Consider the following 72,089-nt stretch of genomic DNA (forward strand, 5'->3'; position numbering starts at 1 on the left):
GTATTTCCTAGTATAATTATTCATCGCAAATATGGCTTGATCGTTGATATAAATAATATTTTTACTATTATTTATGTCTCGAGTTTGACATTCGAAGTCCCCGTCTTCAGTGCGCTTGATTTGATCAAGGAAATGTAAGAGAGACAACTCGTACAACCTCTTTTTAAATTTAACCTTGTTCAACTGTCTACAACACGAATTAAATTAAAATTGTTATCATTAAGTTGCAGAATTTTACAAATTTATCTTGGATTTCTCTCAAAATGCACAAGAAACGTCCATTTGATTTTGGTCGAAATTACCCCTACTGATTTTAAGGACAGGGGGTAAATTCGACCACTTTTTCTGAAATATGTGTAAGTTGTCTTTAACAGCTGTTTAATGCAATGCAGAGGTAAATCTTCAGGAAAAAAATGATTATACTGTATACGTACAATGTTATCAACGTATAACCTTTTATTTAAAAAAAATATATATATCAGATTGATTAACATATGCATGCCTAGCTATATATTTATTGTCCCGGTCGTCGTTCACGAGGGTGCATCACTGATCTACATGCAAGAGAACACGGGGTCGGCACTGGCTATGGAATAACACATGACGAGAGCAATCAAGTTTCCAAACCCTTCAAATGAACAAAAGAGAGGATGTAGGCAATATTAAACGTATGTAAAAAAAAAAAAAAAAAAAAAAATCAGGATTTTGCATTTTTTTTTCATTATTACAAATGCCTTAACTTTGATGGACAAGACTGAGGCTATCAAAAACCTACGAACCAGTCCTATTAAGATCGTATCACACAGTCCAGGTACACAAATCCAAATAGTACCCAAAATATCAGAACAACACACCAAAAGAGCCACAACAATCTTGAAACAAAAAAAAAACAACACTATGATGTTACACGTTATTAATGATTTGTTTGAGTTTGGTTTTTTTTTCGAGGGGGGGGGGGGGGGGGTCAGAGGACTTTGCTTCTGTAAATCTTTATTTGAGTGACTTGATCGAATTTCTCAGGATCTATCTCTTTTAAAAATTTAAAAACGTAATATACGTAATACAACGCATTCCAAATGAATGTGTAAATGGTAAAAATTAGTGAAGAAAAATATACGCATTTCTAATGCTATGCTAAACCTTATACATATATATACAATCTGAATGATTCTGTTGTGAAAAGACGATATTAAATAAAATCCCTTTTGGGTTGAACATATTAAAAATCATATCAAGAAATTATTTGTGGAATCTGAGAAAAATTTTATCTATTTGCATAACTATATATATAACAATTTTAAAATATAGAGTTGGCGGAATTTAGAATAAAGAATAAGAATTAAGATGTCTATAATTAAGACAGCATTGAAAAGCTTAAGTAACCCAAACCATTTCTTTACTGTATGGATACTAGTACTTATCCATTTTAATCTTCTTATTGAGAGAGATAGCGATAGATACACGTATTTTCTAAAAAGGGCAATATAGTTTCTCGGACCATAAATTTTGAATAAAATCGACATGTACAGTTTACTTGCATTGCAAGAGTTATCTTTCTTTTTGATGTTTGTTGTGGTCGAAATTACCCTGAGCCCAGTCGAATTTAACCCATGCAACATGCTTGCTTATTTTTTAATCAATTCATTATTTTTTATGCATTTTTAACTCCTAAAGCAGAAAAATATGAAGAAAAAATCAATCTCAATTACTTTGAATCTTTTTTTAAACTGGTTCTTTTGAAAAACAGTTGTGTTTTATGGATTGAAAGCCACAAATCAACAGAAGTGGTCGAAATTACCCCAGTCTACCCTACATCCAGTATGTGCTTAGTACTTTAATTCAGACTTCTGATCATTAATGGTTAAACAACAGTTATTGAACTTCAGTCATTTTTGTGCAAAATATTAGAGAGTATAACATTTGTATGGATATTTCCGCTCAATTTTTCAAAATAAGGGTTAATGTTTTGCAGGTAAATATTGTACATATCTTAAGGATCTACTGAGTACTTTGATTTGGATGTTTGATGGGGGAAAATAGCAGTGGTTGAACATGTTCATTTTTATGCAAAACATTGGATAAAAAGGACATCATTTTTAGCTCACCTGAGCAGAATGCTCAAGTGAGCTTTTCTGATCGAAATTTGTCCGTTGTCTGTCGTCGTCGTTCTTGTTGGCGTTGTTGTTGGCGTTGTCGTAAATTTTTCACTTTTTCATCTTCTTCTCCAGAACTACTGGGCCAATTTCAATCAAACTTATCACAAAGTATCCTTGGGTGAAGAGGATTCAAATTTGTTCAAATGAAGGGCCACGCCCTCCTCCAAGGGGAGATAATTATGAAATAACAAAAAAATAATGGCATTATTGAAAAATCTTCTTCTCAAGAACCAATGGGCCAGGAAAGATGAAACTCATGTGGAATTATTGTCAGGTAGTGTAGATTCAAGTTTGTTCAAATCATTACCCCTGGGGGTAGGGTGGGGCCACAATGGACGATCAAAGTTTTACATAGGAATATACAGGAAAAATCTTCAAAAATCTTCTTCTCAAGAACAGCAAAGCTATGATTGGTCATATTTATATGGAAGCATCTTCAGGTGGTGTAGATTCAAGTTTGTTCAAATTATGATCCCCAGGGGTAGGATGGGGCCACAATGGACGATCAAAGTATAACATAGTTATATATAGGAAAAATATTCAGAAATCTTTTTCTCAAGAACAGCTAAGCAATGATTGGTAATATTTATGTGGAAGCATCCTCAGGTGGTTTGGGTTCAAGTTTGTTCAAATCATTACCCCCAGGGATATGGTGGGGCCACAATGGACGATCAAAGTTTTACATAGGAAACTATAAGAAAAATCTTCAAAAATCTTCTTCTCAAGAACAGCAAAACTATGATCGGTCATATTTATGTAGAAACATCCTCAGGTGGTGTAGATTCAAGTTTCTTTAAATCATGACCCCAAGGGGTAGGGTGGGGCCACGGTGGACAATCAAAGTTTAACATTGGTGTATATAGGAAAAATCTTTAAAAAATCTTCTCAAGAACAGCAAAGCTATGATTGGTCATATTTATGTGGAAGCATCCTCAGGTGGTGTAGATTCAAGTTTGTTCAAATCATGATCCCCGGGGGTAGGGTGGGGCCACAATGAACAATCCAAGTTTTACATAGGAATATATAGGAAAAATCTTTAAAAATCTTCTCAAGAACAGCAAAGCCACTGTTTGTAATATTTATATGGAAGCATCCTCAGATAGTGTAGATTCAAGTTTGTTCAAATCATGACCTCCAGGGGTAGGGTGGGGCAACAATGAAAGTTCATACTTGTAGAGAAAAATGTCACAGTTAGTCTAAAAATTATGTAAGGCTCCTTAAATAAGTGTAGATTTAATTTTGTTCAAATCATACCCCCCACTCCCTTTTAGGGTAGGTTGGGACCACTTATGTGCTTTTCAATACTAAACTGATTTTTTCTTTTTTCCTAGCCACAGTGCTCAGATGAGCGATGTGGCCCCTGGGCCTCTTGTTTTTCAATTGGGACAGGATCTTTTTACCAGACCTAATACAAGAGTTATATTAAGCCCTTGATCAAGAGTTATTTCCCATTGGCTGTTAGACATTGTGGTCAGATTTCTCCTTCATTTCACCAATCAAAACCTAACTTGTCATTAGCATGATTAGGGCTGTCATGGGGGTTTTGGGGGGTTGGGCTGGTTCAGTATATTTTCAATTCAGGTTTTTGGGGTCAGTTCTTTACATTTATAATAAATTTAATTTCAGTAATTCAACTGGAAAAATCTTTCTAACATTAAATCCACTGTTATGAAAAAGTCTTGACTGTTAATGCCATCAGTTGTGTTTAGATCTACTGCGTAGATTAGTGAGAACATGACCAATCTTGTTTGTTTCGTTAATAATCCCATCCTTTCATGACCATTGTTTTGTCATGGATAAACATGATAAAGTAAATTTTTGTTGTGATGTTTACATATAAATGTTATCGTTGTCATTCTTTCCATTTTGATGTCATTTTGTATAAAAGTGATTTAGATACAATGTATATACAAATCAGACCTGAACCAAAATTTGGAAAAATTTAACCAAAACCGACCAGACCATGGTTTTTGGCTATCTCAGGGAACCCTGAGATACTTTTGGCTATCTCAGGGACCCTGCCCCCTACTTGTTGTACTGGTTATTGTGATGTGGAAATTTTTTTTTAAAAATTCATATTGCAGGGTTGTCCCTAAGAATCAAAATAGCAGGGGACTTTAAAAAAGTAGAAGGGGCTCTAGGTATCCTCCCTACAGGGGTCAAGGAGAATAACCGAGGATTACATCATAATAGGTGGAGAAATTCTCGGCCCCGGGGTCTTAGAGACAATCCTGTAATGTAAAGATTTTTTTTATGTACATATTCATGCCATGCATGCTGAAAATTTGGTCATAAATCAGAAAGAAAATACACCAGATTGACCTTAAATCCTAGTGAAAGACAACCATGCTTGTGAGTAGAAAAATCTCCAAGGCTGTGCTTATTCATGTATCATACAGCTTTTATTTGTGTTTTTCAGTTTTGTCGGCGTACAAGAGTACCAAGCATCTGACATTGAGATCTACCATTGTCCAAACTGTCAACTGACACAAGGACCTTTAGTGTGTAAGAATATAAATATCTCCCTGTCTACTGACACAAGGACCTTTAGTGTGTAAGTATATAAATATCTCCCTGTCTACTGACACAAGGACCTTTAGTGTGTAAGTATGTAAATATCTCCCAAACTGTCTACTGACACAAGGACCTTTAGCGTGTAAGTATATAAATATCTCCCAAACTGTCTACTGATTCAGGGACCTTTAGTGTGTAAGTATATAAATATCTCCCTGTCAACTGACACAAGGACCTATAGCAAGTTTAGTGTGCAAGTATATTAGGGCTGTCATGGTTCAAACATTTTTCAGATCGGGTCAGTTCTGTAAATTTTTGGTTCAGTTTTGGGTTTTTCGGTTTGGTTATTTACATCTATTTTAAACCTTGATTTCATGAATTTAGCTTGAAAAATCTTTATTTGGTATGACAAGTTCACCTTGAAAACAAGTCTTAACAATGCTAACGCTTTGACCTCGGTGTTTAGGACTATTGGTCTGACTATTAGCTACAACTTTACCATTCTTGCTTGATTAAGTAATTATCTAATCCTTAATGACAAGTGTTTTGTCATGGAATGAAGTAGATTTCAGTTGTGATGTTTATTTATCACTGTTATCGTCATCATTCTTTTGATTTTGATGCCATTTTTTGTGCAAAACAATTCTAATATATAAACCAGACCTGAACCGAAATTCGAAAAAATGGAACCGAACTGAACAACTTGGACCGTGGTTTTGGGTTATTTGGGGGAACCATGACAGCCCTAAAGTATTTATATAAATATCTCCCAAACTTTCTACTGACGCAAGGACCTTTAGTTTCATATCTCCGAAATTGTCAGATGACATAAGGGCCTTTAGATGTAAGTTTATAAATACTCAGATCTAGCACTGTTATCTCAGCTTTAACTGACACAGGGTTTCAAGGTGAAAACAAACCACAGATTATTAGAGGATTCCAAAGTCAGATATAGTTTCAGGGATTTTCCATAACACATTCTGGGAATGGGACCTAGGTCCTTGGAATGGGAAATTTAATAACTGGGAAATTATATACCATGACAATTCTCAAGAAATAAACATTAATGATGGATAAATGTGAGCCTTTATTTAATTATTCAAAACTTTCAATCAGAGAAAAGACTAATTAACAAACTGTCAGTCAATAGAACAAGACTTACCCTAACTTTTGTTTCATTGATTTTCAACTCTGACCATAACACAAAGTTCATTTTTTGGGAAAAAGAGGGTTTTTGCAATTTGGAATGGGGTCTAAATTCGGCCCTACATGGGGCAGTGGAAAATCCCTGAGTTTATAAAAGAAATCATACTGCAGTGTAAGCAAAATAGCTTTTGTGGCTTTAAATCAGTATGTGAGGCATGGAAAGAAATATTTTTTTTTAACTTCTTATAATGGAATTTTGGTATGTTTTTCAGTGAAGAAGAGAAGGAACTGGCACAGACATGATTACTCAGAGCAGGAGGATTCTTGTAAGGTAAAAAGTCCCACTAAAGTAATATGTTAATCTAATAAATTTGTTAATGTGATAACAAAAACATGGCTAGTCAGAGCAGAGGGATTCTTGTAAGGTAAAATGTCCCACATAAGTTATATCTGTTAATTTAATTAATTTGTTAATATGATAAGATAGGCATGAACAGTCAGAGCTGGAGGATTGTTGCAAGGTAAAATGTCCCACCTAAAGTAATACTGGTTAATCCAATAAACTTGTTATTAAAATAACATAGACAATATGACTACACTTACCTTTAGGATGCAACTAAGGATGCAATTTAAAAGTTTTTTTTTTACTTAGATGTTAGAGAACATTTCCATGCTAAAGTTCTTAATTTTTAGCTCACCTGAGCTGAAAGCTCAAGTGAGCTTTTCTGATCACCCGTTGTCCGTCATCCGTCCGTCTGTCCGTCCGTCTGTCTGTAAACTTTTCACATTTTCAACTTCTTCTCAAGAACCACTGGGCCAATTTTAACCAAACTTGGTACAAAGTATCCTTGGGGGAAGGGGAGTTTAAATTCTTAAAATAAAGGGCCAAGTCCCTTTACAAGGGGAGATAATCAAGAAAAGACAAAAATAGGGTGGGGTCATTAAAAAATCTTCTTCTCAAGAACCACTGGGCCAGAAAAGCTGAAACTTATGTGGAAGCATCCTAGGGTAGTGTAGATTGTAAATTGTTCAAATCATGACCCCCGGGGGTAGGGCAAGGCCACAATAGGAAATACAAGTTTTACATTGAAATATATAGGAAAAATCTTTAAAAATCTTCTTCTCAAGAACCACTGAGCCAGAAAAGCTGAAATTTATGTGGAAGCATCCTGGGATAGTGTAGATTCTAAATTTTTCAAATCATGACCCCCCGGGGGTAGGGCGAGGCCACAATAGGGAATACAAGTTTAACATTGAAATATATAGGAAAATATTTTAAAATCTTCTTCTCAAGAACCACTGAGCCAGAATAGCTGAAACTTATGTGGAAGCATCCTGGGATAGTGTAGATTCTGAATTGTTCAAATCATGACCCCCGGGGGTAGGGCGAGGCCACAATAGGGAATACAAGTTTTACATTGAAATATGTAGGAAAAATCTTTAAAAATCTTCTTCTCAAGAACCACTGAGCCAGAAAAGCTGAAACTTATGTTGAAGCATTCTGGGGTAGTGTAGATTCTAAATTGTTCAAATCATGACCCCCGGGGGTAGGGCGAGGCCACAATAGGAAATACAAGTTTTACATTGAAATATAAAGGAAAAATCTTTAAAAATCTTCTTCTCACGAACCACTGGGCCAGAAAAGCTGAAACTTATGTGGAAGCATCCTGGGTTAGTGTAGATTCTGAATTGTTCAAATCATGACCCCCGGGGGAAGGGCGAGGCCACAATAGGGAATACAAGTTTAACATTGAAATATATAGGAAAAATCTTTAAAAATCTTCTTCTCAAGAACCACTGAGCCAGAAAAGCTGAAACTTATGTGGAAGCATCCTGGGGTAGTGTAGATTCTAAATTGTTCAAATCATGACCCCCGGGGGTAGGGCGAGGCCACAATAGGGAATACAAGTTTTACATTGAAATATATAGGAAAAATCTTTAAAAATCTTCTTCTCAAGAACCACTGAGCCAGAAAAGCTGAAACTTATGTGGAAGCATCCTCAAGTAGTTTAGACTCTAAATTGTTCAAATCATGACAACGGGGATAGGGTGGGGCCACAATGGGGGAACCCCAAGTTTTACATTGAAATATATAGGAAAATTCTTTAAAAATCTTCTCAAGAACCACTGGACCAGAAAAACTGAAACTTATGTGGAAGCATCCTGGGGTAGTGTAGATTCTAAATTGTTCAAATCATGGCCCCTGGGAGTAGGCGGGGCCACAATAGTTATTACAAGGGGGGAAGTCTGGTAATGAACAGCATGGCCAAAGTTACTCAGGTGAGTGATGTGGCCCATGGGCCTCTTGTTTCTTTTGACGATGTGTATAAGGCATTACCTCACAACTGTTTTATCTCTTATTTTCCAGGCTTTGATCACCACTGTTATTTTCCCCTAATTATTTGTTTTATAACAGGGAGCCTGTGTATTGGGCATTAATTCTCCAGCTGTCACCATTAAGAACATCGAGTGTGCCATTATTGACCACGCTTTTGAGATGGGATGGATAAAACCAGAGATTCCTCACACACACACCGGCAAAAAGATTTCTGTGATCGGGAGTGGACCAGCGGGATTAGCGGCTGCTGCTCAACTGAACAAGGTCAGGGGTCTGAATAACTATCTGTGTGATGCTATTTTCTTACTGTCATTATTAATGAATAAATTTTTGTCCAGACTTTGAGGATAAAATATATATTTATTATGTGTCTCTTTCATTATGCATGTTAAACAAACATTCATCGTACCCTAAACTTGTGCTTTGGTATGGACATATGCTGAACAATATACAAGTATATCATGATTAATAGATTTATGTCACCTGAGATGTGTGTATATTGTAGGCCGGTCACACAGTGATGGTGTACGAGAGGAATGATCGAGTCGGGGGTCTACTTAGATACGGTATCCCCACAATGAAGCTCGGCAAAGATGTGAGTACCCTGTCTCGATACTCCCGTGTAGTCACAGACAAAATTCTAAGCAGATTAATTGTTTAGGGGTTCGGAACAATTTTGAACTTGTGACGGCTATTCCTTGCTTTTTGTCCCCAGGTTGTACAGAGACGAGTGGACCTGATGACAGAGGAGGGAATTACGTTTGTCTGTGGACAGGAAGTGGGTAAAGACCTGTCTGCCTGTAAAATAATGGAGGAGAGTGATGCCATGGTCCTAGCCCTGGGGGCCACCTACCCCCGAGATCTACCTATACCAGGTACAGAAATAGTCTAAATCAGTGTTAGAGTACATCAGGGATTTTATATAGGGCCAGGAGATTTACCTATACCAGGTACAGTCTAAATCAATGTTACAGTACATCAGGGGTTTTATATAGGACCAGGTGATTTACCTTTTCCAGGTACAGTCTAAATCAATGTTACAGTACATCTGTGGTTTTATATAGGGCCAGGAGATTTACCTATACCAGATACAGTCTAAATCAATGTTACAGTACATCTGGGGTTTTATATAGGGCCAGGAGATTTACCTATACCAGGTACAGTCTAAATCAATGTTACAGTACATCAGGGGTTTTATATAGGGCCAGGAGATTTACCTATAACAGGTACAGTCTAAATCAATGTTACAGTACATCTGGGGTTTTATATAGGACCAGGTGATTTACCTTTTCCAGGTACAGTCTAAATCAATGTTACAGTACATCTGTGGTTTTATATAGGGCCAGGAGATTTACCTATACCAGGTACAGTCTAAATCAATGTTACAGTACATCTGGGGTTTTATATAGGGCCAGGAGATTTACCTTTTCCAGGTACAAACACTTGTTTCTAAATCATTGATATCACAACACTTGTCTTTTGTGGTTTACATATCATCAGGATTTCCCATTAAGACAAAAATCACTTGAGTCTATATTGTTGTTTGAACAACAGTGGTTCTGTTTAGGACTAATTTCTTTTGCTTATATTCTACAAATGCAGCAAAGTGTTTTCCCGGACAAAATGTTCTAAAATTTCAAACTGAACACTTTCGGGCAGGAATTTGTATGGTATTATCTAATGATTTCAAAATGAACACTTTTAGGTAGGGATTTGAAAGGTATCCACTTATGTTTTCAAATGAACTCTTTCAGGCAGGAGTTTGAATTAAGATTTTAAACTGAACACTTTCAGCACTTAGGATTTCATGTTGAACACTTTTAGGCAGGAATTTGAATGGTATTCACTTTGCCATGAGTTTCCTTGAGACATGGCAGAAAGTCCAGAGTGGAAATGAGATGGATTACCTCAAACTATACGCCAAGGACAAGGATGTTGTCATCATAGGGGGTGGGGACACGGGCTGTGACTGTATTGCTACCTCTCTCAGACAGGTAAAATGGGCAGGGATCTAAAGGGGTGTATGGTTATATAGCTTCCTCTCTCTCAGACAGGTAAAATGGGCAGGGATCTAAAGGGGTGTGTGATGGTATAGCTACATGTATCTGTCTTTGAGGGTAAAATAGGGGCAGGGATCAAAAGGGTGTATGATAGTATAAGTACTTTTCTGTGACAGGTGAAACTGAGTCAAGGATCTAAAAAGGGGGGGGGGGTGATAGGGAAGTTACCTCTCTATGAGGGTAAAACAGGGGGAGGGATCTAAAGGGTGTGTGATAAGTACTTTTCTGTGACAGGTGAAACTGAGGCAGGGATCTAAACGGGTGTGTGATAGAGGAGCTACATGAACCTCTCTCCAATAGATAAAGCAGGAACAGGGATTTAAAGGGAGTGTGAAAATATATCTACATCTCTCCATCATGTAAAAAAGGGGCAGGGGTGTTGGGAGTGTGTGATAGTATAGCTACCTCTCTTTGAGGGTAAAATAGAGGTAAGGATCCAGAGGGTTGTAGCTTTACTTTTTAACTGCTTTCACAGGTAGAACATCATGATATGCCAGAAAAGGTCCCCCTTTCAGATACTGTAAAATCATTTATTTTTGTGGTTAAAGGGAAAGAAATTGGTTCATAGGGAAGTGATTTTGTGGCTGAAGAAATTTTGATTACCGGTAGTTATGCAAATGGGATTTTATATTTCGAGGGGGACATGAATTCTTGGGTTTTTTCACACCTCGAAAACAACGAAAATTAACCCCCCACGAAATTACTGATTGCACACAAGAAGGATTTAGGATGGAATTTAGGGAGTATGGAACTTTGAACAATAATTTTACTTGTTAACATATAGCATGACTTAAGTCTGAAATGAAAATCAAACCTTCAATAAAGAAAACATGAAGAATTGAGAATTTGACAACATTCTTCATTTATAAAGAATTTTGAAACAAAAATTTTTTTTAACAATTTCAGGGAGCGAAGAGCATAACATCTTTTGAGATTCTCCCTCCTCCCCCTCCCACATGGGCCGCCAACAATCCCTGGCCAACCTGGCCACGCGTCTTCAAGGTCGATTACGGACACGAGGAGGTCAAAATCAAGTTTGGGAAGGACCCCAGAATCTTCAACATCAAAAGCACGGTATGATGTCACCAGAGCTACAAATAATATTGGCAAATCCAGGGGAATTAACTCATGTAAACACTGTAAACCAATCCAAACTTGCAGAAATCACTTAGGGGACTAGAAGTGCACATCAATTTGCTCAGAAAACTGCCGTATTTGTCACTTCTCTTCGGTTTGTGATTAGAAAATAATTATTTTTTCTGTGATTTGTTATTGGACATTTGCCTGTAATCATTTTGTCTGTGATTTGTTTTTGGACAGGAATTTGTGGATGACGGAAAAGGGAATGTGAGTGGAATCAAAACGATTAAAGTGGAATGGAAGAAAGACGAGGCCGGCAGATGGAATATGTCTGATGTACCAGGTAATATTACTGAGACAGAGTCAGTACAGATACACAAACGTCATATTTTTAAGAAACTAAAATAGGTAGATTTAAAGTTTTCTGCACAACAGTTTATTAAATTGAAACAAGTTTACCTCATTTCTGAATTCTGTTCTCAGGTTCTGAGGAGTTCATCAAATGTGACCTGGTTCTCCTGGCGATGGGATTCTTGGGGCCAGAGAAAAAGATTTTGGAGGAGCTGAAGGCAAAGCTAGACCCCCGGGGAAATCTGGAGACCCCTCGTAATAAGTACTCCACAAGTATCCCCAATGTGTATGCTGCTGGGGGTAAGAATTATGTTAAATTTGTGACTAAACCCCCCCTCTCTCCCCCCCCCCCGGCCCCCCAAAAAATAAAGTGCTTTGCAAATGTCCCCAAGGTGTATGCTGCTATAGGTAAAGATTATACTAGTCTGGAAAAATTAGTTCCCCCCTCCTTCTTTTCCCCGAAATAAGTACTCCAAAAAGTATCCCCAATTCTGTCTAAGGTAGTAGTGACACTGTCAAATCTGTAATCCCCCTCCCCCACCGACCACAACCGTCTCCATTGTTTAAATTGCTGAAGGTAAAACTTAATAAACCTCTCCTTGAAATAAGAAGTGCCCTAGTATTTATGCTAGTGGAGGCTTGTATAATACTGTAAAATCTGCCCACAATCAATTATTCATGAATGTCCCTAGCAATTTGGCTGTTTATGGTTGTAACACCTTTAAATCTGTGTCCCTTATATAAATATCTTGATACTGTCAGTAGTCATTGTCCTCAGTGTTCCTGTACATAGTGTAAGAAGTACATACCTGTATATGTGTAAAACTGATCTATAAAGTAAACGCTTTCTTCATTTTGACTATTTCTGTACAGGTTAAGTTAAATTCGTGATTGTCTCCATGGTACTAATATGTACCACATTTGTCAGCTAATGTTTACTGTGTACTGACCTTTGACCCTACATTTAGATTGTAGGCGTGGCCAGTCACTAGTGGTGTGGGCAATCTCTGAAGGTCGACAGGCGGCCCGTCAAGTTGACTTTGATTTGATGGGACCTACCAGTTTGGCGGGGCCCGGGGGAATAGTGTATCAGCCTGAGCAGTGATTGACAGAGTGGGTGGAGTCAGGCTAGGACAACAGGGGAGAGAATCTGTCAAAGGGAGGTCACTGTGTACTAGCAAAGGACATATCTAACATGGGGGGATTATAACCAGTTGTGGGAAGTTTTCTTTGTCAAGAGCAGAACAAACATTGTGTGATATAAATAGAAAAATATTTAAGTTGTAGATGTAAAACTTCGATGTAAAGCAGGGAACTTTGTTCATATACAGATAACAGGTGTGAATCTCATTTTAATTGGATTTTGAATTTTGTCTTTATCAGTGCTTGTAGAAATGTTTGAAAGTGATTGATTCTTGTTAGACCTTATGAAAATGATGTATTATTTGTCAATAATTATAAAATGATGGATGGGTTTACAGAAATTAACTGAAAAATTGTAATGTTGTAAAGAGAAGTAGGTCAAATACAACTTGTTGTCACAGCTCTATTTAGTATTAATATGTGTAGAAACATTTTTAATCCTAAATATCATGGTATCAGTTGTTTCTTGTTTTTGATTAATATAATGTTAATATTTATATATATATATATATAGTGTAGATATTGAAAACGTCTGCTTGTTTATGAATTTAATCTTGTTGAATTTTTAAATAGATCATATTGCACTTTCATGTATGTCTTAGTCACTAAAAATATTCTGGTTGATAAAAGAAAAAAATAGTGCCAGATAAATATGGACAAGTTTGTAATAACTAAGGTTAGCTGATTCTCTTAGTCTTCCTTGTTGTAAATCTGTGCTGATTAAGGAAAAATCATAATTCTGACTCGGTCATTGTATAAAGTAAATTTCTGTACATTTGCTCTTGCTGTGAAGGGTAAAATGCAAAATATCTTGTAAATGATAACAATTAAAATTATTAAGACTGTTAATGAATTTTTTTTTGTTTTGGTTGTTTTTGATGTTCCAGTAATGAGTCATTTTCTGTTATTCTTTTGTTTTGAAGATGATTTTAGTTTTTTGTCTGTAACATATGTCTGCTTTTAAAGAATTTTTTTAATACAAATATAAACACTTGTCACACTTGAACACTTAACAGTGCATTAATAGGGTATAATTTATGTATTATAAAAACTAAGTAGTGGGCATTGCAAAAAGTTGTTTTGCATAATAACTACTTGTATATGTCATTCACATAGAAGAAAGCAAAATGTCTGTTTTGGTAGTGTAAGGATGAAGAAGTGTTACTGGTAGACAGTAAATGACATATAGACAGATTCAGCACCGTTCTCCTATCGCGAGATAATCGCACACCACGAGATAATCTCACACCTGATAGAGAAATAGAGAGGCCTGATAAACAGAGAATCAGCAAGCAGTGTATTCTGGGTAGATTTCTGAGTGAACACAACTTTCAAATAGTATTTTTCCCCAATCTTACACTAAGGAGCTTTAAAGAGTGGAAGATTTTTTTTGTTTAATTTGTTTTTTGTTTTGTTTTTCTTTTTGTTTTGTTTTGATTAAATCTTTTCTATGTTTTGATAATTTGCACTTTTCTGGAGCCTAAGGCACAAAAGATTTCCTTCTGGAATTTTTTTTCTATTCCAATTTTACTCAAGTTTTATCACAAGGTGTGATACTAGTATTTTGCTGAATCGAGTTCAGAAATATTGATGTAGTTTGATTTAGTCTCTGATTTTGATCTATAACTATACAGACAGCTTGACTTAATTTCAGGGATGACTCTGTATAAAGTAGTAAAAAATCTGCCTAAACCTGTACAATTAAGAAATAAACAACAATGTTAAAAAGTTCTCTGGGAAATGAACTTGGTTGGTCACGTGATCAAATCCTGTGAAGCCCGAAGGGCTTCTCAGAAGATTTGATCACGTACCAACCAAGTTCATTTCCCAGTGAACTTTTTAACATTGTTGTTTATTACTTTTATTTACATTTGAGACGGATATTCTGAAAAGAACAGCATTTATTACACGAACGGCCCGCCGTATTGCTATGTTGTGACGCGCAATGACCTAGAAGCTGTTTGGTCTTGAGAGTTCACCTCGCTCCAACATTTGAATAATTACATTGATGTTCAGCAGTCCAGTTCAGGAAATATCTGTTCATAATGAGAAAACAATGATCGCTACTGAGAATAATCTTACTTTTATTGTATGAGTTCTTAATATATGAAGTCAAAAGCGGTGGTATCGTCTTCAGTTTACTTACCTTCAAAGGAATTTCGGGTTAAAAAGGTAAGCGTGATTTTAGGCTAATAAAAACATTCTTCACACCGAAGAAAGAACTAATGATCATTTTTGAACGAAAAAAACACACATATGTTTCAATAATTTTACCTTTTTCATCGCTTTAACGGCTTAGAAGTTCCGAAACCAGTGTCACCGTGACAGAAATATGTAGACAAGATATCGTCTCGCTGTGTGATTCGGTCACACCATGACCTCTGACCCCCTAATTAGTTCATACAGAATTGAACATATTTTCTCTTCAATAGGTTCATCTAAGAAAAATATTTGCAAATGTAAATAAAATGTTATAATATTTAATCTGGCAAGAAAATTGCATCAATGATACTAAATTTCAACTACACAAAAAATATTTAATTTAAAATGCATAATAAAATGTATATTTACAGCAATACAAATGTATATTCAAATAAAATGATTTTAGTGATTAAATGCCAGTGTGTTGTTTTGCATAATAAATAGTTAAACTAATGCATTGATTATTTTAAGTGGATCGGAGAAGGGTCTGATGAGACTGTAGCTCTACCGGTTTGTACTTACAGAGCTGAGAGAAAGAGAAAAATAGCACCTGTAATTGAAATACCTGCTTTAGTTTCACTTTTATAGAAATTATGTATCTGGTGTTTTCTGTTGAAATCAAACTAAAAATGTAGGAAGAGTAGTGTTATTGAAGAATTTCACAGAATTATAGAAATTATGATAACGCATTTAGTGCAAATATTAAGCTGAGACACGAGTTGCATGGCATTGTATAGCCTCCCAAACACTGCTTGATTAATAAGAAAAAGCCTTTGCTCTCACTGATGTAACAAAAAACTTATTACCCAGAGTATATTTATTGATTTTTACAAAATACCTGAAAATTCAGTTGTAGAAGTCCAAGTCATTAATTCACCAAAAATTAAAGAATATATTAGTATACATGAAGAACACATATTCAAGTATCTGTTCAGTTGCTCAAGAAGTTTCTCAAAACTGGACCATCTCTGGAAACTGACCTACATGTACTCATAACCGGGCGATGTTCATTGATCGACCCTTACATGCAGAGTGTCCAAATTAAAGTATGAGGTGTAGAGTACAAAATAGAAAGGCTATATTGAACTTAAAATCATTCACTTCCATGTCTTAATTTCTGATCCTGATTGTATATGTAAGTGAGCCCTCTGTCAGGTTATTCTGCACAGTCAATACTAAAAAAAAACTGATGGTAGGTTTTCGTTTGCATCATAATTCAATTCAAACAATTATTATTACATGTTTGGAAGATGTCATCGAAGCACGTGTTGATTGGACGACACTGATGCATGATGGGCGTGGCTGCATCACACGTGACATAGCGGGACTTCTCAGGAGGATGTCGTATTCCCCGACCAATCATGTTCTGCCCACAAAGCGTCGCTGTAACATAGAAGAAACGCAATCATTGGTCAGGTTTATAAGTGAACTTTGCACAAATCTGCTGACAAATGAATAAGAACAAATCTTAAACATGTTTGAATACACTAGTAGTACTAGAGTAGCAGAATAAGGAGTGGTTCCCTGCGTTGCAAGTTAAAATCCCACTGCTGTAGGTGGGTACTCAATTGTGACGAAAACTAATTTATTGTAGGCTTTGATGACTAATTTATTGTAGTCTGTGATGACTTTCTATTGTAGGCTGTGATTACTATTTTATTGTAGGCTGTGATGACTATTTTATTGTAGGCTGTGATGACTATTTTATTGTAGTCTGTAATGACTATTTTATTGTAGGCTGTGATGACTATTTTATTGTAGGCTGTGATTACTATTTTATTGTAGGCTGTAATGACTATTTTATTGTAGGCTGTGGTTACTATTTTATTGTAGGCTGTGATGACTATTTTATTGTAGGCTGTGATGACTATTTTATTGTAGGCTGTGATGACTATTTTATTGTAGCTGTGATGACTATTGCATTGTAGGCTGTGATGACTATTTTATTGTAGGATGTAATGACTATTTTATTGTAGGCTGTGATGACTATTGCATTGTAGGCTGTGATGACTATTGCATTGTAGGCTGTGATGACTATTGCATTGGTAGGCTGTGATGACTATTTTATTGTAGGCTGTGATGACTATGGTCCCCAAGGCCTGGCAGAATGAAAAGAATATGAGAAGAAGGCATACTACCGCTGGAGTGCCTTTGCTATGGAACCCTGGAATAGACCATGTAAATGTTTGCACACAGGCCTTTTGTTTTGAGAGTTGACTAAAATATATTCAGCATCCTATACATTGAAATATTTTATCAACTTGTTATACATCCTATGTACTCTTTATTATGCATTATTTCTAGCCTTGTTAACTCTTTCTGACAGTCATTACATCGTCTGCATCTTATTCACAATATTTCACTTTGTTTCCAGCCCTGTTAACATTCTGTGACGGTCGTTATGTGGGAGCCATTCTAGACAGGAACGGCCTGCGACCTTCACGATTCTACGTCACCAAGGACAACGTGATGTACATGGCGAGTGAAGTCAGTGTGATTGACATCCCCGCGGCAGATGTCATTCAGAAGGTGAGAGGATAGAGTGACCTAGTTAAGCCACATCATCAGACCTAGACTTTGTATGATTATTGTGATCTATTAATGGGGTTGATTAAAAAAAGATGAGATTTTTTTTGTAACAGGGTCGATTGAAGCCTGGACGTATGTTAATGGTGGACACAGAGGAGCAGACTTTTATGAGGGATGAAGTGATCAAGCACCACCTAGCGGCGCTCAGACCCGTCTCCAAGTGGCTCCAGGAACAGGTACACAAACTTAAGCTTATTTTCTTTTTTTTTTTTTTGAAAGACAGTTAAAAGAACTTTTTTTTAAATTTCCTGAACTACATGTAGAATTAGAAGACACTATATGAAAGAGAACAAGGTTTACAAACTTAAGATTTTTTTATGACCGGACAAAGTACAGAACATAGAAAAACCAAGAATGTTGATTCCTTCTAAATAACATACAAACTATCAGTTGAACTAAGATATCTACACGATTAAGAAGGGCAGCAGAACTTATTTCACAGTCGTTGTCAACCAGTAAGTTATCTTTTGAGATGGACCTTTTTCTGCTGGCGATGAAATAGTGGTGGATATTGTAATTGTAAAACAGATTGATATGAGCTGTGCATAATATGATTTTTAATATTTGTTAAAATAGCTCTAAGCCTTGTTTTGATGTATTCGTTAATGGCCTTTTTTCTGTCCATCACAGACGATGTCTCTGGAAGAGATGAGAAGGTCCTGTGACCCAGCATCATTAGTCCCGCCCACGTACAAGCTTAGAGAGACAACACACGAGAGCTGGCTACAGAAGGACCCGAGGATCTCCCTGTTTGGTTACACCTTGGAGATCATTAATTTGCTGGTGTTACCAATGGTCAAAGAGAGGTAAGGGAACCAGCTAAAGGTCCCAGTTTATTCAGAAATCAATTAACTCAGTCTGCTGTTTTCAATATTGGAAAAAAAAGATATTGGGCTTTATAGAAATACCCGCCACCCATCTACCTCACACTACCACTGAAAGAAAGCCATAAGGAAAATTTGATTTCAAACGTGCATTTTTCTTTTTCTTAGACAACTTAAAATAAAAGAGAATGCATAAATAAATGAAGGGAGATCATGTTATTTTGTGTGTACAGTAAATCAATGTATATTAAAGGAAAAAGAAATGCTTTAATGTGTATTTCTGTAAGTGTCGACTTAATTGTGCCTTTTTATACCCGCTCTGAAGGAGAGGGGGGTATACTGTTTTACTCTTGTGTGTCTGTCTGTCTGTCCGTAACAAATTTTGGTTGCAGTTTTCTCAGCAACTACTCATTGCAGATGCTTGAAATTTTAGCACACTCCTTGTTTAGGCATGCCATATAGTGGTATTCATTTTTGTACAAATCCGACGTCAAATTCCTGTTTATCTGTGCATCTGTCCGTACTATACATAACAAATTTTGGTCGCAGTTTTCTCAGCAACTACTCATCGCAGATGCTTGAAATTTTTGCACACTCTTTGTTTAGGCATGCCATATAGTGGGATTTATTTTTTTACAAATCTGAAGTCAACTTCCTGTTTATCCATGCATGTGTCCATACCATACATAACAAATTTTGGTCGCAGTTTTCTCAGCAACTGCTCATTGCAGATGCTTGAAATTTTAACACACTCTTTGTTTAGGTATGCCATATGTTGGGATTCATTTTTGTACAAATCCAATGTCAATTTCCTGATTATCACTGTGTCTGTCCATAACTGAACTTGTGTATTCACATCAGAGTGGGGGTATTATTAGTGAGCATTGGCTCACAGACTTCTTGTTGCTTTCACATTCATATAAAGTAGATGAAATGGTATGTTGAAATTCTATTTAGAGTAACTTTGTTTGTAGGAAGGAAGCTTTGGGATCTATGGGTAATGACGCCCCCCTGTCCTGTCTGTCAAAGTTTAATCCTCTGATCTTTGACTACTTCAAACAATTATTTGCCCAGGTCACCAATCCACCCATTGACCCCTTCAGAGAGAAGATAGTCATGTCACTGGTAAGTCTGGAAAGCCAGGTTTACTTGCTTAGTTTTCCTTATTCATATAATTTTCAAAAATCTTTCAGGTAAACTTTTTAACTTTCATTCTTAAATTTGATTGGTTAATTCTCCAGGCATGCCCAGTGGGACCCGAGGCTAACATTCTGGAACCAAGTGAGGAGCAGTGTCAGAGACTCTGGCTGGAACAACCCATACTGTCACTGACTGACCTCCAGGTGTTAAAGGCGGTCAATCACAGAGGATGGAGGGTAGGTCAAAGGTCAGGTTTAGAACAATCACTATTATCTGCAATTGACCTCCAGGTGTTAAAGGCTGTCAATCACAGAGGATGGAGGATAGGCCAAAGGGCAAGGTTAGAACAACCCTATTATCACTGACTGACCTTCAGGTGCTGAAGGCTGTCAATCACAAAGGATGGAGGGTAGGTCAAAGGTCAAGGTTAGAACAACCCTGCTATCAGTGACTGACCTCCAGGTGTTAAAGACGGTCAATCACAGAGGATGGAGGGTAGGTCAAAGGTCAAGGATAGGGCAATTAATACTGTCTCTAACTGACCTCCAGGTGTTAAAGACTGTCAATTACAGAGGATGGAGGATTTGTCAAAGTTAGAACAATCAAAAACTGTTTGTAATGGACCTTCAGGTGTAAGCTTTTGCTTAAATGATGATGTTTTCCCAAAGTAAATCATAAATTATAGCTGAAATGCAGACAAATTCAATATGCCATGCATGGCAATATTTGGCAGAAATTGCTGAACTTGTCAATTCTATAATAGAATAAGTTATTTATCCCAGAAAGAGTTATCCCTCTTCTCAGAGGGTCAGTGATCCTTAAATACTTTCCTTTGTGATCAGTGCATTGTGACACGAATGATTTACTTCTATTTGTTGACTTTTTTAGATTAAAGTGATTGACATTGTGTTTCAGAGTAAAGATATTGACATTGTGTTTTAGAGTAAAGTGATTGACATTGTGTTTCAGAGTAAAGTGATTGACATTGTGTTTCAGAGTAAAGTGATTGACATTGTGTTTCAGAGTAAAGTGATTGACATTGTGTTTTAGATTAAAGTGATTGACATTGTGTTTCAGAGTAAAGTGATTGACATTGTGTTTTAGGGTAAAGTGATTGACATTGTGTTTCAGAGTAAAGTGATTGACATTGTGTTTTAGAGTAAAGTGATTGACATTGTGTTTTAGAGTAAAGTGATTGACATTGTGTTTCAGAGTAAAGTGATTGACATTGTGTTTCAGGGTAAAGTGATTGACATCGTGTTTCAGAGTAAAGTGATTGACATTGTGTTTCAGAGTAAAGATATTGACATTGTGTTTTAGATTAAAGTGATTGACATTGTGTTTCAGAGTACTAAAGTGATTGACATTGTGTTTCAGAGTAAAGTGATTGACATTGTGTTTCAGAGTAAAGTGATTGACATTGTGTTTCAGATTAAAGTGATTGACATTGTGTTTCAGAGTAAAGTGATTGACATTGTGTTTCAGAGTAAAGTGATTGACATTGTGTTTCAGAATAAAGTGATTGACATTGTGTTTTAGATTAAAGTGATTGACATTGTGTTTCAGAGTAAAGTGATTGACATTGTGTTTCAGCTGGAAGAGGGAGGTGATGGTCTTGTTCCGGCTCTACAGAACGTTTGTCAGCAGGCAGCGGAGGCCGTAACCCAGGGATACAAACTAATCATACTGTCTGACCGTAAAACAAGCTAGAACACCGTACCCATACCGTAAGTATAAAGACACTGTAACCATATCATAAGTATAAGGGATACAAACACCGTACCCATACTGTAAGTATAAAGACACTGTACCCATACTGTAAGTATAAAGACACCGTACCCATACAGTAAGTATAAAGACACAGCACCCATACCGTAAGTATAAAGACATGAAGAACAAGGAAATAAGTCCAAAGTTAAAAGCATCCTTGCTGAGATACAAATGTATGTTTTAATTCTATATACTGTACATTGTATTAATGTAAAAGAAAAATATAGTTTTATTCATAGAAAAAAGGGTCATATTTAGCTTTTCAATTCATGAGGAGTTTTCTTCTGCCGAATATATTGAAAAGTTTATTAGTTTTTTGGTCCCTTTTTTATTAGCTCACCTAAGCTGAAAGCTCAAGTGAGTTTTTCTGATCACATTTTGTCCGTAGTCCGTCTGTCCAGCTGTCCGTCCGTCTGTCTGTCCGTCCGTCCGTCTGTAAACTTTTCACATTTTCGACTTCTTCTCCAGAACCACTGGGCCAATTTAAACCAAACTTGCCACAAAGCATCCTTGGGTGAAGGGGGTTCAAGTTTGTTCAAATGAAGGGCCACGTCCTCTTCCAAGGAGAGATAATTAAGAATTGGTGAAAATTTGGTGTCTTCTTTTAAAAATCTTCTTCTCAAGAACCGTTGGGCCAGAAAAGTTGAAACTTATGGGAAATCTTCATTACATAGTGTAGATTCAAATTTATTCAAATCATGACCCTCCGGGGTAGGGTGGAGCCACAATGAGGGATCAAAGTTTTACATAGGAATACATAGGAAAATTCTTTAAAAATCTTCTTCTCAAGAACAACAAAGCCACAATTAGTCATATTGATATGAAATCATCCTCAGGTAGTGTAGAATCAAGTTTGTTCAAATCATTACCCCTGGGGGTAGGGTGGGGCCACAATGAGGAGTCAAAGTTTTACATAGGAATATATAGGAAAATTCTTTAAAAAAATCTTCTTCTCAAGAACAACAAAGCTACAATTAGTCATATTGATATGGAATCATCCTCAGGTAATGTAGATTCAATTTTGTTCAAATCATGACCCCCAGGGGTAGGGTGGGGCCACAATGAGGGATCAATATTTTACATAGGAATATATCTTTAAAAATATTTTCAAGAACAGGAAAGCCATGATAAGTCATTTTGATATTGAAGCATCCCCAAGTATTGTAGATTTAAGTTTGTTCAAGGCAATCTCCAGTAGTAGGGTGGGGCCATAATCGGGGATCAAAGTTTAACAAAAGAATGCATTTAAGAAATATCTTTAAAAATCTTCTCAAGAACAACAAATCCATAATTAGTCATATTGATATGGAAGCATCCTTAAGTAGTGTAGATTCAAGTTTGTTCAAATCATGACCCCCCTCCCTACCCCCCAGGGTAGCATGGCAGACATCTTTAAAATTCCGTTTCAAGAACAGCAAAACCATGATTAGTTATATGAATATAGAAGCATCCTCAGAAAGTTTAGATTCAATTTCATTCAAAACATGGCAACTGGGGATAGGTTATGCCTAGAACAGTCGATCAAAGCTTTACATATGAATATATAGAAGAAGAAACCTGCTGACAAAGAACAGCAGGGCCATATTGACTCAGGTGGGCGTTGTGACCAATGGGCCTCTTGTTTATTTTTATTATAGGCAGTGCAGACAGGAACAGTTGTTTTATAAAGGAAGTAAAAAACAAAACTTTCCCTAGGTAAGTTTTTAGGTCACCTGAGTCACTCAGGTGACCTATTGCTATCTGTTTTCGTCCGTCGTCGTGCGTCGTCCATCGTGCATTAACTTTTGAACATTTTTAACTTCTTCTCTAGAACCGCTCAACCAATTTCAACCAAATTTGGTATAGAGCATCTATGGGTGAAAGGGAACAAAAATTATGAATTTCATGGTCCCTGCCCCCCTGGGGCCTGAGGGGTGGGGCTAAAACCACCAAAAATAATGCAACCTTTAAAAATCTTCTTCTTTACTCCTGGACATCAAGAGTCAAACTGTTGGCATCATTGTAATAAGCATGGAGCTCTCTACCAAAGTTGTGGAATTCATGGCCCCAGGGTCAGGGGTTCTGGCCCCAGGGTGGTGCTATATAGATCATATAGTGAAAGTGCATTATTTCTTTGAAAATCTTCTTCTCTGCTCCTGGGTATTAAATAAAGGAACTAAGTACATAGTTATGATGAGCAAGAGTGCCTCTTCCAAAATTGTGAAATTCATGGCCCCAGGGTCAGAGGTTCTGGTGTTAGGGCAGGGCTCTATAGATTATATAGTGAAAATGCATTATTTCTTTGAAAATCTTCTTCTCTGCTCCTGGGTATTAAATAAAGGAACTAAGTACATAGTTATGATGAGCAAGAGTGCCTCTTCCAAAATTGTGAAATTCATGGCCCCAGGGTCAGGGGTTCTGGTGTTAGGGCGGGGCTCTTTAGATTATATAGTGAAAATGCATTAATTCTTTGAAAATCTTCTTCTTTGCTCCTGGGTATTAAATAAAGTAACTACGTACATAGTTATGATGAGCAAAAGTGCCTTTTTAAAAATTATGAATTTCATGTCCCCAGGGTCAGGGGTTCTGGTATTAGGGCGGGGCTCTATAGATTATATAGTGAAAATGCATTAATTCTTTGAAAATCTTCTTCTCTGCTTCTGGATATTAAATAAAGTAACTAAGTACATAGTTATGATGAGCAAGAGTACCTCTTCCAAAATTGTGAATTTCATGGCCCCAGGGTCAGAGGTTCTGGTGTTAGGGCGGGGCTCTATCGACTATATAGTGAAAATGCATTAATTCTTTGAAAATCTTCTCCTCTGCTCCTGGGCATTAAAGTGATAAACTAAGTACATAGTTATGAGGAGGAGGTGGGCCTCTTCCAGAATTGTGAAAGCCATGGCCCCTGGGACAGGGGTTCTGGTGTTAGGGCAGGGCTCTATTGATTATATAGTGAAAATGCTTTAATTCTTTGAAAATCTTCTTCTCTGCTCCTGGGTATTATTTAAACAAACTAAGTACATGGTTATGATGCATAAGGATGCCTTTTCAAAAATTGTGAATTTCTTGGCCCCAGGGTCAGGGGTTCTGGTGTTAAGGGCGGGGCTCTATTGATTATATAGTGAAAATGCACTGATTCTTTGAAAATCTTCTTCTCTGCTACTGGAGATTATTTAAACAAACTAAGTGCATGGTTATGATGCATAAGGATGCCTTTTCAAAAATTGTGAATTTCGTGGCCCCAGGGTCAGGGGTTCTGGTGTTAGGGCGGGGCTCTATAGATTATATAGTGAAAATGCATTGATTCTTTGAAAATCTTCTTCTCTGCTACTGAAGATTATATAAACAAACTAAGTGCATGATTATGATAGACAAGGATGCCTCTTCCAAAATTTTTAAATATATGGCCTCAGTTTTTGGGATTCTTGAGGAGGGGGGGGGGGGCTCTATTGATTATGTAGTGAAAAAGCATTAATTCTATTAATCATTAATTAATCCTGTCTGCTCCTTAGTGTTGAGCTGATAAATAAATTGCTTAGCTATGATGAAAATGGGAGCTTTGAACAGAATTTTTAAATCTTGTGGTCCTAGGGTCAGGGGTTCTGGCATAACGAAGGGGGGGGGGGGGGCTTTTGATAATATAGTGGAAAAGTGTTAATTCTTTGAAGTCCATAGTTATGATGATGAGGGAAACTCTTCCAAATTTGTAAATTTCTTGACCCTTGGTCTTGGGTTCTGGTGTTAGGGTAAGGCTTTGTTGAATCTGTAGTGAAAATGCATTGTACCTGTGAAATTCTTCTCTGCTTCTGGACATATTGGAAGCAAACTGAGTAAAAGTTTAAATGATATGAGTAAGCATATTTCTATCAGATTTTTAAACATCTGGACCATTGGTCTAAGCATTCTGGTCCTGGGCAGGGCTCTATTAATTTGTATTCTACTGAGAGAAGTTATTCCCCTTTTCCATTCACCTTTGATAGTTAATCACTGTAAATAATGTATTTGAAAGGTTAATAGAATAAGATAATTATGCAAGAATGTTTATCGTATAATTAAAAAAGTACTTTCTTAGTTTTAATAAACAGGTAGGCCTGTAAGTAATAGATAAATAAAAATGAGACAAAAATAACTTATCTTATTGAAAGTTCTTCAAAGACCATAAGAGAGGTCAATGCTAGAGGTCTTAATATGGGTTTAAAAATAGTACAGAAGCACTGATAGTTTGTTAATAGTCTGCACAGTGTTAAGTGGGGGACAGATTAGAACTTAATTTATGAGTTGATACTGAATACTAGACTAATTATTTTGTTGATCTTGATCTTCCTACTTCTCTTACTTTAGGGCAACAAAGCTTCAACTATCAGTGTATTTAACTTCTAAATTGTTGTATTATACTCAGGTGACCGTTAAGGCCCTTGGGCCTTTTGTTAATGCATGGATTTACATGCAAATATTCTTAGGATGCAAAGAAATCAAATCTTTGAGCCTCAAAATTAGATCTTTTTGATTATTTAATTTTGTGCTGCAAGAAATATATGTATGGGATCTCCCCATGTTTTGAATTTAGGTATGATTTTATTCACCATGGTTTTTTTTTTCTTTCTATCCTTAAGCCTTTGATGAGGAAACAGAAAGAAAAAAAAATCCATTGGTTGGACAATATCACAACCAGTCTTTAAGTATGGGAGATTGTTTGCATATATATTAAATGCTTCTGTCCCTCTTTAACTTTCCCGTCAGCTGCCTTATGCCACATAAGACCTTAATATTATACAGCATCAAATAGTTAGTCGTGAAATATATGCAAAAATGGCCTTTTTGAAATGGCATCTTTTATTTCATTGATTTTATTATACCCCCCGCAAACGAAGTTTAGGGGGGGTATATTGGAATCAGCATGTCCGTCTGTCTGTCCGTCTGTCCGTCTGTCTGTAGACGAGATTTTGTCCGGACCATTTCTTGGAAACTGTTGGAAGGATTTGTCTGAAAATTTGTACACTTATTATTCACCATATGAAGGTGTGCACCTGGTATTTTCATTATGATTGGATAATTATTTTGCATTTTACAGGTGTTTTTTTCATTTTTATTATGTGGTTTTGTCTGGATCTGTTCCCAGAGACTATTGCATAGATTTGTATGAAAATTTGTACACTTATTATTTACCATATGAAGATGTGCACCTGGTATTTTCAACATTATTTGATAATTTTTCTGCATTTTACAGGTGTTTTTTTTTTTTATTTTTATTGACTTAGTCATTTCGGGTTCATGTCTAAGGTTTGAGACATAGAATCTAGAACATCTGTACAAAAATGTGAACTACAGCTTAAAACTACTCATTAGAGCTAAAAAAAACACAAAGTATTAAAAACAGTTTTTACATTACACAGCAGATAGTGTAAATCCATTTGTCCCTTGGGAGTAATGAGTGGACATGCATCCAGTTAAAGATTAATTAATGAGTTCAGTGTGGGAAGCTGTTAGGGCATCTCTGATCAAGCAGGTCTTATCTATATCTCAGGGGAATTGGGCAGAAAGAAATAAAGATCTCTGTGGTTTAAGTCTCTTAATTGTAATTTATGTCTGTCAAAATACATAGTTGCTAAAACCAGCCTTTTATTTTTAAAATGAGTTTGATATAAAGGTATTAAAATCAATTTGATTTTCTATAATTAATTATGATATTTTTTTTTCAACAATCAATTTGCTGTGTGTCATGTCTCACAAAGGTGGCAGACAGTTGCAAACTATTTTTTCAATGTAATAAAAAACACTGTAATTATTAGTGTGGATGTTTTATTAGGCTGCACCTTAGTTTCATTCATTTAATAAAGTGCCCCACCACAGCATGATACGCCCATCAAATATTGTTAAATTATCATAAACAGTTTAGATTCAATTGTTTGAATGACATCTTAGCGAGACAAGGCAGTCTGCAATTTGTTGTAAAGATATAAAAATTCAAATAAAAAATGTACAATAAATAATTAGTTTAAATTATATTATACAATATGATATAAGTTTTAATTATTATATACAATATCAAATTAGTTTTAATTGCATCAAATTTATCTTGAAAGTAAGACTAGCCAACAAGAACAATTCAATACAACAAAAGCAATTAATTAAGAGACTGATTCCTTTTGCCCATTTCCCAAGAGATGTAGATAACACCTGCTTGATCAGAGATGCGCTGCCAGTTATCTCCTCACACTAAACTCATTAATTTATCTCTAATTTGACATGCAATTTTCTGCTATCAAAATTTTCCTTGACCAGTGCCTGATCATTACACCCATGGGAGAGGTGGAATTTTTGTTGTTACAGATTGCTGTAAAGAACATAATGAAAAAAATAAGACTAGTATTTTCTTGATATAACACTTTTTTAATAAAGATACTGCAATACTCTGACATCTTTTGGGATTGTGTAATTTAAAAGTTAAAAGACATAGTTTTTTGATTCTAAGTCTAATGGTTTTCTAGTTATGATTTTTCCATATTTGGCCATAGCGTCTTTATTAAAGGTCAGAACGACATGGTTTTAATGTGCGACACACCTTCTACCCTAGATGTATCAGCTGACAAAGTTTGATAATTCTAGGCATAATAGTATTAAAGTTATGAGCCGGACATGAAAAAGCTAACGGACGGACAAACATGAACGCTATACAGTCCCTGAAACGTTCTACTTTCCCATTTTTCCGTTCGCTCACCGTTCGTTCAGCGTGCGTTCACCGTTCGTTCACCGTGCGTTCACCGTTCGCTCTCCGTTCACAGTTTTGCGTTCACCGTTCACCGTGCGCTCGCGTTCACCGTTCACAAAGCGTTCAGCGTTCGCTCTTCGTTCGTTCACTTTGCGTTCACCTTGCGTTCAGCGTTCACTTATCGTTCAGTCTTCAGTGTCATTCGGAACTCCGAAGTGAAAAGACTTATCTTTTTTAAGTAAGGATTTACGGTTTTTTTAATTTAATAATTTACATATCGTGTTTAAAGAATCATTATTTCATGGGGAAAAAATTATCCACAATATTCTAACTTGTTATTATTTTACTATTCTAACTTAGATGTAAGGTTATTTATTAATTTACTCTGGAAAATAAATGTTGTTATAAGTATGTACCAAAGTAGAACGATGCTGAAAAATTAAATTTAAACACGGGCAATATACAGATACCTCAAGCACTGCAACATTTTATTGTTATGTTAGACCACAAATCGTTAATAGAGAGATAATTATCCAAGTCAAATAATTACGCAGCAAAATTACGAAAATATTTATTTCTAACATATTTCTAACACGTTTTTTTTTCAATTACTACAGAAATATATTATAGAACTAGTTCTGAGAGTTATACATAGTACTGCGGATGTCCTGTTAATTTATTACCTTTGGAGCGAATTGAATTGATTATGTGGTTAAAGGAAATATTTATTTAAAATGTAATACACTACAGAATTTTCTCTACTATAATATATAAAGTCTATAGCTATAGAAAAAATTCTTCCTTTACAATAACTTTGATATGTTTGCCATTCGATATGATTAATAGCAGCCCCCCTTTTTCCCCCTAAATCGGTTACTTATTCAGTATTTCCAGTTTATTTTAATTAACATTTAAAAAGAAGTTAATGTGTTTTGTAGCACAAAACTTTCAGTCTCAAAACAAACATGCATCTAAAAAAGTCACTAAACAATTGTAGTTCAAAATGTACATGTGTCGGCGGTGGTATTTTAAATTGGCAGAGAGTATGTTTCAAATTCAAGAGTTAATGCCCAATGTATTTTATTTATTTATTTATTATTGAAATGTTGGAATCAAATCTAGAAATGATAAAAATAAATGTTAAAACTTGTTGGAAATACTCGCACTTCGTCTTCAGTGTGACGAGACTTTCACACCTGCACAGTATCGAATGATTTTGATTGACAGGACAAGCACGTGGACTTCGTGTGAACTTGAGGCAGGAAAATAAAAACGAGTATGACTGTCAAATAGATGGATTAAAATTTTGTTGATTTAAAAAAGGTTACTTTAAACTGTCTGATACATTTAGAAAAATAATTAAGAATTTTTGTTTGATATAGGTACAAACATTTCGTGAAGCCTGAAAGTGGGGGGGGGGGGAATTTCTCTCTCTCTCTCTCTCTCATTTGTCTGTTTAATAAAAAAAAATTGACAGCATATTACTTAAATATCAATTTCTAAAAATTTAATTTATAGCAAATAATATGAATATGCCTCTTCGTATTATCTTGTCCGAGTATGATCACGGGGAAATATCTACAGGTACATGTAGAAGTCTGCTCAATAAATCATCATGGAAAATAGAAATGACACATCAATATATATTATTACACTAAAAATTTAAATACGAGCGTATTTATACAATACGTCCACTGACCTTTGTAATTATTTTTTTTTTTCATTATTTTACACGAAATCGCCTTGGCACGGGAATATATGAATGGCCGTTACAACCGTTTTAATTCATTCTATAAGTCAGAAGTTTTCTCTTATTTGGAATGGTTTTTTAATTTCAAATAAGAATAAACATATTTATTTTCCAACTAAAATAATTTTATCTTTTATACTACAGCGTTTGGCAACAATTGCAATGTTTTACAGCGATAAAAATCGTGTGATTAAAAACTTAAAGTGCATGCATCGTCTTTCTTAGGATAATTTTGGAGCATTTATTTAATTTATTTATTCATTTATTGATTTGTTTATTTATTATTTTTTTGGCACCTGACATTAGAATGCAATAAAATAGTTTCAATGCAAGGAAAAGATCAGAGGCATTCCGAATAAATCGTTCATCTTGCGTTCACCGTTCGTTCACCGTTCACTTTGCGTTCGCGTTTGCGCTCCGTTCGCATTCTGCGTTCGCTCACCATTCAGCGTTCACACATTGTTCACCAAGTTGCGTTCAGCGTTCACACATCGTTCACTCACCGTTCGTTCAGCGTTCGTTCACCGTTCGTTCAGCGTTCGCTCACCGTTCAAGTGGGAAAGTAGAACGTTTCAGGGACTGTAACATAATACGTCCCGTCGTAAGACGGACGTATAAAAATATATAATGAGTAATTAAATTTTCACTGTAAATGTTTAAGGAAATTGTGAACACCTCTCACATCTAGAAAACATTAGTGATTTGGTACTTTCTCTGAAAAACCCAGCGGGGGGTATTTGTCCCTTTTGGACAGTTCTAGTTTATTATTACCTTATTTTGAATGCCACCAAAATTAAAAACATGATTTTTTTGGGATAATTCATTAATGTAATTCTTAAAGCCTCTATTTGACAATTTAAGTGCTGATGAGATTCGTATAGCGCGGCTCCATGGAAGTGAGTTAAATACAGAATACTTTAAGAAGCATGGTTTTAATGTTCAGATCATCGTGGAGAAGAAGGACGGATTAGGACTGGTTGTTCCCCCTGCTCAGTTTTCCATACAGGACGTGGAGAATAATGTTGGTAAGTCAACACTGAAAAACTATATATTGTGTAAGTATGTAGGCTTAAATTATCATAAAAGAATATTATAACATATTCCAGTTTGTACATCATTGGATAAACTATTGTTACTTAGTAGGAGTGTAACAGTATACCAGTATAAAGCTATAATGCAAAACACAAAAGAATTGTACCCTATAGTGATACAAAAACCATATGCTTTTAGGGCTCTTGATTCTCTATAATTGGGGCCGTTGAACGGCCCCTTTTCTAATGCAGAAAAGGTACCCTTTTTTCCCAGAAGCAAAGTGTAAATTTCCCAATTTTCTACAACAAAATATTTTTTTTAAAAATCTTAATCAATGACACTTAATCACCAACAAGTGAAAGTGAAATGAACTAGTTCTGTGTATGACTGTATTAATTAGTTCATGCCACCTATATTCGTAAACTGGTTCAGCTTCAGTAAAGAACCAGATTTTCCATATTTATCAATGATTTGTTTTTTTAGGCTGAATGAGAGAGATAGATGTTATAGATGTATCAAAGCAGGAGGATTATGAAATGTTGATGAGGGAATGGACGGAGTATTATAACAGTCCAAGTCATCAGTCTGGAGTTCTCCAATACAAAGTAAGTCACAAAGTAGACAACGTCATCAGTCTGGAGTTCTCCAATACAAAGTAAGTTATAATGTGTACAACGTCATCAGTCTGGAGTTCTCCAATACAAAGTATGTCACACAGTGTACAACGTCATCAGTCTGGAGTTCTCCAATACAAAGTAAACTAATTATTATGTTATAGTCTAGAGTTCTCCAATACAAAGTAAATTACCTACTGTTAAACTTGTCGAATTCAGACACCTCTGGTTCCCTAGAAACTTGATAGATTAGACAACATTCCAGATTAGAAAACATTTTGCACAATAGAATTGACTGATAAGACTATGAGTTGTCATTGTATTAGGGAAGATTGTGGAATGCACAGCATCTGGATTAGACAAGTTTTACTGTATTATAAAGTCACCCTTAAGTTCTTAAGAAGTAGAAAGACAGTTTCTTATAATGTAAATAATAATTTAAAAGCTAGGACATTTCTGTACAAAATAAGATGAAGAACTTGTACACGTAGAATGATGTACTGGCTTGAAGCCTCTAGAAACTTATTTGAAGCATAGTTACAGTTCTCCAGGACACTCTAGCAGTGAAAAATTTGGGCTTTATAAAAAAGTTAAGCTTGGTAATTTCACCTTATTTCATAAATGTGATGCAAGTTAGTTTCACACACTTTGTTAGAGCTTTTTAACTACATTAATTTTCTGAGATGTTGATCATTCAAAAATTGTTCTGAGTCCTTTATAACTCATGTTTTTGCAGGATTTTACAGCTTGTTTTCTCAATCTTTACTTCTCAACCTATTCATTGTTCACTTCCTTGAAAACTGTTAATCTTGTGTTACTTCATTCCAGTGATCCTCCCTGTCAATGTTCTATATTCCAATCCCCCCCCCCTTTATCAATGTTCTACACCCCCTTTGTGATAATTTTCCTTTATAACAATCTTTATTACAGGATGTCCGAGCTGGTCTTCCCTTCCTCCATTGTCCGCAACTTGAGTTGGGTCAGTAATTATTTCCCTGAGCAGCTGCCTGATGACTGCACATACACACGACCTGAAGTCCAGAAGTATTGTCTGATGGGGGTGAGGGACAGCTTCACAGATTTTCACATTGACTTCAGGGGGACGTCGGTCTGGTATCATATTCTGAGGGTAAGAAAGGAAAATGTGTCTGTGGTGAAAGTTCTGAGGTGAAAGTCCAAAAAAAACTTGAATGTACAAAATTATAATCATGCACAAAATTATAACTGCATGTAGATTCACAACGAATAATCAATTGTTATGGGGTGTACATGTACTTGTCACAAAACAGGGCTAGAAATAATTATTTTTATTTACTGGTCACTCGGGTTATCACCTTAAATTTTTACTGGTCAGCTTAGTACTTTCACTGTCCCACTGGGCCAGTATATTTTCAAAAGACTGGCCCAAAACCATAAGAATAATAGTAATATTTTCTTTTATATTGTGATACTTAAGTACATTTAACTTAACAAAACAAGAAACAGCAGAAGTTGGAACATACAACCCTGTCAAGTTAACTAGCTTGACTGTGAATGAATTTTATTTTGCATAAAAAAATGCTGACCCAAAGGGCACATGCCCTCTGCAATCTACTAGCCCAGATTGAAAATTCACTGGCCTCAGACCAGCAGGCCATCAATTATTTCAAACCCTGCAGAATTGTTAACTTAAATTGTATATATAGACTATATAAATTTGAAATCACGGTTTTCAGGCCCGTGTGCATCCATTTTGAGGTATTTGCATTCCAAATTTTATCGTATTTTTGATAAAATAAGAAGTTGGTAATGCTGAGACCAATCCGGAAATAAAAGTTCCGCCCTCATTTTCTCGTAGTTAGTACTTGAATATCGCATCCGGTAGCCATTTTCAAAGAAAACCTGGCTACTTCTTTTAAAAATACACTTGAAGATAATGCTTAGGATGTTCACACGTTGATAAGCAATGGATATTGCAATCCTATTGATCAGACATGGAAAGTATATCATGAACAAAGAATTTTTTTCATAATTGTATAGAAAATTCGGGTAATAAAAAAATAATCCCCCCCCCCCATCTACTTTATCGTCAATAAAATGATAAAAAAAAAAAAAGGCCTCCCGCCCGCGTCTGTTTTGGAGAAAATTGGCCTGAGAACCAGAAAATTAAATTTATGAAGCCTTAGTCCTATGAAAATTATATGACTATTCTTGTGGAGCATTTTGATATTAAAACACACACTTATCTTAGAATGATTTTTTTTCAGATGTGTATGTAAATGAGTCAATTTATTGCAGGGTGAAAAAATTTTCTACCTAGTTCGGCCCACACAAGCCAATCTATCATTATACAAGTCTTGGGTGTCGTCATCCAATCAGAGTGAGACATTTTTTGGAGACCAGGTTGATGTATGTTATAAATGCGTCATCAAGCAGGGGCAGACCCTCTTTATCCCTACTGGTTGGATCCACGCTGTGTTCACGCCGATCGACTCCCTCGTGTTTGGCGGGAATTTCCTCCATGATTTCAACATTTCACTACAGCTTCAGTAAGAATTTCTTATTACTTTATAAAAAATTAAAACTTGATTTAGTTAGCAGGCTTTATAAATGTATTTCAAGTCATAAGAACATTTTCACAGATAGTTTAGAACTTTCAACATTTTGATAGTTGATTAAGCTTCAATTCACCAAAAAAATTCTTTAAAATCTTTAACTTTTCCAATGTTTACTCTTATATGAAATAAACAGAGGACGGGACAGGTCAACAGGTTGGTAAACATGTAGAACAGCCATATATTTACATTTAAATGTTTTCCCTTATATAACACTAAGCAAGGCATATTTAATTCTGTGTAAAAACAGGTTTGTCTTGTGTCCTTTAATTCATTGTTCAGTCATAGTTGAACCGTTTACTTTATGAAAAAGATCATAAAGATAAAAAGAAGATAAAAGTCCCACCTATGAGGTTTTTTGAGGTCCCTGTTTGCTCTGCTCCCGATTTGTATTGTTTTTATTGGACTTTTGAGCTTGAATACTGTTTGTTATCTCCGCATTTCATAATCGATTGACATAATTGCACAGTGATGTCATGAATGGTGGACGAGTTCAATACATTCAATTTATACTGTTGAGGTTTGAAAAATTAAATTATTTTATGAGTTTAAAACTTAAATACATAATATGTGTTGTAAATCAGTCTCAAATGTAAATATAAGTAATAAAGTATCATTTTAAAACTTTTATGAGAATGTAAATACGGGTTGGCATGTGATCAAATCTACCATAAAGACCTTCGGGCTTTATGGGATTTGATCAATTGACCAACCCATATTTACATCCTGATAAAAGTTTTAAATGTTACTTTATTTCTGAAGTAACCACCCAATTAAAATCTAAACTATTGAAAAGATTGTTATTTTGAGTTTGAGTCTCTTAGCATCATTTTCATCAGATTTGGTGCTTATATTTTCAATGTATTCTTCAAACTTTTCAGTTGATCCCCTGATAATTTTTGTTTTGCCTGTTTTTATGCCCCTGGATCAAAAGATCCCAGGGGTATATTGTTTTTGTCCTGTCTGTCTGTCTGTTGTCAACTTTAACCTTGCCCATAACTTTTGATTGGTTGGAGCTATGACTTTCGTATTTCACCTGCATATTCCTTGTGACAAGACCTTTCTTTGGGTACTCTCATATTTGACCTTTTGACCTTGACCTTAGAGTTGACCCACTTTTGCAAAATTTTATGAGATTTTAACCTTGGCCATAATTTCTGAGCAGTTGGTGCTTGGGGTTTCAAACTTCACATGTGTATTCTTTTCTTTGTGACAAGGCCTTCCTTTGGATACGAAGAACTTTGACCTTTTGACTTTGACCTTGGAGGTTGACCTACTTTTGGAAAACTTTAATCTTGGCCATAATTTTTGAACAGTTGGAGCTTGGGGTTTCAAACTTCACATGTGTATTCCTTGTGACAAGACCTTCCTCTGGATATCAACCTTTTTTGACTCTTTTTACCTTGACCTAGGAGTTTGACTTACTTTTGAAAAATTTTAACCTTGGCCATAACTTTTGAACGGTTGATGCTAAGGCTTTCATACTTCACATATGTAATCCTTGTGACATTACCTTCCTTTGGATACCAACCACTTTGACCCTTTGACCTTGACATAGGAGTTTGACCTACTCTTGGAAAACTTTAACCTTGGCCATAACTTTTGAATGGTTGGTGCTAGGGCTTTCATACTTCACATATGTAATCCTTGTGACAAGACCTTCCTTTGGATACCAACCACTTTGACCCTTTGACCTTGACATAGGAGTTTGACCTACTCTTGAAAAACTTTAACCTTGGCCATAACTTTTGAATGGTTGGTGCTAGGGCTTTCATACTTCACATATGTAATCCTTGTGACAAGACCTTCCTTTGGATACCAACAAATTTGACCTTGACCTTGACATTTTACTTACTTTTAAAAAACTTTAACCTTTGCCATAACTTTCGAACAGTTGCAGCTAGGGCTTTCAAATTTTACAGGTATATTCCTCGAGGCAAGACCTTTCTTTGGGTACCAACATTTTTTTATCTTTTGGCCTGGATTTTGACTTGCATTTGAGAAACTTTAACCTTCGCTATAAGCTGCCATACGGGGGCATCAAGTGTTTCACAAACACATTTTGTTATTTTTTCCTGAAGGCTTTGTACAGTGTGTGTTTTTTATTTCTCAGGGTTTATGACATAGAGAGGAGAATCAAGACCCCATCCAAATATTTATTTCCTAGTTTTGAGACTACCCACTGGTATGCTGCCAAATATGTCCTGGATGCCATCAAAGGTAACAGTGATTTATATAATAAAAACTTGTGTTAACAAACTGGTATTCATCTTGTTATAAACCATTTAATAATGTGTTTAATATGCAGAATGTTTCCTCAGTTACTGAAATTAATAATTGCGGATGCTCTTCAAACTGATGCATGGTGAATGAAAGTAAATAACAATTGGCTTACAGTTTCCAATAGATTGTAACAGACATGCAGATCTTGACCACAGAAATTGAAATTTGTCATCCTTTTGAGAACAAATTTTCAGAATCCCTTCTTTTTTCTGACAGATTACACTTAGGATTGCAGGCGACCCCCGGAATATTTACTGATGGGGGCCAAGTCTCTGGCCATGCACCTGAAGTCTTGGACACAGCAGAAAGATGTAAGTTGTGAAAAAGGTCATGGTCAACTCTCGCTAGAAAACTCTAATAATAATTATAATTAATTGGTGTATGGGCAATGGATCACTATATACTCTAGGTTATGTTGTTGGTAATATATAATGGGCAGAAAATTTGAAAGTGGTGTTATCATTAGGTGTTTCTCAAAGTGGTGTTATCATTAGGTGTTTCTCAGAGTGTTGAAATTGTCCTTATTCATCTTTAGATGTTTATCAATGAACCATTATAGGAAATACACATTTACCTTTGTATGGCTCCACTTTAGTACTTGCCCACTATTTTTTCTGATAAATGACCCACTATTTGACTGATGTAAACCCAACTCCTTAAATTGATACCTGCTTCACTTGTTCTTTTTTTTAGGATATGCTCGTACAAGTATGTCCCACTATTTTGCTATTACATGTCCCAGTATTTTCTGATGTGCATTTTATTCCCCATGGTTTTACTGATGTATGCCACATTATTATACAAGGTTGAATTCTTTTGATATTTTTTGTAGAACTGAAGTGTTTATTTATGAGAGGAAAACTTGGTGAAAAAGACAGATTTCTGTCAATACTCAGTTTTTTATGAATTCAGGTGCAATGAAATTAATGAAGAAAAGTTGTTCAAGTTCACAAACATTTTTTTAGCAGTAGGACATACATGTACTGTCTTAAGCAGGTTACCCAAAAGGGTCAGACCACCTTAAGCATGCCAACAGCATCTCTGGCTGTTTCTGTACTGTCCTGTTACATAATAGAAATGTACAGTACTCTGCAATATTCCAACTCCACAGATCCCTTGGCTTATAGATCTATAATACCTAGAATCTACCACCTGTATATCTCGTGTAATTGAGATCTGTAAAATAGAGAGTCCGTCTGTACTTTGAGTAATGAAATCTGTGATATTTGCCTTCCTTTTTACAGTTAAACAACTCCTATCTGGTGATTGACCTTTTATAAGTAGGCTGCTTGTGTTATCCTGTATTATCCCGTGTCTTTTGTACAGCTTTTGATATCTTTCCAGATTTTGTATCTTTTTTTTTTTATATCAACTGTTCACAGCTCTGCTTCTTCAATGGGCTGGTTTTGATTTTTTTAATACCTTTTATTTACAATTTTTTCTTTGTGTTTACCTTTTCTTAGAACTTTTTTAAAAAGTTATTAATTGATGTTACATGTATAGACTTTATAATACTCCTGACCTAAGTAAAATTTGAAGCCCCTGAAAAAGTAATCTCTTTGTCTGTTGGGGACCATTTATCTTGATGGTGTGAATGAGGCTTACAGACAGGTTTATACATGAAACAAGATATTTGACTGAAAATTTCATTAAATACATGTACATATGCCTGAAAAAGGGTCTTACATGTGTACAATAATTCAAATGAAAAAAAAAGGTTGATGAGGGTAAGGGGTTAGTGTTCAAATAAATGACCAGGAATACAGTGAAGTAGTAATTGTGTGTGTGATCACCAACATAAAGGGCACCTGTTTGCTGTATTTTATTGTAATCTGTTAATTTTAAACCGGAAACTTAGATATTGTCAATGATTAATGCATGATGCATGATGGCCATATTTATGTTTAATATTCAATATTTAAAATATACCAAATCATATTTTCAAAACTATAATTGAAACTTGAATTCATTTTGTTAAGGAAAAAGTACCAGTGAACTTTCTTTACAACAGAATAAAGCAATTTAAAAACACACTTGCAACTGTATGTTACATTACAGTCAAACTTGTCATAGCGGTCACCTTTATCCAGCGGTCACCTGTCCTATGCGTTCATTTTATTTCCTCCCAATGAATTTTCCTATATATTGTAACTCTATTAAGCGGTCACCTGCGTAACGCGGTCAGCGGTCATCAAATTACATGTAAAATCGCCGTTTTATCTCGTATATAGCGGCCATTTTAACCGATCACGTGACCAGATCTAAGTCAGGTGACTCTCAATTTTCGTCACTAATATAAATAATTGGTCTTGTGTAGCGAGATCATGAAAAAAATAATTGGCCTTATTAATTGGATAATTTGTTTATTTAACAAAACTGAACAAGGGTGTCAGTGACCGAAAAGGCTATCGGGAAAACGGACTTACGAGAATCTTAATCTTATTGAATTGGAATCTGGTTAAAATATTCTGAATGATACACAAGGCATCCTTATATTTTATCTATTAATGGATACAATAATTAGGTGTTTCCTGATTATTAGTTCACGTTTGGCATGCCCAACTCCGATAGGTGTAATTGCATAAATGCATGACAGGCCGTTTTTAACACATTGGAAACGTATTATTTGTAGAAACCCTATTTTTTTTTTGTTTATTCAATGTGTCCTGATTATCTTGTGATTTTCAACTAGGTAAGACGACAGTTAGAGGATTAGTCACGCTTCATTGGTCACAACACCTGGGAATTTGATATCAATTTGTATTATGCACTGCTTTGATAAACGGAGAATATTATGACTTGTCTGTTTATTACGCTACTAAGTATTTAAGTATTATTAAACATACAGTTATCAGGACTAACTAAACTTGTTTTTAGAGGCAGTTTAGATTAAAAAAAAATACATCATATTTTATTCAAGGTACAACATGATAATGTAATCTTATAATAAAAAAAAGTTTTGTTGTTGTTTGGAGGGAGGATAATCCAGTGCCCTATTAGACTCAATATATATTTTTGTTGGAGTCATCAAATTTATCTTGAACTTAATCTTGAGACTATTTAAATTTAAAAAAAATCTAACTGAGACCATTGATTCCAAAACACATCTTTCTTTAATATTCCATGATGTAGTATTTCAAAACACAGAACTTACATAAACTTATTGGAAAAGAATTTTTCTTGAAAAAAGATGAACCTCTTTTCAAAGGTCACCTCTCTATAAAGGTCACTTTTAATGGTTCCCACAGGTGACTGCTTAATACAGGTTTGACTGTATGTCTCAAAATCTTTCCTGGAAGATAAAGTTTAATGATTTAACGAAGAAGAAAAACAATGAACACAATAAATTACCAGGTTTTCAGTGGTTTGGTTGAAGGTGTTATAACACCAGTCCTTTATTACTTATAGTCCAAGTCACAACTAATTTACCCCCTGCATGAAACAGACAAATGTTTGGCTAGTTGGTTGCTTTGTATTCTGCTTATAAATTGAATGTTCTTTTTTATATGTATACTGAATCTGACACTGAAGAAACAAGATAATTATATATTTGTTCTTGTTTGTTTTGTTTTTTTTTTCAATTACATGTAGTAAATAACAAAATATAGAATGTTACTTCCGTTTTGTTTCAAGTCAGACTTTTTAATCATTATAATGGTAATATGGTGTACAGAACATTTTAAATTTTGAATGGTTTTTGACATAAGAACTTACCTCTTTCACATGTGATATTCATATCATTTTTCAGAACTTTGCAAATATTTTTGCAAAAATGTATAGCTTATTCACATTATGTGTAAAGAAATAGATATGGGAAGGTGATTTGTGTTTAAAGGTATTGTTTATAATTGATACCCTAAAAGCCCTAAAATGTTCATTGATAAAAAGCTATGGAGCTTTTGTCAAAAATCAGCTGACTTGTAAATTTCTTTTGATAGTTTACTACACACTTTTTCAACTAACTTTGACACAGTGAAATATAGATTGACTTCCCTAGTGCTTTTAACAATTACTGCTTCTATAGAGAATCATAAATATGTAATCAAGAGATTGGGCGCAGGGTCAGCTGCTTCTGTAAAATTTGAGATTGAAAGTAAATATACATGTATCTTTTTTTACTTGTAGCAAGTATTTTAGATTCAGATTGATGAAACATGAGAAAAATTAATTTTATCCAAAAATAATTTCTTGTTAACTGATATCTGCAAAGATTTGAAATAACAGTACTAGTCAATGTGAGTAACCTTGCTTTATGCCAGTGTGTTGATGAAATGTGTGTTTAAATTGCCAGTTCTTAAAGAATGCCAAACATGATGTTCCTGAGCACCTGAATTACGGCTGTCTTCTTAAGGACCTGCAGAAGGAAATCTGGGCCTTCGACACTTCGGTATTTAAATATCCTTCAATGAATTGTTTTAAATGATATAAATACTCAGTTTGTGTAAAATGTGTCAAGATATTAAGGTTATGAAAATGTGACTTTGCTTGTATTAAAACATTCTCAGGCTTATTTATTTATACATGTATATTCTCTGATACATGGTGTATTTAATACCCCTTAAAATAATTTTCTTCATGTATTCTTTTTCTGGTGATTGTACTATTGGCAGATATGAATGTATAAAGGGGTGAACAATTCTGAGTAGTTTCAAGTAAAGGGAATAAATTTAAGAAGTAAATTATTTATTGAATTTTTAAGAATTACAGAGGACCTGAATTGCAATGTTTCATGGCAGAATATTTCATGAAATGCATTTTAGGGAAAATAACTGGAAAATTTATTGTAAAATTAAGTTTAATTTTTCAGCCGAAAGTTAGCCCAGTGAAACTGAAGACAAAAGGAGACAGGTTAAAGGTTGAGAAAGTACGAGGTGAGAAAAAGAAGAAAAAGAAGAACCTCCCGACAAAGAAACAGATAATGAACATTGATCTACATCAGCACACGACAGAATCTCAACAGGCCATGGACGAGGAACGCAAGTCATACTCAAATACAGTAAGTCACAAAAAAAGTCATACTCAAATACGGTAAGTCACATAAATATTGATCTACATCAGTACATGACAGAAGCTCTACAGGCCATGAATGAGGAACGCAAGTCATACTCAAATACGGTAAGTCACAGAAATAGTCATACTCAAATATGGTAGGTCACATTTAAATACATGAAGTAAAAAACACTGTCATACTCCAGTATGGTAAGTCGCAAAAACAGTCATACTCAAATACAGTAAGAAAATAAAAAACAAGTCATACTCATAAACGGTAAGTAAAAAACAGTCTTGCTCAATACGGTAAGTAAGAAAACCCAATCCTACTCAAATACGGTAAGTCACATAAACAATCTAACTGATATACGGTAAGTAAAAAAACCCAGTCATACTCAAATATGGTATGTCAAAAAACATTGGTCTTCTACATCAGCACAGGACAGAAGCTCTACAGGCCATGGAAGAGGAACGCAAGTCATTCTCAAATACGGTAAGTCACATAAATACAGTAAGTCAAAAACCAATCATACTCAAATACGGTAAGTAAAAAAACCAGTCATACTCAAATACAGTAAGTCACATAAATACAGTCATATACTCAAACACAGTAAGTTAACCAGTCATACTCAAATACCATAAGTAAAGAAACAGTCATATTGAAATACGGTAAGTCACATAAACAGTCATACTCAAATGTGGTTATAAAAACCCCCCAAATTTTTAAATACAGTAATTGTTTGAGTAAAAGAAAACAGCTTTTGCTGTAATACAGGGGGAAAAAACTTACTTATTACAAGAAGTGAAAAAACAGTCATACTCAAAACACACAAAAAAGTCACACTGTTAACAATTTAGTTCACAAAAAGATTTGCTCTCAAAGACAGTATTTTATGTTTGGATTTGCTTTGTAGGATGAGGACTCCAATCCAGCTTCATTAAAAGTAAGAATTCCTAAGGCGGGGGCATATCTAGATTCCATGACAAAAAAGGAGAAATTCCTGAAGTTAGATCCAGATATCAAACAAGAGAAGGATGATCTAGGAATAGGGCTCAAACTGAAAGTGTCTAAGGGCAAGATTATCAGGTAAGCTCAAACTGAAAGTGTCAAAGGGTAAGATTATTGGGTAAACTCAAACTGAAAGTGTCGAAGTACAAGATTATAAGGTAAGCTCAAACTGAAAGAGTCAGTTCAAAGTGAAAGTTCAAAGGGCAAGGCTATAAGGTAAACTTAAACTGAAAGTGTCAAAAGGCAAGATTTTCAGGTAAGCTCAAACTGAAAGTGTCAGAGGGCAAGATTATCAGGTAAACTCAAACTGAAAGTGTCAAAGGGCAAAATTATCAGGTAAGCTCAAGCTGAATGTGTTAGAGGGCAAGTTCATCAGTTAAGATAGAGCTGAAGGTGTCAGAGCAGTGATACTAACAATTGTGAAAAGTAACTCTGTATAAAATCATCAGTTGTTATTTACACTGTATATTCAGTGATGCTAAAGGAAGGTCTGGTCACTCAAGTCAGAGCAGGGAGAATGAGGAGAATGACAGTGACACGGACAATCTAGTGGTGGACGAGAACCCATGGAAAAACAAACGACCAATGGGATCTTCCTCCTCAGCATCCACCATGAAACCAGGCTCGCTCAAACTCAAGTTGTCTTGTAAGTATTAAACCAGGCTCACTCAAACTCAAGTTGTCTTGTAAGTATTAAACCAGACTCGATCAAACTCAATTTGTCATGTTAGTCTATTATTAAGAATCGGTTAACAAAATGTTGACTTTAAATTAGATTATTGAAGTCCCTGTAACATCAATTTATTTGTCAGTAGCTTGTCTCAGTTTAAAAATTGATCATACTCAAAGCATGCTCTGAAGTATCAAATAAGTTTGGAGACATAAACACCATATGCAGGTGATAGCAGAATATTACTACAAAAATAAGGAAAGTTGACAGTGGAAAGGCTGATGTGATCTCGTTTGTCATACAATTTAATTGTTAGTTGGCCTTTATTCGGTATAGTCGGTAAAACATCCAAATATGAAACAAATATGAAATAGATTTGGCAGACTCTTTCAAATGGAATCTTTTACTTTTATTTCGAGTTCACTAGGATGTATATCAAGTTGACATAAAAATGGAAGTAACTATTATTAATTGATAAAATGTTAGCGATATATCTCAATGTCAGGTTGAAGGCCACAACTAGTGTCTTTTCATGTAGACGTTTTTTGAATAAATTCTGCTTTAATGAGGAAACCCAGTATCTTTACTCTGAGGTTTAATATAAACCTCAGAGCACTTGTGTATAGAATCAGAGTGATTTTTTGCAAAATAATTTTGTAAATGATAAGTCACAAGATATGAAAATTCTGAGTTATATTTTTTTTTTTTGAAGAAGCAGTTGTCTTTGATATCAAAAAGTTTTCTTTTTCAGTAGTGATTGTAAGCAGGGATGGGGTAATTGATAAAAGTATTTGTAATTGAGTGTAATTAATTAGATTTTTCAAAATAATTGAAAGTAATTTGTAATTGACCATTTTTTCAATTACTTGTTATTGAATATAATTAATTACAATGAACAAAATACCCTGTAATTTCACACATTTTACAGTTATTTTAATTTATTCAAAGAAGCCCTTCTGTTTTTCAAAATCTTAAAATCTTTCATATCTCAATAAATGAATTTGATATATTGGCTTGTTTATAAAAATTTTAGTTTGTTTTATAATTATAATGCACATAAAGAACTAGTTTAATGATTATCAAACATTTTGTTATACCTCTCATTGGTATAGGCATGAAACATTTCAATTTTTTGTTGCTTGATTATCAAAAAGAATAGAAAATAATTTAATGTGTCATTAAGACCTGCTTTGTTGCCCTTCAACTCCCAGCTGTAAATTGCTATCAGAACAACCCTCCAAAATTTTATATAATTTTATACCATGCTTGGTTTAAATTCAAAGATATTACCATTAGAGGTGATTTATTAAATACTATTAAGAATGCTCTACTATTTATATACTTCAGAAAAGAAAGAAATATTGAATCACTATTTTAACATTTAAACAGATCTTTATATACATGCATGCATTTAGCTTTTGAAATAGTTGTTACATAAAAAAAGCATTATTTGTCAACATTTGCAATTTAAGGTGTTAAGCTTGCCTACCTGTAGCTGAAATAATTTGAGAGTATTTTATGGTTGATTCATAAACTCTTGAAAACTCACTTTTAATCAAATTTCATAAAGACAGTCAATTAATTGATAAATGTACATGTAGGATTAGGTCTTATGTTAATGAAACAGACAGACATGACAGGCACCTGACATTACAGTGTATTTATTTTAAATATTCCCCTACCTTAAATTTACATGTATTTGTTCTTTAAGACTTTTGAAAGTGAAACAAAAGTAATTGAAATGTATTTAATTACATTCCTCAAAGTAATTGAGAGTAATTAATTACATCTGTAAAAATCAATGTAATTGTAATTGCAAGTATTTGACAAAATTTCCAATGTATTTGAAAGTATTTAATTACATTTCAAAGTAATTGACCCCAACCCTGATTGTAAGAAGGAAAAGAGTAGACCATTGTTTATTTCGGTCATGTATTATGGCTTCTTATTGATATTGCTGTGTTATACATCTCTTACAATATACGATTTCTAACATTATCTTAAACATTGCTCTATCACAGTTGCTGGTAAGGCCCTGCCCCCCCGACAACATAATGGGACACGAGAATACCCAGGAGTCAGAGACAGCCACCAGTCAAAGTGAACCAGAGGAATCCCCAGGAATCCCCCGCGCAAACCTTCCCACAATTCAGGGCGGACTTAACTGCAGCATCTCAGATATCCTAGAGGCCAGTGGTTATGGAACAGAGACAGATTTTATTGTGGACAGTGAGTAAGTAGTGAGATAAATCTACGCTGATATACATTACTAGATTACTAAATGAGATATACATTGACAATTTTAATATTGATATCATCTCTGGTAATGTACATGTACTATATTAAATAATTGTTGAAAAAAAAATCATTTTTTAAGGAGCTCTTAAACACTACTCAATGAAGAGTTATTTTATGCAGTTATTTACTCTTTGGTGTAAATTGGAATAAATGAAATCTGCAGTAAATGACACAGTGTGAAATAGATTAAAGTATTCTTAAGATTATGTTAGACTAAGTTAATAAAAGTAATTGGAATATAATTTGCAGGTATTTTAATGGTATAAGTAAACAACAGTTATTTTTGTTCATTAATAATTTATTATCATTGAATTGTATACCAGAAACCCTGATCTAAAGTGAACTTAATCAGCTCAGTATATATATGCACACACCATTATATTGAATACTAAAAATATTCAATATAAATAATATTAAGTATTATAATGACACTAAAGTTAGGGATCTTAAAGACACCTCCCTATTTGAGTGGGAACTTGTTTTTTAGCTCACCTGAGCCAAAGGCTCAAGTGAGCTTTTCTGATCGAAATTTGTCCGTTGTCTGTCATCGTTGTTGTCGTTGGCGTTGTAAACTTTTCACAATTTCATCTTCTTCTCCAGAACTACTGGGTCAATTTCAATCAAACTTGGCACAAAGTATCCTTGGGTGAAGGGGATTCAAGTTTATTCAAATGAAGGGCCACGCCCTCCTTCAAGGGGAGATAATTTCAAAATAGCAAAAAATTAATGGCATTATAGAAAAATCTTCTCCTCAAGAACCAATGGGCCAGGAAAGATGAAACTCGTGGAATTATTGTCAGGGAGTGTAGATTCAAGTTTGTTTAAATCATGACCCCTGGGGGTAGGGTGGGGCCACAATGGACGATCAAAGATTTATATAGGAATATATAGGAAAAATCTTCAAAATCTTCTTCTCAAGAACAGCAAAGCTATGATTGGTCATATTTATATGGAAGCATCCTCAGGTGGTGTAGATTCAAACTTCTTCAAATCATGACTCCCAGGGGTTGGGTGAGGCCACAATGGACGATCAAAGTTTAACATAGGTGTATATAGGAAAAATCTTCAAAAATCTTCTTCTCAAGAACAGCAAAGCTATGATTGATCATATTTATGTGGAAGCATCCTCAGGTGGTGTAGATTCAAGTTTGTTCAAATCGAGACCCCCGGGGGTAGAGTGGGGACACAATGAACGATCAAAGTTTTACATAGGAATATATAGGAAAAATCTTCTCAAGAACAGCAAAGCCACTGTTTGTCATATTTATATGGAAGCATCCTCAGATAGTGTAGATTCAAGTTTGTTCAAATCATGACCTCCAGGGGTAGGGTGGGGCCACAATCGAAGTTCAAACTTGTAGAGAAAAATGTAACAGTCAAAAAATTATGTAAGCATCCTTAGTAAGTGTAGATTTAATTTTGTTCAAATCATACCCCCCCCCCCCCCACTCCCTTTATGGGGTAGGTTGGCACCACTTATGCATTTAAGCTTCTCAATACTAAAATGATTTTTTTTTCTTTTTTCCTAGCCACAGTGCTCAGGTGAGCGATGTGGCCCCTGGGCCTCTTGTTGTAGAGTACTCCGACAATTGTGGATCAATTATTGATCTCACAGAAATGTGCATGGTACATGTACCTGGATTTTGATTTTCAATTATTTATGAGAGGGATATCAGGTGACGAACTTGGTCAATTTCATGCCAAATGTCGATTTCAGTGTTCATCATTTGTCCATATGTCTACTCCTACAGTGTTCAAGATAAGACGTTTTTGTTTTGCTGATGAATTGTTCATACATCAGTGATGTACAAGGTAGTTGGGGTTTGATTTCAGATCCTTTGTAGGGAAAATGACAGTTGTTGAACTGTCATTTTAATGTACAATATAGCTTTTACATCGTTTGTCAGGATAACCACTCCAATAGTTTTCAAAATCTGAAGGTATTTTTTGCTTTGTAGATGAGATTAAACTTGCATTAGAGATGTACATGGTGCTTTGATTTTGATTTTAGATCATTTATGGGGAAAATAGCGGTTGTTGAACTTAATAATTTTTTGTGCAAAATGGTGCTTGTTTTGGTACATCATTTGCCAGGATAATCCCTCCAACAGTTTTCAAAGTAAGAAGTTTGTTCTGCAGACGAATCGTACATAATTATAAAAGAGATATGTTAAGTACATTGATTTTGATTTTTGGTCAATGACAGGGAAAATACTAGATAATGAGCTTGATCTATTTTCTGCAGAATTCTGCTGATAGGGTACTGCTTCCTACAGTTTTTAAGATAGGAAGTTTTGATTGTGCAAATCCGTTGTACATATGTAAGAGAGTGGCTAAGTGTTTGGATCTTGTTTTGGATCGTTTATGACAAGAATACCGCGACTCTAGAGCAGACGCTCTAACCACTGCACCACGCGGGCGACCAAATCAATTGTAAATATGTAAAAGAGTGGTTAAGTGTATAGACTTTGTTTTGGATCATTTATGACTAAAATACATGTTGTTGGTATTTGTAATTTTTATGTCAACTGTTGCATATAGGGTTCATTATATTTGTCCACATAGCTCCAACAGTTCTAAAAATAAGAAGTTTTTCCCAAATGATGTGCATGGCACCTTGATTTGGATTTTGGTCAGTTATGAAAAAGATATAAGCTGTTGAACTTAGTCAATTTGATGCAACATATTACTTTTAGGGTACATCATATCTGCAGATAATTCCTCCTTCATTTTCATGTTAAACATTAGTTAAAAGGGACATAATTTTTGCAGGGTACTCCTACAATTGTAGATCAATTATTTATTCCTCAGAAATGGTATGGTACCTGGATTTTGATTTTTGATAATTTAGGAGAGGGTATATTAACTGACGAACTTTGTCAATTTTATGCACAATATCGATTACAGTGTTCATCATTTATTCATATATATACTCCTACAGTGTTCAAGATTAGACGATTTAGTTTGCAGATAAATTGTACATACATCAGTGATGTTCAATATAGTTGGGTTTTGATTAAGATCATTTATAGGGAAAATAACAGTTGTTGAACTAAGTCATTTTAATGTACAATATAGCTCTTACATCGTTTGTCAGGAAAACCACTCCAACAGTTTTCATAATCTGAAGGTATTTCTTGCTTTGCAGATGAGGTTAAACTTGCATTAGAGATGTACATTGTGCTTTGATTTTGATTTTACATCATATATGGGGAAAATTGCGGTTGTTGAACGTTATCAGTCTTTGTGCAGAATTTTGCTTTTTGTACATTATTTACCTGGATAGTTTTCAAAGTAAGAAGTTTGTTCTGCAGACGAAGTGTACGTAATTATATAAGATATGTTTAGTACATTGATTTTGATTTTTGGTCAATGACAGGGAAAATACTAGATGATGGGCCTGGTAAATTTTATGTAAAATTTTGCTTATAGGATACTGCTTCCTATAGTTCTTAAGATAGGAAGTTTTGATTGTGCAAATCAATTGTAAATATGTAAGAGAGTGGCTAAGTGTTTGGACTTTGTTTTGGATCATTTATGACTAAGATACCAGTTGTTGGTATTCGTGATTTTTATGCCAACTCTTGCATTTAGGGTTTTTTTTTTATATTTGTCCACATAGCTCCTACAGTTCTAAAAATAAGTTTTTCCCAAATATTTTTACATTATAGATGTGCGTGGCACCTTGATTTGGTTTTTGGTCAGTTATGAAAAAGATACAAGCTGTTGAACTTCGTCAATTTTATGCAACATACTACTTGTAGGGTGCATCATATCTGCAGACAATTCCTCCTTCAGTTTTCTTCAAAAAGAAATCCCATGAAAGGGAATAAAGGTTTTTAATTTATCAAGTCAAATGAACATACAATAGAGATGAACATATAACTGGGATTTTGATTTTTGATCAAGGATAAGAATATACCAGTTGCTTAATTTAGTCATTTAATGTGTTATGTTGTTTACAAGAGTTCATGATTTTTCTAGATAACTCCTTCAACTGTTTTTAAGATATCATTTTTTTAATTTTGCAGATCAAAGAAAAGTACACCAGAAATAAATTTGATGATTAGACTTTGATTTTTGATCATCTATGAAGGTACCAGAACATGTTCATTTTTATGCAAAAACTTGGATAAAAGGGGCATCATTTTTGCAGAGTACAATTGTGGATCAATTATTTACCCCTTTGAAATTTTATGCACAATAGCAATTACAGTGTTCATCATTTGTCCATATGTCTACTCCTACCGTGTTCAAGATAAGATGTTTTTGTTTTGCTGAAGAATTGTACATACATCAATGATGTACAAGGTAGTTGGGTTTTGATTTAAGATCATTTATAGGGGAAATAGCGGTGCTTGATCATTTTTGATGCAAAATATTCTATGTTTGGTACATCATTTGCCTAGATAATCTCTCCAACAGTTTCAATGTTAGAAGTTTGTTTTGGAGACAAATTGTAAAAATTATATAAGAGATATGTTTAGTGCATTGATTTTGGTTTTTGGTGATTGACGGGGAAAATACCAGATGTTGAGCCTGGTCAATTTTATGCAAAATTTTGCTCATAAGGTACTGCTCCCTACAGTTTTTAAGATAGGAAGTTTTTATTGTGCAAATTTATTGGACATATGTAAGAGAGTGGCTAAGTGTTTGGACTTTGTTTTGGATCATATATGACAAAAATTACTAGTTGTTGGTATTCTTGATATTTATGCCATGTTTTACATAGAGGGTTCATTATTTATCATGATAGCTCCTATATATAAGATCTTTTTTTCAAATATTCATGCACCAGAGATATTCATTGCACCATTGTTTTTTGTGTTTGGTCATTGAGAAAAATACAAGCTGTTGAACGTGGTCAAAATATTGATATTGCATTTAGGGTACATCATTTCTGCTGATAATTCCTCTTTCATTTTTCTGCCAAAAAAAGTCCACATGATAGGGAATATATCTTTTTTTTATTTTTAAATCAAATAAACATACAATGGAGATGAACATGGTACTTGAATTTTGTTTTTGATCATTATATAAGAGAAATAGCAGTTTTTAAATTTAGTTAATTAACTTTTTTAAGATATTATTTATTTGTAGATCAAAGAGACGAACAAGGTGCTTTGACTTTGATCGTCTATGTGAGAGGTACCAGTTGTTGTACTTATTCATTTTTATGCAAAATATTGCATCATTTGTAGTGATAACTTCTGCAACAGTTTTCAAGAGAAGAGGTTTTTGTTTAGCAGATCAATTCTACATACATGAAAGATGTACATTGAAATTAGATATTCATATTAGATCATTTATAGGGAAAATAACAGTTTTTGAACTAGGTTATTTATATGCAGAATATTTGATATATCATTTTTCAGGATTTTTAAATCAATTTCTCTTTTGCAGTTTGATTTTGGGAAGTTATTAAGAAAAAATGCTTTTGAAGTAACATGGGTAAAAGACGAATTTTATAAAATACAATGGAGAGGCATTTCCCAAAATGATCACCAAGGATAACTTATGTGATTATTGACCTGAAAACGATGATGCTCTTAAATTTAATACTCTGCAACACAATTGTATACTTATTGCTTTATCACTTGGTCAGTCACTGTGAGGGACTTAAAGCAGTTACCATTGCTCATTATTCGTGTAAACCAAAGAAACTGAGAGGGACATTTCGTGCATCTACGATCAGGATACGACAGTTGCTGCTTGCAACCGGCATTGCTGATTATTTACAGACAAGAGCAGCAGGAGTTCGAGCTGAAACAAACCACAATTGCCTCTGACTACCACATGGGGGAAGAACTAGACACCCAAATGTTGTTATTTTTCATAAAACTGTGAATGTGGAATAAATTGCTCGTCATACAATACAAAATAAAGTTCTTGTTGTTCAGTATAATATTTCTTATTTTTGATGTAATATTCCTAAATAGTTTTCTGCTTTTGAATTAAAAAAAATCTTCTGAATACTACATTGGGAAGGCACTAGAACTAAAATTTTGTTATTTTTAGAAAGGTTTAAAAATGGACCAAATTGCTCATCATACAAACTTTTTGGAATATGGGCTTTATCTCTAGAACTTCTTGGCCAATTTTTGTCAAATTTGTATCAGAGTATCCTTGGCCCAAGGACTTTCATTTATATTTAAAATAGGGATATAACCCTTTAAAAAGGGGAAAGAATTAGGGGAAAAAAACAAATATGGTGGTTGCTTATATATTCTTTTAAGAACCTCTGGGCAGATTATCACCAAACTTACACAGGATAAGGAGGTGTTGTAGATTAAAAATTGTTCAAGACATCACCCTGCGCAAAGGGCGTGGTCTCAAGGTATAATGAAAGTAGACCTAAGTAAATTGATAAATTGTTAAAACTTTTAATAAATTTTGACCACCATAATGACTAGGATAATCAAATCTTGTAAGTTGACGCATCTTAGGACCTCATGTCATGCTGACTCAAAAGTAGGTCATGGTAACTTAGTTTTAAAATTTAGCATGTATTTATTTTCAAATTGATTTTATATATACCTTTGACACTTTGAAGCCGATGATCATCAAAACTTGTCAGTATATGCATCATGGGGACCATGAAGAGAGTCAACCAGAAATTATGTCACTGTTACCGACTATCTGAAGTGTATACCTAATCATTTTAAAACAATTTAGTTTATTATTTCCGATACTGAGGGGTTTAGAATCATTAACCCTTTAAAGTGATGCATCATGGGGCCTTGAAACTTATTTATAAAAAAGTAGGTCAGGTTGACCTACTTCTTGAATTTTGCAGAGATTCACTTTCATATGGTATTAGATTTATATTTTGGACATTGTGAAGCCTAGGATTATTCAACATTGTCAGTTGATAAATCCTAAGGTCTCGAGTTGTATTAACCAAAAAAAAATAGGTAGCAGTTTTTGGGATATCATGGCTGTATTAAATATTTCAGATTTTTAGTGGCTTAGAATCATCAGACTTCGTCAGTTGACATATTTAGGGTCTTCAGAGTTTGCAAACTGAAAAGTAAGTCACTTTGATCTTTTTTTTTAATATATATATTTTTTGGCCATATCTAAATATTTCAAATAATGAAAGTGAATAAATGAATATAATCAGTGGGCTTTGATTTACATCTGTCATTGGAGTATTACTTTCATTTGTAAATGTTTAAATATGATTTGTTGAGGAAGAGTATGATAAAGAATGATAAATGCATCTTTGTTATTGTGTTCTTCGCGTTTCATGTAATCCATTCGATGTATTAAATTTAAATTAAATCAGCTGGAGTCTAAAGATATAATTTGAAGAGGATTTGATATGGGTAATGATATTCAAACAAACAGAAATACGGAATAAGTAAGGAGCTGGGAGATCATTTTCCGAGAGAAAACTTAGATATTACACCATGTATAAAATCATTTAATCTGTCAGGATACATATCTTTCCTTGGAGATTTGCGCTTTATTTGTTAATGTTCAAACAAACAGAAATATGGAATAGGTAGGGGGCTGAGGGATCATTTTCTGAGAGAAAACTCAGATGTACATGTGAATAAATGAAAAAGTTCATTGGACTTGTCACGGATTGATTCTTTTCTTGGAGTTTTATCTAATTAATTAATATTTAAAATAATTGGTTCAAAAATAAATTAAAACAAATAAATAACAAATTATTTTAAACTAAAATATTTTTAAAAATCCGGAAAAGGTGTACATCATGACATGTCTAATAATCTTATACATTTATTTACATACAGATTTTTATCCATGGAAAAATGTGTTCAACCCACTCCTTATTCCCTACTTCTGTTTGCTTGAATTTCATATTCCACACGTCACATTCCCTTTTTTTTATTCTAAATTTTAAAATAATTAGTTCATAAATAGTGTTACAGCTTGATATTTTCATATGAACAAATTGTTTTATACTAAAACATTGAAAAACGTTCCTGAAATGATGTACTTCATGATAAATCTTATAAGCTTACCCATGTATTCATACACACAAAACTTTTTTCAGGGTAAAAGATGTTCCACCCACTTCGCAGTCTGTATTTCTGTTTGTATGAATTTCATTTTCCATAATAATGTGGGAGGGTGGTATTGTTATCTAGTTGTTATATGTTATGCGTATTTAATGAATTTTATTACATTCAATGGAATTAAAAGTGATTTTGTATCTAAATATACTATTTCAAAAGAATTTGATTTATGGGCAATGAAATTAAAAGAAAAGACAAATAGAAATACGGATTCAGTAGGGTGCAGGGAGTTCATTTTCTGAGAGAAAACTTAAATGTACATGTGAATAAATGAATATAATCAGTGGGCTTTGATTTACATCTGTCATTGGAGTATTACTTTCATTTGTAAATGTTTAAATATGATTTGTTGAGGAAGAGTATGATAAAGAATGATAAATGCATCTTTGTTATTGTGTTCTTCGCGTTTCATGTAATCCATTCGATGTATTAAATTTAAATTAAATCAGCTGGAGTCTAAAGATATTATTTGAAGAGGATTTGATATGGGTAATGATATTCAAACAAACAGAAATACGGAATAAGTAAGGAGCTGGGAGATCATTTTCCGAGAGAAAACTTAGATATTACACCATGTATAAAATCATTTGATCTGTCAGGATACATATCTTTCCTTGGAGATTTGCGCTTTATTTGTTAATGTTCAAACAAACAGAAATATGGAATAGGTAGGGCGCTGAGGGATCATTTTCTGAGAGGAAACTCAGATGTACATGTGAATAAATGAAAAAGTTCATTGGACTTGTCACGGATTGATTCATTTCTTGGAGTTTTATCTAATTAATTAATTTTTAAAATAATTGGTTCAAAAATAAAATAAAACAAATAAATAACAAATTATTTTAAACTAAAATATTTTTAAAAATCCGGAAAAGGTGTACATCATGACATGTCTAATAATCTTATACATTTATTTACATACAGATTTTTATCCATGGAAAAATGTGTTCAACCCACTCCTTATTCCCTACTTCTGTTTGCTTGAATTTCATATTCCACACGTCACATTCCCTTTTTTTTATTCTAAATTTTAAAATAATTAGTTCATAAATAGTGTTACAGCTTGATATTTTCATATGAACAAATTGTTTTATACTAAAACATTGAAAAACGTTCCTGAAATGATGTACTTCATGATAAATCTTATAAGCTTACCCATGTATTCATACACACAAAACTTTTTTCAGGGTAAAAGATGTTCCACCCACTTCGCAGTCTGTATTTCTGTTTGTATGAATTTCATTTTCCATAATAATGTGGGAGGGTGGTATTGTTATCTAGTTGTTATATGTTATGCGTATTTAATGAATTTTATTACATTCAATGGAATTAAAAGTGATTTTGTATCTAAATATACTATTTCAAAAGAAGTTGATTAATGGGCAATGAAATTAAAAGAAAAGACAAATAGAAATACGAATTCATAAAAATCATATACATGTATTTACATACAGATTTTTATCCATGGTAAAATATGTTCAACCCACTCCTTATTCCCTACTTCTGTTTGCTTGAATTTCATATTCCACGCATCACATTCTTTTTTTTCAATTCTAAATTTTAAAATAATTTGTTCATAAATAGTGTTACAGCTTGATATTGTCATATGTTTGTTTAAACTTCATTTTCCATGCATCACATTTTTTTTTCGCTTCTAAATTTTAAAAGATATGTTCATCAATAAAATTTGAGGGAGATTCTAGTTGAAAAGTATTTGATTCGTGGGCAATGAAATTAAAAGAAAAAAAAAACACAGAAATCTGCAAGAAGAGGAGGACTTTGAGAAAAGTTACTTGTAGATTAATGTGTAATATTTTTGCTTTATCATGATTTTGATCTTGTTCTGGATTTAAGTCTTTATTTTTCAATTTTTTAAATAATTTGTATATGAAAGATAAAAGAGGATGTAGTTTTTAGGTTCTGTTAGCTGAAGTATTGCTTTTCATTTGTGAGTGTTCAAACAAACTGAAATTTAGAATCAGTCAGGTGTAGGGGGTTCATTTTCTGAGAATAATGAATACATCGTTGTTATTGTGTTCTATGCGTTTCCTGTATTCCATTCGATATTTTAAATTAAATTCAAATCAGTTGGTGTCTAAAGATATTATTTCAAGAGAATTTGATATGGGTAATGATATTCAAACAAACAGAAATACGGAACAAGGAGGGAGCTTGGAGATCATTTTCCCCAGAGAAAAATTAGATATAACTCCATGTATACAATCATTTGAGATGTCAGGATACATATCTTTCCTTGGAGATTGCTTTATTTTTGTTAATGTTCAAACAAACAGAAATACGGAATAGGTGAGCGCTGGGGGTTATTTTCTGAGAGAAAACTTAGATGTACATGTGAAAAAATGAATATAATCAGTGGGCTTTGATTTACATCTGTCATTGGAGTATTGCTTTCATTTATAAATTTTAAAATATCATTTGTTGAGGAATAACATGAGAAAGAATGATGAATACATCTTTGTTATTGTGTTCTACGCGTTTCATGTATTCCATTTGCAGATTTATCCGTTTCTTATTTCACTTCTCTTTCCCATAGATCAAGAAGTTTGGCTTTTATATCTGCTTTAGTTTTCTCTGAAAGAAGATGGGGGAACAAGGCGGGCAGATTGCCTATAGCGTCGGATATTAAGAAATCATATTCAAGATGTAAATTGAGTATTTAAATTAACTTCTCATTATTTAAATTTATGAAATTATGAGAAAAAAAAAACTTTTCCGAGAGAAAATAATCTCGTAGAAAATTTTTCTTTTATAATGGAGCGAAGGCCCACTCATATTGAAAAATTTTGTTAAAGCACGAGAAAATGATCGTTTTAGTTCTTTTTTGTGTATATGATTCTTCAGAGGCATAAAGTTGACAACAGACAGACAGACAAACAGATAAACAGACAAACAGACAGGACAAGAACAATATACGCCTCGGATCTATCGATCCGGGCTCATAAAAAACTATATATTTGAAAAATATTCATATTGGAGTTTTTGATGAAGAAATACTATAGTTGCACAAAGCTTTTGTAGTTCAATGGTAGAATACTTTCTTTTGACAGAAGGAGGTCTAAGTTCGAATCTTGGCAAAAACCGCAACTTGGTAGAAAATTGGATCAAACTTCAATTTTTCAAATTTTTAGCAAATAATTATTATATATGCTTTATTTTTTTCTTATGAAGTTAAATATGATTAGTCTATCCTGCTTATTGGTCGACGGGTTTACCCCTTTTCTTTTTTCTCCTTTTTTCCTTTCATTTCTCTTTTTTCCTTCTTTTTTCTTCTCCTTTCTTTTTTTTTTTTTTTCTTGGTTTGCAGGTGGGAGACTCAGGGTTGATGGTCTCAGGCATAATGGAACGCCATTAGATGTGAAAATCTCGCAGATACATACGAGAAATTGAGAAAAGGGGATGTTATTCTTCCATGGAAATTAAGGATTAAATCAATCGACCAGGAACAGAATGAAGAAACAAAAATTAGGTTAATTTTAGCCATCCAGAAATTCGACGTGGAAATAACTCTCCTACAAATTCACGTCCCGAAGTAACAAACCAAGTTTGAGGAATGTGATTTAAGAATGGAAAAAGAAAGAAGATGGGGGGATAAGGCGGGAAAAGTGCCTATAGGGGGACAGATAAGAAGTGAAAAAAATTATCTTAATTATATCCAAATTTTATTTGATATTTCATCTAATATTAAAGTATACTTAATGTAAAATCTCTACAATTTACAAAAATCTCACAAAGACTGAAAATATTTGCTTCTGAAGAATATTTTAATAGCTTTTCACACAAAAATAAATTAAAAATCTTATTTCATTTAAAAGTTATTAAAACTTCAAATTTTTCGGCGGGTTTGATTGACACATCCTTGCACTTTCACAAATTTTAACTTTATTCTTAATCCTTTGGAAAAGTGGCAATCTTGCTGTGTATTAATGAGAAATATTAAACTTTAATCCAGAAAAATAATTTTATTCAGAGTAGAAATGTTAGAAAGCAAAACTCCTTCACAAGTATCGTCATCCCGAGCTAAGTGTTGTGTACAGAGTTTAGCAAATCGATCACACTCGTGTTATGTACACAGTTTTTGTAAACAGGGCACGAGCTCTGTTATTGTTGATGTTTACGATTCACCGGGTGCGTTCAATCGTCACAGTCTGCTCACCACAACTGCACGGACCGACAATATATTGTGTGTTTGTTTTGCTTTCGAACATGTCTACTCTGAATTTTCTGGATTATAGTATTAATATTTTTCATTTATACACAACGAGATTGTCACTTTTCCTACCCATTAAGAGTAAAATTAAAATTTGTGAAAGTGCAAGGATGTGTCAATCAAATCCGCCAAAAAATTAAAAGTTTTAATAACTTTTAAATGAAATAAGATTTTTAATTAATTTTTGTGTGAAATGCCAATAAAATATATAAGTCGTAATATTATAGAGAGAATATTAACTTCAAATCTGTGTCCAAGTACCTTTAATGATTTATTTTTTCACTCATGTTTTTAAGATATGTGAAAACAAAAAAAAAAAGAAAAAGCTTCACGAATGATTCGAACTCTGTCAGTGTGATTTAAATGAACAGGTTCGTTGAAGCGTACATTTTTTCTTAAAAGTTCGATTTTCATATAGAATGGGTTCAGATAGATTTCACATTTACGTTTCTATCATTTAAACATTGACGAAAAATGAAGACTTGACCCATTCATGTTCAAAAATCATTTTTTTATGGCTTAAGTAAACCCATTTATGACTAAATATGCTTAACTGTCAACTTTGAAAAAAGATTGTCAAATGATAAGTCGTTCAGTTAAATATAACAATAAAATGTTTTGAAGATTACATTACCGAGAACATGATTTTAGAAAAATATATTTTTTTTCTGAATTTGAAAATCGAGAAACATATTGTCTCAGAGCGGGGGATTATCCACGCCTAATACGCCCTCTTTCTTTTCCTGTTTTTATAGAGTACTATAAAATATGACAGACACAAAGAATTTATATGAATACATTATAAAAATAATGTAGATATTCTCAAATTTCTATGGTTTAAATTTCAACAGCATGTCTTTATTACGTTTATCTTTAATAACATTTTTATTACCAATTTTGCATTCAAGTGCCTCAGAAGTTTTAATGTTCAAATTGATTATGTTTTAAATTTAATGTTAATGTAATTCTCTAACTAATGATTCACTGAAAAGAAAGATCTCAACTTACCACTACTGAAGTGTCTTCTTGTTAATGATAGGAAGCTGGACATCTTTTGACTCCATTGCTAAGTTGTTATTCACTTTGCCATCTCTTCTCTGGTCACTTGGGTAAGTCCAAAATAAAATTATTGTTTGTTTGGGATTGTCACACGCCTCTGTTAATACCCCCTGCTGAAAAATTTTAAGTGGGTTTGAGGATCACATAAATTTAACAACACGGGTCAGTAAAATGCTCTCTTCATAGTATTTATGATATAGTAGTTAGAAGGTCCTCGACAAAATGAAAGCCGCCAAAATGTCAGACCAAGCTGAATGTGAAAACGTACTAGTGTTGAAGAGACAAGCAATTATGTGTCTCCATAAATATGAATGGTGAATTAAAAACAAGAGGCCCAAGGGCCTTGAATCGCTCTTCTGATAAATTATACAATCTATCCTAAGACCCAAGATGCATCAACTGACAAAGTTTGATGATTCTTAGCCAGTTAGGGCTGAAGATATTTAAATGTAACTATAAAATACTATAAGTAGGTCATGGTGACCTACTTTTTGATTGAAATTTTCTGAGGACACAAGATGCATTAATTGACATAGATTGATGATTCTAAGTCAATAAGTACTTGAGATATTCAAAAGTGGGTCACAGTGACCTACTTTTTGGTCAACATTCTCCAAAATCCCAAGGTGCATAAACTCACAACGTTTGACAATTCTAAGCCAATAAGTACCCTAGAATACTTAAATATAGCCATAAATGTCACAAGTAGGTCACCGTGACCTATATTTTGATCATCATTCTCTGAGAACCCAAGATGCATCAAATAACAAAGTTTGATGATTTTAAACCAGTAAGTACCCGAAATACCTAAATATAGCCATAAAATGACAAAAGTAGGTCACTGTGACCTGCTTTTTGACCTACTTTTTGGTCGACATTCTCCGAAAACCCAAGATGCATCTACTTACAAAGTTTGATGATTCTAAGCCAATCAGTACCTGAGATATTCAAAAGTGGGTCACCGTGACCTACTTTTTGGTCAACATGCTCCGAAAACCTAAGATGCATCAAATGACAAAGTTTGATGATTCTAGACCAATTAGTACCTGAGATACATAAAACTAGCCATAAAATGTCAAAAATAGGTCACTGTGACCTACTTTTTGGTCGACATGCTTGCAAAACCCAAGATACATCGAATGACACAGTTTGATGATTCTAAGCCAAAAAGTACCTGAGAGACTAAAATATAGCCATAAAATATCAAAAGTAGGTCTCTGTGACCTACTTTTTGGTCGTTAATCTCCGAAAACCCAAGATGCATCAACTGACAAATTTTAATGATTCTATGCCAATTAGTACCCGAGATACTTAAATCTAGCCATAAAAATGTCTAAAGTAGGTCACAGTGACTTACTTTTTGGTCGACATTTTCTGAAGACCAAAGATGCATCAACTGACAAAATTTGATGATCATAGGTCTAATAGTATTCAAAATATGCCTTTTAAACAATTTGAAAACAAATGCCTGCAAAGTTCAAAAAGTAGGTCACAGTGACCTACTTTTTGATAAATATGTTTTAAGGCCTCTAGATGCATCAACTTGCAAGATTTGGTGATTCTAAAACTCTCGGTGTCTGAAATAATGGGATTAAATGTTTTAGAAAAGATTAGCCATAAAATTCAAAAAGTAGGTCACGATGACCTACTTTTAAGTTGATGTTATTTGTGGACCCAAGATGCACCAACTGACAAAGTTTTATGATCATAGGCCTTAAAGTGTCCAAAATATGCCTCCAATTCAATTTGAAAACAAAAGCCCGTAAAATTTAAAAAGTAGGTCACCGTGACCTACTTTTGTATTAACATGATGTCAAGTCCTGTGATGCATCAACTTACAAGATTTGATGATCCTAGTCTTTATAGTAAGCAAAATATCAACGTTTTTAATAAGTGTAAATTTTGGTCAACTTTGAAGTGACCTTGAGACCACGCCCTTTGCCCCAGGGTCATGCCGTGAACAATTTTCAATTTTCAACATATCCCGACCCTTGTATGTAAGTTTGGTGAAAATCTGCCTGGTGGTTCTGGAGAAGAAGATTTTTTAGCAACCAGTACTTTTGGTTTTATTTTCGTGATTATCTCCATTTGTTTTATGGTCCCACCCCTAATTTTAGTATAAATGGTAGCCCTTGGGCCAAGGATACCCTGTGACAAATTTGACAATAATTGGCCGAGGGGTTCTTGAGTTATGGCCCATATTCTAAAAAGTTAGCGCACGACGCACACCGCACAAATGGCCATAGCATTAGCTCTTTGAGCCTTTGGCTCAGAAGAGCTACTAAATGATATGATAAACAGTTTTAATAAACATAGGTTATCAAAGATTAGAAAGCTCTCCTCGACGAATGTTATCAGTATCAAGATTTGCAAAATCTCACATCATATTTTCTTAACAGTTAGTAATTATCCTGACAACAATATTCAAGCAAGTTCTGTTTAAATAGGTCTTAAAGTTCACTGGGGATTGACCTGTTCCAGAAACTAGGTCAGATCCACTGATCCAGCATCCGAAGCAAGTCTGGTAGTGTCCATCCCTAGATGCATCATCCATGCAAGTTTGGTCTGGGTAGGAATTATAGTTACTTGGCAATAGACCTGCTCTAAAACTTTACCTGGTCACTCATCTGGAAAATATAGGTCAGATCTAGCATCCGAAGCAAGTCTGGTAGTGCCCATCCCTAGATGCATCATCTATACAAGTTTGGTCCGGGTAGGCTTATACATGTAGTTACTTGGGAATGGACATGCTCCAAAAAGTTTAACCTGGTCACTCATCTGGAAAATGTAGGTCAGATCCAGCATCCGAAACAAGTCTGGTAGTGCCCATCCCTAGACGTCAAGTAAGAGTTATAATCTCCTTTAATATTACTGCAAACTCATAAGTTAAGATTAATAGCTATGCGTTAAAGAAATAAATATATTTTTTCCATATTTTACACAGGCCTTTTGATCGCTTAAAAAAATTGTGTATAAAAAACAAGAGGCCCATGGGCCTTATAGGTCACCTGTGCATCACGCAACAACTTTTAAACGATTGAATTTGGTTAATGTTTTAAACTAGACGTCATGGCATTCACAGTTTTGAAAGAGGCACCATTGCTTATCATATCTATACACTTAACATGTTTAGTTTGGTTACTTAATACCCAATGACAGAGTAGGGGAACAAAAAAATGCATTTCACAAATTTCACAATTGGAAAAGGCCGTTTGTTTATCAAAATGTTTGATTAATACCAAGGAGAACATTTCAAACAATTCATTTTTTGTATATAAGTAGAGCCCCCCCCCCCATATTACCCCTGACCGAGGGGCCTAGAAATTCACAATTCAGGAAGAATGGCCCTTGCTCATCATAGCTATATAGGTAGTTCATCTGCTAAATACCCAGGAGCAGAGAAGAAAATTTTCAAAGATTCAATGCATTTCCACTATACAATCAATAGAGCCCCATCCTAACACCAGAGCCCCTTACCCTGGGGTCATAAAATTCACAATTTTGAAGGAGGCATTCTTCCTCATCATAACTATGCATTTAGTTAGTTTATTTAATACCCAGGAGCAGAAAAGAAGATTTTTAAAGAAATAATGCATTTTAACTATATAATCAATAGAGCCCCGCCCTAGCACTAAAACCCCTGACCCTGGGGCCATGAATTCATAATTTTGGTAGAGGACTCAATGGTCATTACATTCATGCTAACAGTTTGACTGCTTGATGTCCAGGAGTAAAGAAGAAGATTTTTAAAGTTTGCATTAATTTTAAAGGTTTTGGCCCCACCCCTCAGGCCCCAGGGGGGCAGGGACCATGAAATTCACAATTTTTGTTCCCATTCACCCATAGATGCATTATGCCAAATTTGGTGGAAATTGGATGAGTGGTTGCAGAGAAGAAGCTAAAAATGTTCAAAAGTTTACGACCGATTGACGACGTACAACGAACGACGTACGACGACGGACTAAAACAGATAGCAATAGGTCACCTAAGTCATAAAGGTATGGAGCTCTTACACTGGGTACCCAATTTAACTAACAAAATATTTTTTATTCAAATGCTCTAAAATTCTACTTTCTATTTAAATCTATTCATAGATAAACATTCTTCATTTCTACCAAAGGTCATTCCGAAATTCCGTATATTTCTAGAGATATTCTGAAATCAATTTCAATAATGACCTACTTTCTTTTACTTGACATATTTTTTTATTGCCTTATAAAGTTTTAGGCTTGAATGCCTATATCTTTCTATCATTTTATATTCAGAAAGTTTGATTGGACTTTGGGAAGAATAAATCAATACTATAATATATAAATAAAAATTGAGGGTCACCTCTCCACATCTGCCAGGCTATAGGATCATTTCAAATGAAAACACCTCTCCATGGCAAAAAAGGCATGAGGATCTCCAATTTTTAGCTTTTAATTTTTCCAACCATTCTCATTTACTGAAGATTGAAAACTAAAATTCATGAAAGATATAAAAAATTCGAGGGTCACCTCTCCATATCTGCCAGGCTATAGGACCATTTAATTAAAATGAGGCCTGTGAGCCACATCGCTCACCTGAGAAACTTTGGCCATGCTGTTCTATAACAGATTTCCCCCCTTTGTAATACCAATTGTGACCAGGCCCTACCCCCAGGGGTCATGATTTGGACAATTTAAAATCTACAACCCCTAGATATTTTCATGTAAGTTTCAGCTTTCTTGGCCCAAATGGTTCTTGAGAAGAAAATTTTCAAAGATTTTTTCATATATGTTTCAATGTAAAACTTGGGATTCCCCATTATGGTCTGCCCTTCACCCAGGGGTCATGATTAGAACAATTTAGAATCTACATCATTCCAGGATCCTTCCACATAAGTTTCAGCTTTTCTGGCCCAGCGGTTCTTGAGAAGAAGATTTTTAAAGTTCTTCCTATATACTTCTATGTAAAATTTGGATTCCCTAAAGTGGCCCCGCCCTATACCCCCGGGGTCATGATTTGAACAATTTAGAATCTATTCTACCCCAGGATGCTTTCACATAAGTTTCAGCTTTTCTGGCCCAGTGGTTCTTGAGAAGAAGATTTTTAAATTTTTTTTCCTATATATTTCTATGTAAAACTTTCAACTTTTCTGGCCTAGTGGTTCTTGAAAAGAAGATTTTTTAATGACCCCACCCTATTTTTGTATTTTCTTGATTATCTCCCCTTGGAAGGGGACTTGGCCCTTAATGTTAACAATCTAAATTTCCCTTTACCCGAGAATGCTTTGTACCAAGTTTTGTTAAAATTGGCCCAGTAGTTCTTGAGAAGAAGTTGAAAATGTGAAAAGTTTACAGACGACGGACGGACAGCTGGACGAACGGACGACGGACAACTGGTGATCAGAAAAGCTCACTTGAGCTTACAGCTCAAGAATGCTAAAAAACCTATCCATAGCAAACAGGTGTGATGATCTATCATACATTCATAAAATTCAAAAATTTTATATAAATCTAATTTCAGAAAAACAAAAGCACTGTAAAATTTATATTTTAAAATTTTGCTTCCTTTTTCTATACAGTAGTATCTTAATATTTAGTCCATCATATATATGTATCTGCATATGAGTGAAAAAAGCATTAAAAAAGTCTGTAATTGCATTGTCTCAAGCCATGGTCCAGAGTCCGCATATATAGCTCTTTCCTACCCGTGGTTGCTTGATCACAAAAAATTTTAATAATCTTGAATATTTACGCCTCTCTATTGTGACGTCATTTTCAGTCAGTGGCAAGTTTTGTTTCCATCGCAATTGAAATCAACAACTGACGTTAACAGTATATACGAAATATTTTCTATACTGCGATTGGATACTGAAAGGTCGCGATAAAGTTCATCATCCGACTATGCCTCACTCGCATTAGTCAATATTTTAATGAGCTACGAAGAATTTTCTCGACTCCTCATTCAACCACGGCCAGAATGGGAGAGGATCGTACATTTTGGCCGTGGTTTGCAACGATGCTGTAATTGATGCCCCAACATTTCTTTCACTTAAATTACATATGATAATACTATTAATTAATTTCAGTTCAGATATTTTTTTACCAAACGAGTATGTAGTGTTACATTTTCATGGAAGTCTCTCTTTGTTCAATAGCTGCAACACGTTTTTTCAACATGGAATATTTCATAAAATGAACATACAATGGATCCGAGGTGAATGTTATCAAATTTTGATTATCTTTTGGATTTACTAGTTTTTGTGATAAAGTTGATAATGATTGTGATGATGTTGATCCGGGTGGTGATGAAGAAGACAAAGATCTTCTGGGGTGTTAAAATTCAACCCCCCCCCCAACCTCAGTAATTTTCAGTTCTCATCTGATATGTGCTTTTTCCTAGCCGATGTGCTCAGGTGAGCGGTGTGGCCCCTGGGCCTCTTGTTAAAGTATGATATGACTAGTATTAATAATGCCGTACTTTGGTACATAACTATCCAATACCACTATTATTGTGCCTGGTTTTACCAGAATGCCGTACTTTGGTACATAACTAACCAATACTACTATAATTGTGCCTGGTTTTACTCTTGAAATACACGAAAACCCATGAGTTTCCTTGGAAAACTGAAGTACACATACACAGTATATACTTTTACATACAGTCTAGGCGTTTATCCAAAGGAAGAGTGCTTAGTATATGCTTTTGAATATAGAGGGTAATTAATAATATTTAAATGCTATCAGGTAAAATTAAGCATTTAAAAATTATCTGAAGAAAAGTCCCAATTTGCCAACACTGAATTTACAGCTGTTTTAGGAATGTATTAAGATTTTGGATTCATTTAAAAAAATGAAGGAGCAGTGATTTGGTGAATTTTGTGTCATTGATGTAATTTAAAATTGCGTAAAAATGAATGCAAGTTTTTAGATTATATTTAAAATCTTAAAAAGCAAAGTGTAGGAATGCAAGGAAATACTCGCAATGATTCTTTGTGATTTTTTTTCTAATGCCTGTAGTTTTGACATTGTTTATCCATTAATATTTCCATTTCCAATTGTTTTCCCTATGATAAACACTACAAAAGTGAATCTTGTTTATTTCACCGTGATTCCTGTGACATGTAAATTTCTCTATTGAGATAATACTTGAAAGGTCAAATGTCAAACTTGCATATATATTAGCGGCGTATAAATACACTGAAAAGATGTTTTGTTTAATTGTTTACTAAGTAATTAGATATGATATATCTTTTACAAACAAAATAAATAATGAATTATCTTCGGATCAAAAGCAAGTCACTAGTGCAAAGCTGTCCATTATCACTGAGACCTCGCGAGACAAAGAACTTCACTTCCGTAAACATGGTAAACAGCCCATCTAAACCACGTGGAGAAATCGGCATTGCAGTACATTCACTCTCCAAAATATTTTTATGCACACAATATTTTAAAATTCATAAATTTTATAAAGTTTATAAAGAAAAAAAATAAACTGAAGGAGTTCCAAACCAAGACAGTCTACTACGAATCGTAAACACGTAGTAGACTGTCTTGCTTTGGGACTCCTTCAGTTTATTTTTTTTCTTTATAAATTTTATAAAATTTATGAATTTTAAAATATTGTGTGCATAAAAATATTTTGGAGAGTGAATGTACTGCAAATCAAAATAAAAGATAATCTATCCGTTTCTTCATTTTACAAAATTAATCCTGTTTGTATTTCCAACGCTTTACTTTTTAAAAAAAAATAGTATATTTTGACACAAAATCCTTTAAATGTTCTTCTACTGGATGGAATAAAATGCATGAAACCTGTAGAAGCTGAACACTTTATATTAAATACATAATATCTTTAGACTTTCTAAAATTTTTAATGAACAAATTAATAAAAAAAATAATTTTGATATTGAAAAATGCTCCTGAAAAGAGTTCATAAAATGTACTAGAAAAGGTGCGGCTTTTAAATAGTTAATTAAAAAATTTACATTTTTATTCAACATTTACTAGTTTTCCATAATTTATTTTTTTTTAATTCGCATATGGATAACCTAAACGCACTGTGAGTTCTGTAGAAAAAAATGTGCATAATAATAGCTTGTATTTTTATGGATTTCAAATAAATTGTTAGGGAATTATTGTCAATAATATTATGTTTACTAAACAAATTTCTGCGAAGTACTGTCAGTACTTTCATTTATATATAATGTAGGTCGTAAAGAGCAACAACTCTCTGTTTACATTTTTCCTCGGTACGCATATAGGCCTATTGTAGCAGCGTAATATAAAAGTTTGAACTTCATTTGATATATTAGTGTCTTTTTCATTAACTTTTTTTTAAAATCCACTTGATCTTTCAAGTATTCACACAATATAACTTTAAGTTTTGTCATAGATACAATTTAAAAAAAAAAAAGAAGAAAAAAAATATAGCGATTAGAGTTCATCTCCTTTTAAAAAATCTTGGAGAATAATAAACAGAAAAACATGACAAGAAAATTGATTTAATAAGACTTTAAATTTTTATTGATTATTTATTACCTGAAACCTTATAAATCAATTGCCGAAGCCCTGAAATTGCATGTAAGTACATCCATGAATTTCAAGACAATTAAGGCTGCTGCAGTTTTCGCCCTTAACGGGAGTTAAGTAGGGCCTTAACTTAAGTGTCATTTATATACCACACTTCTGTGCTGTCAAAATTATATATCATAATTTTTCTTTTAACAAAATAAATTTCCCCCTTTTTTCTGCTACATTTCAAATAAAAGTACATATCTTTATCCTTAAAAAGCAAAACATTTACAAAAAAATTACAATTAATACGGAAACGGAACATCAGCACCCAAGTTGGTATTATTAATTGCTCCGTACTTAATTATGTATTCGGAGTTATATATATATATAGATATATATATATATATATATATATATATATATATATATTGGTTAAAGATGTGGGAGATATGATTGTGTAATTTCATATAATTGGATTATTTCCCTTTGATTCTGATAAACCAATACTAATCGTTTATTAAACAATACCTCTAAAGTTTTTATGTCGAATATTTATAATTTGTTTTTTCATAACAGGGTTTTTTGAATTGCTTGTGATCCATAATAAAGAGATCCGTCTTGTTAATACTTACAATCACAACCTTGTCTCCATTGTTAGTCAGTAGATGTCCCACAAACCGAACTTCTTTGTTTGTTTGTTTATTGTTTAACGTCCCTCTCGAGAACTTGGAGACGCCACCACTTCCCGGTGGAGAGCTGCAAATTTTGACCTATACTCGGCACTCGGGGCCATTGAGCAGTGAGGGATATTTTACGTGCCAGCACCAACTGCGACACGGGACCTCGGTTTATACGGTCCCATCCGAAGGACCGGTCTCACAGTGGGATTCGAACCCGCGACGCAAGGATCAACTCCTTACTCCGCGACTCTAGAGCGAACGCTCTAACCACTGCGCCAAGCGGGCGTATGAACAATTTCTTAAATGAGGCAAGTCATTGACAAACAAGTTGATAAAACAAGAATATCAACAGTCTCGTTGAAAGTCATCATTTCGTAAGTTCTATGGTCGATACTATGACTTTATCAGCAAATAAAATCTATCATTAAATCATATGCTTACTGACGTTTTATATACCAATTGTTAGGCCATTATTTACACACTGAAGATGTTTTTTTCCCGTTTTTACCGATTGTGACAAGGAGCACACGGCAGGGGATGCTCATTCCTACTTGGCACCTGATCCCACCTCTAAATTCTGAGGTCCGTGTTTGCTCTGCTCCCAATTTGTATTGTTCGCACTGTTCATTATCTCCATATTTCACTGTAAAACTATATGATTTTTTTTAGATAAGCTCATTATTTCATCAATTTGCAAATTAATATAAGAATGCAAAAATGATATACCAGAAAAATATCTCAACAGCCTTATCCTGCCTGTAATGTTGCTTGTGAGTATTAATGTTATATGCAAAAAATGTGTTTTGAAACCCATTCAAGATCGTGATCTTCCAGATGAAGTATCTGGAACACTGTAGCTAGGTAATTTTTAAGTCGACCAGGTGAAATTAGGTACGATTGCTCACAACCATCTTCTTTTGCCAACTTGTTTATGGACGTTTAGGAGTTTACATGGTGTATTGTAAACACAAATAGGTTCGATGAGTTGATACCGCAACCATCTGTGTTTCATTAGACAATCTTATGCAAAAATCATGGTGTCAGTGAGCAGAACTGGGCACCATTCCTTTTTGTTCTGCTTCCCTTGTGTTTCCACCATATATATTCTGGATCAAACAAAGTCAATTAAACAAACAGCTCACTTTCTTTCTTGCTCTTCATTGCATTTTCTAAACGATCAACTTGTCTCTCCCTGAAAGTCTGGACCGTTACACAGGGGAAATGAATTAGCATTAGGTGGTGCATATTTTTTGCAGGAATAAAGAAGGTAACAAAATATCAACAATTTTTAGGGCCCCGCAAGGATTTGCGGGTGCCCTGTAGTAATCACTCTGTCTGTCTGTCTATCCGTCTGTATGTCCGTCTGTCTGTCAATCTTCCGTCCACAAATTTTCTGTTTTTTTTTTTCCAATAACTTTTTTTTTAAGTTGACCAATTAAGTTCAAATTTGGTATGTTGGTTGAAGAGGCAGTAAGGCATATTTTGATGCTAAGTTTGGTTCGCTATGTCATCCACTTTGGAGCTGGGGTGGTGGGGTAGATTCCTTAACTTTACATTAGAATGAATGCCAGGGCAAAGAGAGATAACTGCTGAGAATGTTCCTATTGTGAACTGCGAAAGCTGCAACTAGTCCCATGGGATTAATTAACTTTCCTCTTGAAGAAAATCCAAAGCATTATCTGTTTCTGTCAAATTGAGATTGATTAACACCGCTGTCTGCAAATGAAGTTTGTTTTGGAGTTAAGGTCAATTCTGAATGATTTACATTCTCTGAAATGTGGATTTAAATAAAAAAAAAGAACACAATGTACATAAAGAATTGTTTTTGGTTTGTTTTTTTTTTATTTACTTATTTATTTATTCATTTTTTTTTTTTGCTGCCATATGTAAATTCAAGAATACTATTAATTTTAACAGGTAGTCCAATAATAATCTCATTCTATCATTACTGGAAAAGTTCTTATTGTAAACTTGGAAGAAAAGAATGTGAGAGCAGTACAATTAATCCCCTGGGATTAATTACCTTGTCTAGGGCAGAAAATTTTCCAGGCTTATCTTTGTCACTGTAAGATAAATTAACATTTGTCTGCACCTGATTTTTGTTTTGAAGTTAAGGTCAAGCCTGGGTGATATTTACATTCACTGAAGGCTGGCATTTTATAAAATACATGCTTTATTCTTGTTTAAATATACATTTAATTGAGTTATTATAGATATGATGTTTTTTACTGCCTTATGTAAAAACAGGGATACTCTTTACAGGTTGTTGGATATTTATGAATTATCTTGAAATTTTATAAATACAGTTATTGCATATTCTTCTTCGTATATTTTTCAATCTTTTTAATCAATTAAAATTCTCATTCTGTAAGCTGCACCTTTATACTACTACCCCTCGGCGGGGCCCTTGCTGACTGGTCAGTTTTCTAGTTTTTAAAAAAATTAAGATCTGATAATCTTATATATAATTGTTATACAGAAAAGAGGTAACGATTACCAATTTTTAGCTTTATTTAGACAATGTTTTATGTTCTGTAAGCAAACTAGTTATTTGTTTAAAAAGTAACATATTTTAAAAAAAAATAATTATCTCATCTCGACTGTGAAACATATTTCCCTCCATTGATTTATTTAAACCATTTTTTTTTAAAAAAGACAAGAACAACAAACCTAGAAATATGAACTTTTCTGAAATAAAGTGCACGACAGGCATTGTCACTATAAAGATCCATCACTGCTCAATAGCTCCGAGTGCCGAGTAAAGGTCATAATTTGAAGCCCTTCACCAGTATATGGTGACGTCTCCATATGATTGAAAATTCTCGAATGTGACGTAAAACAACATACAATCAATAGAAACAATCCAAAATGCCCGGAAGCAGAGAAGATTTTCAAAGAAATAATGCATTTTCACTTCTGATTTAACACAGCCCTTCCCTAACACCAGAACCCGGGTGATGAAATTTACAAATTTGGAAGAGGTGCCTCATTATAATAACTATAAAATTACTTGGAGATTTTGAAAGAATTCACACATTTTCACTTTATTATCAATTGAGCCCTCCTCCCCGAGAAACACCATTACCCCTTGGACCCAAAAACATAACACTTTAAAACACCACAAGTTTTAAAATTTTGTAAGAAGCAACTTTGCTCATCACAACTATGCACTTTGTTTATCTGCTCAATACCTAGTAGCAGAAAAATTATATAATAGAATTAATGCATTTTCACATATTATTAAGAACCCACCCTTACACCATATCATCTGACCCAGGGGCCATGAAACTCATAATTCTGGAAGAAGCAACTGTACACTTGTTTCTTTGCTTTATAACCAGGAGTAGAAATTTTTTTTGGAAAGAAATTAGTAATTTCACTATATACGTAGCCAATATAACCCCTAATTACCAGAACCCCCCACCCCCACCTCGGGACCATGAATTCCACAATTTCGAAAGAGGCATAATTGCTTATCATAACCATGCAATTCTTTTGTTTAAATTTTAGAAGTCAATTCCCACTCTAAAATATTTTCATTTTTACCCAGGTTCGTTCCGAAATATAATTGTTCTGGAACAAGGTTAACTTACTTCAATAAAACTTGTTAAGATTTCCAACAATTTATTATGCATGACTATAAACATGCAATAATACTGAAAATTATGTAATACTTGATTCAGGTGGAAAAAGTGTCAACTCTAGTCTTTGTGTAGATACATTACTGATAATTTATAGATTTGTCATGATTTAAATAGCCAGAAGAATAAAGAAATGAAAGAAGCCCATAGATACTTTTCATGCTTGACTGACAATTAATTGACCACCGATAGCCAAAGTAGTATATCTCTTGATAAAGCTGTATTAAACTGAATACCTTTAATTCTATGGAATGCTTAAAGTGAAATCTACTATACCCCTTCCCCAAATTTTAGGAAATATATACATTTACTAAAAGAATATCTACTCAAGATGCATTTAATTAAAATATTTTGAATAAAAGTATATTATATTTGAAATAAGATTCAAAAGTATAATAAAAAAAATAAATTTCCTCCCAAATATTAGGAAATATTTACATTAACTAAAAGTATTACTACTCAAGATGCATTTAATTAAAATTAATCTTTTCAATAGAAGTATATTGTACATGTATTTGAAATAAGATTCAAAAGTATAATTAAAAATAAATTTCAACAATGAAATAATATCAACAAAATTAAATTATATACTTATAAATATACAATTAATATAACGATTAATAAAAACATATATATGTACAAAAATATAATTTGATATATAATTATTTTAAAAAAATGAGTTTCAGTTTTACAGTTTCCACATGTAA

The 72,089-nt window shown here is 34.1% G+C and overlaps 3 protein-coding genes and 3 long non-coding RNA genes across 7 annotated transcripts; all 6 read left to right on the forward strand.

Annotated features, from left to right (window-relative positions):
• The first annotated feature begins 600 nt into the window (after nt 1-600).
• Nucleotides 601-13,224, forward strand: LOC133179675 (uncharacterized). The gene is made up of 12 exons (XM_061314374.1): nt 601-652; nt 4,241-4,389; nt 4,517-4,661; nt 6,089-6,147; nt 8,233-8,418; nt 8,660-8,749; nt 8,870-9,029; nt 9,979-10,148; nt 11,121-11,288; nt 11,535-11,637; nt 11,778-11,945; nt 12,614-13,224. The coding sequence occupies exons 1-12, from the start codon at nt 601-603 to the stop codon at nt 12,748-12,750; spliced, it is 1,587 nt and encodes a 528-aa protein (XP_061170358.1). The 3' UTR covers nt 12,751-13,224.
• Nucleotides 13,225-17,115: 3,891 nt separating this feature from the next.
• LOC133180074 (uncharacterized) lies at nt 17,116-21,266 on the forward strand. Its single transcript, XM_061314667.1, has 7 exons — nt 17,116-17,168; nt 17,365-17,519; nt 17,633-17,755; nt 18,210-18,385; nt 19,378-19,528; nt 19,645-19,779; nt 21,110-21,266. Exons 1-7 carry the CDS (start codon nt 17,147-17,149, stop codon nt 21,251-21,253), a joined length of 906 nt encoding a protein of 301 aa, XP_061170651.1. The 5' UTR covers nt 17,116-17,146; the 3' UTR covers nt 21,254-21,266.
• Nucleotides 21,267-31,275: 10,009 nt separating this feature from the next.
• Nucleotides 31,276-32,455, forward strand: LOC133179814 (uncharacterized). The gene is made up of 3 exons (XR_009720197.1): nt 31,276-31,362; nt 31,393-31,441; nt 32,331-32,455. It is a non-coding gene; the product is annotated as an uncharacterized LOC133179814 (long non-coding RNA).
• A 1,230-nt stretch (nt 32,456-33,685) lies between these two features.
• On the forward strand, nt 33,686-40,664 carry LOC133179803 (uncharacterized). 2 transcript variants are annotated; one of them, XR_009720186.1, is made up of 4 exons: nt 33,686-33,928; nt 36,108-36,214; nt 36,494-36,588; nt 40,569-40,664. It is a non-coding gene; the product is annotated as an uncharacterized LOC133179803 (long non-coding RNA). The 2 variants fall into 2 exon arrangements; XR_009720185.1 differs by lacking the exon at nt 40,569-40,664 and adding an exon at nt 37,522-37,604.
• A 341-nt stretch (nt 40,665-41,005) lies between these two features.
• Nucleotides 41,006-51,137, forward strand: LOC133179800 (uncharacterized). Its single transcript, XM_061314483.1, has 7 exons — nt 41,006-41,273; nt 42,181-42,353; nt 42,749-42,921; nt 44,967-45,178; nt 49,275-49,339; nt 50,344-50,391; nt 50,647-51,137. Exons 1-4 carry the CDS (start codon nt 41,007-41,009, stop codon nt 45,047-45,049), a joined length of 696 nt encoding a protein of 231 aa, XP_061170467.1. The 5' UTR covers nt 41,006; the 3' UTR covers nt 45,050-45,178; nt 49,275-49,339; nt 50,344-50,391; nt 50,647-51,137.
• Nucleotides 51,138-58,894: 7,757 nt separating this feature from the next.
• Nucleotides 58,895-60,859, forward strand: LOC133179799 (uncharacterized). The gene is made up of 2 exons (XR_009720176.1): nt 58,895-59,349; nt 60,129-60,859. It is a non-coding gene; the product is annotated as an uncharacterized LOC133179799 (long non-coding RNA).
• Nucleotides 60,860-72,089: the final 11,230 nt, after the last annotated feature.

This window comes from Saccostrea echinata, unplaced genomic scaffold, assembly GCF_033153115.1.
Source record: "Saccostrea echinata isolate AGI-Se365-2 ecotype Australia unplaced genomic scaffold, CSIRO_AGI_Sech_v1 ptg000005l, whole genome shotgun sequence".
Taxonomy (NCBI): Eukaryota; Metazoa; Mollusca; class Bivalvia; order Ostreida; family Ostreidae; genus Saccostrea; species Saccostrea echinata.

Bases quoted from the DNA above. Each gene is read 5' to 3' on its own strand.
- LOC133180074 (XM_061314667.1), top strand. From the start codon at position 17,147: ATGGAACCCTGGAATAGACCAT. The intron at 17,520-17,632 runs GTGAGAGGATAG...TTTTTGTAACAG, and splicing joins CGGCAGATGTCATTCAGAAG to GGTCGATTGAAGCCTGGACG. The intron at 17,756-18,209 runs GTACACAAACTT...TGTCCATCACAG, and splicing joins CCAAGTGGCTCCAGGAACAG to ACGATGTCTCTGGAAGAGAT.
- LOC133179800 (XM_061314483.1), top strand. From the start codon at position 41,007: ATGGCAGAATATTTCATGAAATGCATTTTAGGGAAAATAACTGGAAAA. The intron at 41,274-42,180 runs GTAAGTCACAAA...TTTGCTTTGTAG, and splicing joins GCAAGTCATACTCAAATACA to GATGAGGACTCCAATCCAGC. The intron at 42,354-42,748 runs GTAAGCTCAAAC...CTGTATATTCAG, and splicing joins TCTAAGGGCAAGATTATCAG to TGATGCTAAAGGAAGGTCTG.
- LOC133179675 (XM_061314374.1), top strand. From the start codon at position 601: ATGACGAGAGCAATCAAGTTTCCAAACCCTTCAAATGAACAAAAGAGA. The intron at 653-4,240 runs GTAGGCAATATT...TTCATATTGCAG, and splicing joins AAATGAACAAAAGAGAGGAT to GGTTGTCCCTAAGAATCAAA. The intron at 8,419-8,659 runs GTCAGGGGTCTG...TGTATATTGTAG, and splicing joins CTGCTGCTCAACTGAACAAG to GCCGGTCACACAGTGATGGT.